Below are 72,089 nucleotides of genomic sequence, written 5' to 3'. Positions count from 1 at the left end.
AAAATTTTAATTTTTTTTCATAAATAAGTCGGGCAGTGTCCAGCCTCCACTTTTTGCTAAAACAAAATAGCCAAAAATATCTTATGTCAAATTTTAATTTTGACATAAAGAAGTCGGGTGACGCTGTTTTGTCAAGACACAGCCGAATGTTCCCGAAAGGGACGCCGGAAGGCTGACTTTGCATAAACAGCCACCTTTGGGTCGTTTTTTAAGATTTGGTCCAGTTGACCCACACAGCCTTAAAAATCTTCGTCCCCGAGGCGCTGAAGGGCCGTGTTGCAACACCTGGTTTTTATTGTAATTTGAAAAAAAAAAAAGAGTCAACGGTCAGGTGAATTTTTTTTAGTCAAAAATAAACCGAGCTAGCTTCGACAGTGTCTTAAACCGTTCTTGCCAAAATAGCCTTAGAGTATCTTTCAGTTGTCGAAAGGCTATTTTCGTAAAAGAACGAACAAGTTTGTAAAGTGTCAAAATAATCCTCCCCGGCCTCAAAATTCATGTGAGATTTGGATGGGGCCACAATTGCAAAAATAGCCATTTGGTTGCATTTGTCAAACGGGGAAAGGAAGCTGACCTTTTTGTTTTGGAGTTTGTAAAACTTTTGATTATAATATGTGGGTCGTTTGATTTTCAAGTTTGTAGGTCATTTTTAAACCTTTGAAACCCAATATGAAAATTGAAAAAAAAATGATTAGTATTGCTTATCTTTTATTGGTCCGAACTACGCAAGGTCTGATTCATGCGGGGTCATGATACGTAGGCAATCTCTATAAGATTCGACCACCACTGAAAAAGAAAAAAAAAGGAAGAAAGAAAAATAAAAGAAAGCGCAAGTGCATCGCATTTCTGATAGAACAGTTTAACTGCTTAGGTGCATTGCATCTCTAATATATGATTATCTGTCAAATGCCCTGACACTAACATGATGGCTTCCCTTTGCTGTGTTCATATATAGAAAAGTGGTTGGTTGTGGTAACTCCTCCCCGCAAAGCAAATGACACAGAACCTCAGAACAGGATGGGTCGGTACTGATGACCGACAACAATTGGTCGAACAGAACAACGGGTTGGTAGAAGAAGTGAAAATGCTGAGACAACATGTGGCAGACATGTATCAAGCATGGATAACTGGGAAAGCACCACCCCCACCACCGCCAAGCTTTTCAAACTCTGGCATTACCCATCCCCCATACTCTCCATCCCAACCCACTTATGACAGCTTTCCTAGCTACCCGAGTAGCTCCATCACTCGTCCACGCTACTCCCCTCCCCAATGCTACTTCTCTCCACGAGGTTCCCAAAGATGGGCTTCACTTTCCAAATACCCAGCTCCACAGAAGGCCTATCCACCCTCACAAGCCTACCGGAAGCCCCCTGGATCAGGTTTCCGGCCCAATCAAGCATTTAGGAACGAAAGGTTGCTGAAACGAGGAAAGGCTCTCACCCCTATCGGAGTATCTTATGCAAGTCTGTTTGAAAGGCTAAAGCATGCTGGCTTGATTGAGCCGCTCCCCGCATATACTCCAGATCCACATGCAAGAAACTTTGATCCGGCAGCGCAATGCGCGTACCACTCCAATGTCATAGGGCACAACATTGAGAGTTGTCGTAATTTGAAAAGGGAAGTAGAGAAAATGATCCAAGAAGGGCGGATTGTGATCGATAACAGTAACATGGAGCACTCGAACCCTATCGAGAACTTGTTGACGGAGGTTGATGATATGGAAGCTGATAATGGTCTTGGCAATACTAATGCAAAGCTTAGTGGCTAAGATGCCAATTTTGATAAAATGGGAGGACGCTCCGTTCCTTGGTTAGCAAGAGAGAAGCTGTTGGTGGTTATTTTGTTGTCATTTCTGTTATCCATATTATTCTTAGGGTTGTAATCCGAATATTGTCTTGTGTCAAACCTTCTTATCTTTCCATGTTTGTCGATTTTATTCTGGTTATTTTGTTTGTTTTTCTAACCATTTCGCCGGAAGTTTAATACACAAAAGCCGGTCTTTTATTATTTCCAGTCATCTTTTTATTTAGTCCTTTTGTCATTTTCGTTCAATGCCGATTCTAGGGACATGACATGCGCACACAGTTTGGGCCTAGTCTATAAAGTTAATCATAAAACCCTGGGAAGGTGATCAAAGCATTTAAAGGAAATAAGAACGGTTTGAGATTATTTGAAGCCCGAGTCATGTGGAACTGGGGCAAGTAAAACATAAAGAAAACCGTTAAATGCAAGATTCGCCAAATTGACATGAGGGTCGTGCATGAGAGTGAGAGTGTCGCCCAGCAGTGCTTTAGAAAGGACAAATGAAAAGTAAGTGTTTAACATAATTGTCAAGGCCAGCACCGTCGGAAGACACTATAAATCTATGTTCAATTGTGTTGTTTGCACTTGGCATGTTGTGAAGACTGGAATGACGAAGGCATTTTGTTCTGCTACCTAAACACTTTATCCTTCGTTACCCCTTTTGAGCCTTATTTTATTTTCTTTCATACCCCTCGTTCGGAATCAATAGCAACGACTAGGAAATACGAGCCTGGAAGGTAAAGAAAAAATCAACAAAAAAAAACGAAAAATAAGAGAAAAATGATAAAAGAAAGTCAGAAGAAAACAGAGGAACTGGGAACTACGTTTGACCTGATTCCTCAAAGAGGATACGTAGGCGCCTCACGGCTCGGTCATAGGGAGCACAGTGTGCATAGTGTGCATGGTGTGCATGGTGTGCATGGTGTAATAAAAAGAGAAAAAAAAATAATTAATTATAAAAAAATAATCCCCAAGCAAGAAACTGGGGCAAGAGTTATGCTCGTTGTAAGCAAAATTGGTTCCGAAGGTTGTAATTTTGAACCCCAAATTGATTTGTTTTTGAGCCTTTAATACCCTTTCTTTCTAAGCCTATCCAAAAAACCCACATTACGGTCCAAAGAAAGACCTTCTGATCAGTCTGCAAAAGATGCCAAGTCAGACAAATGAGAATCTTACCAGCGAACATAACATTCTGTTCCACAGCAGAAAGGACTCTAATCTCCAGCAGAGAGAGTCATACCGGCAACACTCCAAATCCCCAGCTAGAAAGTGATATAAATGAGAGAGTCTTATCGGTGAAAATCTTCACGGACACCATAAGGCGATGAAAGCTGAGAGAAAAACCCAAAATGAGAGAGGCTTGATAGTGAAAACCCTTCGGGCACTACAAGTCGAATAAGATTGGGAATCAGATGGGGAATAGTCAAGGGAAGACCTTGAAAGACGATTGATGACGAAGGATAGGCCACATATGCATGTCATGACCATTAGAGTCAGTGTTTTCATTTGATAGGTTTTTATTTATAGTTTCTTTTGTTAAAGAGTCATTTTTTCCTTTGTCTTTTATTCTGTTCCCTTTTATCTTTTCCTTTCATAGCAATTTCCCCAGTAGAGTCTGTTTGGTCAAGACCAGTGGGAAATGACTTCAAAGTAGACCATCAGCTTTCCAAGATAAGATCTGACTAGTACATCCAAGTGATATAGTCAGGAAGGAACAAGCGCGAGGCCAGTGTCAAGAAAGATATCCCCAGCAAAAGGATTGACGAGTGTCAAGAGGGATATCCTTGCCGAAATCAAAGGTTACTAAACCTCAAGACCAGAGCCCGTGGACAAAACAAGAAAAACAATAAGCATGATTTGGGAAATTCATGCGAGACTAAAAGGTCGGGAAAATGCAAGTTTCCGAGCCATGCCACGAAAGAAGAGGGATATCCCCAGCAGAAAAGGATTATCCCCAGCAAAGAATATCATCCCCAACAAGTTGTGGAACGCAGAGCAAGAAAGGGAAAAGGGAAAACCATCCCAGTGGGAGTATCACAACCAACCACCGCGTTTTAAACTAACAAATTTTGTTTAAATTGAAACAGGTAAAGGAAGTGGCATTGATGACAGAAATGCAGGCCATAAGGGAGACTGTCAAACTGGGGCAGAAAATTTTCCTTTCATTTGGAAAATTTTCTGGAAGTCAGATACCCATTCAGGGTAAAATGAATATAGCACCAGTCTCAAGGGAAGTGGTCTTTGAACCAGTTTTACCCCCAGCATAACAAGTTTTAATAAAAGAAGTTGTTCCCCAGCAGACAGAACAAAGGGATGACATTTGTGCTCAGAAAAGCAAAAACCATTATCATCCTCAGCAGCTTCCAGAAGAATGAAGCATCGATTTGAAGGGATAAAATTCCCCAGCAGCATTATCCTCAACAACGTTATCCCAAGAAGATAACACTTTTATCCCTAGCAGTGTTGAGCGAAAATAAATTCTGAAAAAAAAAAAAAATTTGAAGGAGGGGAAGAAAGGAGACTCCCACAGTGGTATTATCCCCAGCAAGCAAGAACAAAGCAGAGCGAAGGAAAAATTGAAGAAGAAGTCAGGCGTCCACCTGGAGAATGAGGATGAAGAATTTAAGAAGAAGTCAGGCGTCCACCTGGAGAATGAGGATGAAGAATTTAAGAATAGGTCAGGCGTCCACCTGGAGAACGAGGATGAAGAATTTAAGAAGAAGTCAGGAGCCCACCTGAAGAACAGAATGACGATATATTGGTTGAAGTCAGGAGCCCGCCTGAAGAGAGGAATGGCGATTATTTTCAAAGTTGTTGTCAGGAGCCCGCCTGAAGAGAGGAAAGGCATTTTTAAAAGTTGTTGAAATCTTGCCAACCTAAAGAAAGGAATGGCGATGTATTGTTTGAAGTCAGGAGCCCGCCTGAAGAGAGGAATGGCGATTATTTTCAAAGTTGTTGTCAGGAGCCCGCCTGAAGAGAGGAAAGGCGTTTTCAAAAGTTGTTGAAATCTTGCCAACCTAAAGAAAGGAATGGCGATGTATGGTTTGAAGTCAGGAGCCCGCCTGAAGAGAGGAATGGCGATTATTTTCAAAGTTGTTGTCAGGAGCCCGCCTGAAGAGAGGAAAGGCGTTTTCAAAAGTTGTTGAAATCTTGCCAACCTAAAGAAAGGAATGGCGATGTATGGTTTGAAGTCAGGAGCCCGCCTGAAGAGAGGAATGGCGATTATTTTCAAAGTTGTTGTCAGGAGCCCGCCTGAAGAGAGGAAAGGCGTTTTTAAAAGTTGTTGAAATCTTGCCAACCTAAAGAAAGGAATGGCGATGTATGGTTTGAAGTCAGGAGCCCGCCTGAAGAGAGGAATGGCGATTATTTTCAAAGTTGTTGTCAGGAGCCCGCCTGAAGAGAGGAAAGGCATTTTAAAAGAGTTGTCGAAATCTTGCCAACCTAAAGAAAGGAATGGCGATGTATGGTTTGAAGTCAGGAGCCCGCCTGAAGAGAGGAATGGCGATTATTTTCAAAGTTGTTGTCAGGAGCCCGCCTGAAGAGAGGAAAGGCGTTGTCAAAAGTTGTTGAAATCTTGCCAACCTAAAGAAAGGAATGGCGATGTATGATTTGAAGTCAGGAGCCCGCCTGAAAAGAGGAATGGCGATTATTTTCAAAGTTGTTGTCAGGAGCCCGCCTGAAGAGAGGAAAGGCGTTTTTAAAAGTTGTTGAAATCTTGCCAACCTAAAGAAAGGAATGGCGATGTATGGTTTGAAGTCAGGAGCCCGCCTGAAGAGAGGAATGGCGATTATTTTCAAAGTTGTTGTCAGGAGCCCGCCTGAAGAGAGGAAAGGCATTTTTAAAAGTTGTTGAAATCTTGCCAACCTAAAGAAAGGAATGGCGATGTATTGTTTGAAGTCAGGAGCCCGCCTGAAGAGAGGAATGGCGATTATTTTCAAAGTTGTTGTCAGGAGCCCGCCTGAAGAGAGGAAAGGCATTTTTAAAAGTTGTTGAAATCTTGCCAACCTAAAGAAAGGAATGGCGAGCAGGAAACAATAAAATTCCCCGGCACCGGGAAGCAGAAGGTTGCAACAAGAGGTCACAGCACAAACTCAAGGGCATGTGTCAAAAGAAGAAAAGCACCGGAAAAAATGCAAGCAGACAAGAAAGCAAGGCAACAAGAAAAATTGCAGTATAGCTTAGCTTCTTGTTTTCTTTTAAGCACGGTGTAACAAGGAGATCAGTAAGCAGTAGTAATAGCATGCAACAACAGTAACATTGCAGTCCAACGGTAGTCCCAGCTACCAAAATTTCCCGAACTACATTGACCTGATTCCTGTTTAGCCCAGGATATGTAGGAAACCTTTGAAGCAAAGGTTCGGTCAAATCTTTTTCAAAAAAAAAATGCTTCACACGGAGTACTCGGATGGGCAAAAATCGCTCGCTTTATCTTTGCACGAAAACCCTTCGTGTCTTCGGGCAAAGAGGGGCAGCTGTAAGCACGTGATTTTTGCCCAATATGAGAATTACTCCCAAAAAATCCAAAAATAAAATGATTTTTCTTTGGTGTGCAATTTTGTGATATTTTGTGATATTTTGAATAATTATTTGTATTTGTCTGTGCGTGTTTATTTGATAAATTAATAAAAAATACAAAAATATGTCGCATTTGCATGTAGGATTTAATTCTATAATTGTTACTAATTAAATTTGTTTACAAAAAATGAAAATTACAAAAATAGGCATCTTTTGCATTTTTAGCATTTAATGTCCAAATATACAATTTTATGCTTAATTATTACTTAATTGTGCGTTAATTGTTATTTGGAGTTAATTTGCACTTTTATAACTTAATTTAGTTCTTAATAATAGTTTAAGTATTTTTATAATTTAGTTTTAGAGAAATAAAAGAAGAAAAGAGAGCGAAAATATAAAGAAAGTCGGAATTGGGCCTCGTCTTCGATTTCAAGCCATAGGCCCAAAAAATGGCCCAATCTTCCCTACGACCCAGTCCATTTCGAACTGGGTCGACCCAGTCCATAACCCAAAAGACCCAAACCCCTTTGTCTTACATTTTACAAAACAAAACAAAAATTAAAAGACAAGAAACCCTAACACTAAACCAATCCGCCCCCACCCCTCCTATCTTCTTCTTCTTCCTCAAGCTTTCTCAAGCACACATCCATGGCATCCCTTCCTCACGCCTCCACCACCTCAACACACACACACACATGACATTCTCCATCGTCCCATCGACCCCAACACGAGCAGCCATGGCTGCTTTCCCCCCCCCCCATTTCCCGTTGTCGAAACCAAAAGACCATTGGAGTAGCTTCACGTCCGCCATTGTTGCTGCGTTTTCTTCCAGTCGTTGCAGCTGCTACTGCTGTTCCTTCGTCATCCATGGAGGTCCTTCTGCTTCCATCTTCTCAACCTCAAGTCCAAACGACCAAGCTGCTCCGTTCTCCAAAACGCAGCAATGAGAGCTGCTCGAAACCAGCCCAAAAACGAGCTCCATTGTCGCTCCGTCGTGTTGCTGCGTCGCTGCGTCTTCAGCTTCACCATTGCTGCTGCTGCTCACGTTTCTGCTCCAGCTGCTTCTCGCCGGGTCTGCCTTCGTCCTCTTCGTCGAGCTCAAGCTTGAGCTCGACATCCATGGACGCCGCTGTTTCTTCTTCATCGAAGCCCAACTCCATCGCGCTACTGCTGCTCCGTTCCAGCTGCTTCTTGCTGCGTTTTTCTTCATCTTTCACCTCAAATGATGCTTGTTTCTTTGTCGTCTTCAAGTCCGTTTATGCCCAAGTTCGTTGGTTTCGTTTAGAGTTCGTTCGATGTTCGTCGTTGGACATTCACGGTTAGTTATTCTAAGTTCTATTACGTCCATAATTTGTTTGATATTTTCAGATTTTGAATTAGCATAAGTTTGCTTTATTTTTCTTATTTTGTTTTAGATAAAAATTGTTAGTTTAATTATATTGTTGTTAGATTTAAGTTGAAGATTTAATTTAATTATTTTCAGTTTATTTTATTAATTTTAAGAGGATTTAGTTTTAATGTAGAAAGGTGTTAGTTTAAATCGTTTAAATCCGTTGTTTGTTGTTAATATAGATTTAATTCGTATTCATTTTTGAAGTTGGTTTTAATTTAGTGATTTAATGTGAAGTTATGTTTTGGTTTTAATTTTTGGATCATGCATCTTTGTTATAAGTTTCGTTGGATTTAATTTAAGAAAGATTAGTTGATTATTTGAAGATTAGTGATTTGAATATGTTTATTTGTTTTGTTTAAGTTTAATTCGAAGTTTGAACAAAGTTTGTTTGTTATTGTTATTGAATATTTTCATTCATGTTCATACTTTGTTTGGTTGATCTTGAATCCGAAATTTGTATAGTTTGATTTCTTGTTTACCATTTATGATTATTTCTTGAATTGGTCTCATAATCTTGTTTAAAGTTTAATATAAGAATTGTTTGTTGTAATGTTGTTAGTAGTTGATTTTAAGTTCAATATGATTGAAGTTAGAAATCTAAATATACTTGTTTGTTGTTGTTGTTTAAATCCGAAAATAGGTTTGTTGCTAAAATATTGTTCAATCAAATTTTAGTTGTTCTTTGTTGTTCAATTTGTGTTCATGTGATTTGTTGTTGAAATGTTGTTAAAATCGTGTTCATGTGATATTGTTGTTATGATGTTCATCCATGTTCATATTGTTGTTTGAACATTGTTAGAAATTGATCATATTGTCTATATTTTGGTTAAGTTTGATTAATTGATGTGTTATAGCTGATGGGTAGTTTGGTAAATTTATAATACGTTCAGGGGTAGTTTGGTAATTTCAGTAAGGTCGGAAGGGGTAGTTTAGGAATTGTACATTTTGAAATTGTTTATTTGAAGCATGGGGGACAAAATGAAATGGGGTGGGTTGTGATATGATTATTTAATATAAAGGGGGGACAAGATTTAAATTAAAGGGGAATCTTGCATTATTTTAATTAAAGCATGGGGGACAAAATATAATGGGGTGGTGTGATATGTTTATTTAATGTAATGGGGATGAGTGGAAAGATAATGGGTTGGGTAGAGAAAAAGTATTGATTTAATTGATTAAAAGATTTATGGGATGGGATTATATATATGGGAAGTCTTGAAGACAAATGAGAATAACAAGAATACAGATAGAGAGAAAAAAACGGACAGAGAATAGAAGAGAGAAAAATTCCGAAAAATATTGAAGCTTTCAAAATAAAAATAAAAGCTAAAAAAATCTATTGTTTTCTTTCTTTGTTTGAAATTAGTATTAATGGTTGTTGTTACATTTAAAGCTTAAAGCTTTTGTTTTTGGGATTACTACTCCACCGGTCTATTTGGGTTGTTACTGTTGCTGGGCAGTTGTTGCTATTGCACTGTTATTACTGTTGCTGATTTTCATCTTCATTTTCTTTTGCTTCCAATATCAGGTACATATCTTTTAAACTCATGTTGTGAAGAGCTTCAACATGGCAAGTAAATGAAGTTTGGAATTATAAGGATGTCTTCTACTCATTTAAATTTTATTAGTTTAAATTTCAGTTTTGTTTTAGTTGGTTAATATAGTATTAAATCAATTAGTAGATTAGTTCTCTTTCTTAATAACTAATGGCTTAGTTATTTTAGGAACGCGATCAACTCATTTCTTTTAATATATGAAATAATGTCAATGATTTTTTTTACAAAATATAGAGTTAAGTGTTTGCAAATAGTCGCATAGGCAGAGAATAAGAATTGGTTTATTTATCTCAAACTCAATCTTTGTAAACAAATTAACCAAACAATTATAACTTTGGACTAAAAACAAGTATATGAGAAGGATATGGGATTTACAAGCACGAATTGCAACATTTTATGTCAAGGATATGTAGAAATAGAATTCGCATTAAATGTAACAATAAAAATTCTTCAGAAACTATTAATTTGTTTATCAAATTAATTCTTTTTCCAGTTTTATATGCGATTCAATTTTTGGATATGTTAATGTTGTATCCACGATAAAAATGGTAGTATTTTTAGTTACATGTTGTTTGTTTCTTTTTCATATCATTAATTCTTTAAAATTTGAATAGTTTTGAGGTATATAATTCATACGCGTAAAATAAGACTTGTAGCAACGCCTAATAAATTTTGAATTCTTTGTCAAGAAATTTGGTGGCATCCCAATCGGTAATTCTCCACGATTCTTACATTTAAAAATAGATAGATGCAATAAACATTTATGGAAAATCTATACTACTATTAAGAATCTTTTGCGTGATTAGGGATGCGTTCGCGTAACCTGATTATATTTCTAAAAGCAATTCGGATTATGCGTTCGCGCAACTTCGAACGAACATTTAATAAAAAGGGGGCTCTTCGGAGAATATCAATATTAATTTCATATAACTCGAGATGTGCGGTTCAATATTTAATTATACAAGAGCGACGAACGTTCTTAATTTTATTTTTAGCACAATTTCGAACTTAAGTCTTTTTTTTATATAATAAAAAATTTCGAAAAAAAATAAATAATAATTATTATATTGTGTATACGTACGCGTGACACGATTTTCACGTTAAAAAATATTAATATATAAAACGAATACACGTACGCGTGATTCGATTCGAAGAAGGGTCTTTAATTATAAACAATTTAAATAGAAGCGGTAACAATAAAATCATGCAATAAAAATGTATTTAATAAATCAAAATAATCAAGCCAAATATAACAGTTGAGCGACCGTGCTAGAACCACGGAACTCGGGAATGCCTAACACCTTCTCCCGGGTTAACAGAATTCCTTATCCGGATTTCTGGTTCGCAGAATAATAAACAGAGTCATATTCTCCTCGATTCAGGGATTAAAATTGGTGACTTGGGACGCCTTAAAATTCCCAGGTGGCGACTCTGAAACAAACAAACAAATCCCGTTTCGACTGTCCTTTAATTGGAGAAAACTCCTCTTGCACCCCTGCGGGGGCGGAAAAAGGAGGTGCGACAATCGGGTTTTGGTTCGAACCTCAGATTTTGACCATGTAGGTCCGGGGTTGATTTTGACTTTTTGGAAAAAACTTTAGAAAACCTATTTTCATGCATTGGAATAGATTCATTTAGCATGTATTGATATAGTTAAGTAACTTGTGGCTAGATACAAGCGAATTGGTGGTGGAATCAAGAGGTAAAATGATAGTTGAGGCTTGAATTGTGTTCGTGACATCGAGGTAAATGTTTGGTCTAACCTTAACTTGAGGGATTAGGAGTTGTGTCCTATTTGCTATGTGTTATTTGTTGAGTACGATGTATAGGCATGGTGAGGAGTATCTATACGTTGGTGTCAAGCATGCCCGTGAGTCTTATACTATGAATAATGTGACTCCGTTTGTATCGTTCATGCTTTATGTGATGATTTCCATTGTGATCAAGGCTTGTGGAAATGATATTTGTATTTGAACATTGGAGAGCGCTTGCTCAAGTTGTAAAGAGATTTGTGGAAGTATAATTGGCAATTGAACCTTATAGAGCATTGGCTCAAATTGTGAATTGAGTTATGAAGTAAAGGTGAAAAATAAAAGAGGATTATGATGTTGTCTCCCTTGCCGGGATGTTGTTGTTAATGTGGTCTCCCTTGCCGGGATATTATCATTGATATTGTTTCCCTTGCCGGGATACGACTGTTGTACTATTGTTCCCTTGGCGGGATTTAATTATAAATTTATTGATTTACTTGCCCAAATTGCTTTGTGATTGTTTCTTGGGTGAGGAAGAGTGTAAAGCACGAAGGGTGATGCCGTGCATTATTTTGGTGAGAGAGTGTTAAAGCACGAAGTGTGATGTCGTACCACACGATGTGCCATTCCGTGCCATTATATGAGTGATGATGCACGAAGGATCATTACGTACCATAATTATGTGAGGTAAAAGGACGAAGGGTAATGTCGTGCCATTTATATTGATTTTATGGTGAGTATGAGAGTAAAAGCACGAAGGGTGATGTCGTGCACTTGCCCTTGATTTTCCTGATTCTTGCTGATAATTGAATTATGGTGTTCTTTACGTTTATTTACTGATTTTTTGTTGTTACTTGATTTTATTGTGATGTTATTGCTTCCCTTGCCTTAATTGCTTTGTGATTGTTGCTTAAGTGAGGAAGAGTGTAAAGCACGAAGGGTGATGTCGTGCATGTTTTGGTGAGAGAGTGTTAAAGCACGAAGGGTGATGTCGTGCATTATTTTGGTGAGAGAGTGTTAAAGAACGAAGGGTGATGTCATGCACTTGTCTTTGATTTCCTGATTTTTATTGATAACTGAGTTATGGATTCTCTACATTTAATTGTTGGTTTTCTGTTGATACTTGTTGTACCCCGCAACATGATTCCCCCTTCCTATCTTCAATTGAACTGTGGTAATTCTTATATTTATTTGTTGTTCTTCTGATGTCCCCGCAACATGTTTCCCCCTCCCATCCCTAACTGTATATTTCTGCTTTTATTTTCCGCTGTATATGATTTAATTGCACAGGTTTATTTAGTAGTCTGGTCTTAGCCTCGTCACTATTTCGCCGAGGTTAGGCTAGGGACTTACCAGCACATGTGTTCGGTTATGCTGATACTACACTCTGCACTGTGTGCATATCCTGGTGCAGCAGCTTTCGGATCGTAGCTTTGGGTTGCTGCCTTCAGTCCAGTTGGAGATTCTGAGGTAGTCCTGCAAGCGTCCGCAGGCCTTGGCGTCTTCTCCTATCCTTTTAATCTGTTTCTTTTATACATTTCAGAGATAGTGTTGTAATAAATCTTTCGGACCTTTATTTGTATTATTCCTAGATAGTCTGTGAACTTGTGATACCAGTCTTTGGTAGTTTATGTATGGATTGGTATTGTCATCTTTATTACTATATTACATTTCAGTCTTCCGCTTTTAAAATTTTCGTTGTTTATATAATGTTGACGCTTAATTGTTAAAGGATTAAAAATGGAAAAAGGTAAATAATTCAAAAGGTTGGCTTGCCTAGCTTTCACTAGTAGACGCCATCACGACTCCCAAGAGTGGAAAATCCGGGTCGTGACACGTAGTTTTCTCAAGGGATTTTTTTCTTCCTATATAATAGTTGAAACTTATTTACTAAAATTGTCCATATTTTGTATATTACCCGCCCTAAACAAGTTTTTCTTACCATTTATATACGATCGATTATTAGTATCTTAAATTAGGAGATTTAATTACACCATTTTTCTTTTTCTTTTTCTTTTTCTCTCCTCCCTTCAATTTCCCTATTCTCTTCTGCCTCTCTCCATCCAAAATCGTACATTCGCAAGTAGTCCCCTGCTTCTCTCGGCCTAAGTATTATTGCTGATGCAATATAGGTATTTCAAAGGCATGTCAGATGTAGTGGCTCCAAAACCATTTTGTGCTGTTTAAAAGATACTACAGAAACTCCATAACTTCTGAATTTCTTGTGACGATAAAAGACTGAAATTTATGTCCTAACGAAGTTTTGGAATTGGCTGGTTGGTTTTCTCTGCTGAACTAATGAAATACCATTATTCTGAAATGAAAAGTAATTTTTTGCACTTTTTTTACAATGTATTACCAACATCGCTAGAAATGAATTACAAATAATAAGATAATGTTAAATAAAAGAATAACAGTTCAAAAGATGATCTTCTCAGATGTTTGCCCTTTATACAGATATTGATAATAGTATTAGTAATACGCATATTTCTATTTCAATTGAATTGGGCATGACCAATTCATCAACAATATAACAATACGAGTATATTATTAATACGGAGCGAAAAATATCAAGTCTGCCAGCCCCCTCAATTTCCCTATTCTCTGCATCTTCAACATCATATAAACTAAAAATAAATTTTATACAACTAATTATATAATATACAACTTATTTATAACTTATCTATAACTTTCATACATACTAAAAATAAATTTCATACAACTTATTTACAACTCTCATACATACTAAAAATAAATTTCATACAACTAATTATACAGTATACACTTATTTACAATTAATCTACAACTTATCTACAACTTGCATACATTGTTTTTACCAGTTAAAATACATCTACAACATCATACAACTTAAATACAATTTTCATACAAATTTTATACAATATATCTTTTGTATATTTTGTATTTGATTTGTATATATTTTGTATGTGGTGTGTGCTTCTTCCTCTCTAAAATTTCAATCAAAACTTTCTCTCTTAATACAATTTTGATACATATCAACAACTTTATGTAAAAATATAGTATTGATAACTTAAATACAAATTTTATACAACGATTCATATATTATACAACTATCTTTCAACTTTCATATAACATTCAAATAAAAAAAATTATATAACTACAACAGAATACAATTTACATACAATTATAAATTTATAATACATCTTTACTCAATTTTGTAAGTATATTTTAGGGAAAAAGGCAAGATTTGTACCTCTACTTTGATAAATTGTTCGCGTTTATACCTCGTTCTACTTTCCGTCTAAATATGTCCCTACCATTAGTAAAGTAGATAAAATCATCCCTAACCGTAACAGATCTCCAACGTGGCAATGTGACCTCTCAATTAATCTGCCAACTAGACAAAATATCAACCCAAATTTTAAAAGACTCATGCCCATTTCTTTGACCCAACTATTCAACCACCTTATGGGTCCCACCTCTCTCTCTTAATTCAGGTATTCAACTACAATTTTTAGAAAACAAAAAATCAATTTGAAAAATTTAGAAGATTCCATAATAAAATGAAAACTAAATACACATTGAATAGCATATCATCAAAAAGGATTTTCATGACAAAAAATGAAACAGACAGATCTTGTTTCTTTTTCTTCTCCCTTTTTTCATTTCCTGATTTCTACAGGACAGAGAAATAGAACATGGCGGCGACTGCGGCAGCTTAGCCATGGAGGAACGAAGAGGAGTGTCAAATTATTATTAAACCAACTTTTAAATACAGCAGAGAGTTTGCCTACTTTTGATCTGAAAGATCACATTTTTGGTAATGGAAATTGGTGCCTAAGAACTTGGGGAGAAGTGAATTTTCTTTTCTTTTTCAAGTGTCGACGAAGAACACAAAGAATAAATAGAGGGAGCAATCATCAGGCAGCGAGTCTTGCAATTTCTCCGACGGCACTGATTCGACGACCTGTTCATTGTCATCGTCGATTTGTTTCCAGATTTTGACCCATTTGTTATAGTTGGGTCGGACATGGGTCTTTTAATTTAGGTTGATATTTGTTTAGTTGGCAAATTAATTGAGGGGTCCCATTGTCACGTTGAAGATCTGTTAGGGTTAGGGGCGATTTTGTCTACTTTGCTAACGGTAGGTATATAGTTAGACGGAAAGTAGAACTAGGTATAAACGTGAACAATTAACCAAAGTAGAGGTACAAATCTAGCCTTTTTCCCTATATTTTATGTTATGTCTTCTTCTTCTTTGGCGACGAATTTCAATCTGAAATTCAGCCAAAATCAAGTCTAATTTTCACCAAACACCCTCAAAATTGAGATATAAACTCCTAACAGTATTCCTAATTGTTTGCAACAACACCCAATCCAAACAAATAATTGTCTTTGAAAATCCAAATTCAAAGCTTTAAAGTTTTTTAATGACTGTCAATGGTGGAGAGTCAAACACCTTTAAAATTTATTGATTGACAATTTCAATTTGAACACCAATTGTGCAACATGAATGAGAAAATTTCTAAGTTATTGATTGACATTTGAACACCAATTATGCAACATGAATGAGAGATAGAGAGACAGAGAGAGAAGGAGAGAGAGAGAGAGAGCAGGAGAGAGAGAACAAGGATGAAAAATAACTGATTTCTTATTCAATTTCTAATTTAAAGAGATATTCATTTAAAACTAATTCTTATATAACTGGTAAATTTTATATGGCCATGTAATCTATCTATTATTAAAAAGAAAGGAGTCAGCCATGAGAATTCACTATGTGTCGCGTGAAGAAAATACCATGTGGTAATTTTAGGACATAATTAGTTAATTTAGTTAAATTTAGTTTATTTTTTGAATTATCTATTATCTATTATTAAAAAGAAAGGAGTCAGCCATGAGAATTCGCCATGTGTTGCGTGAAGAAAATGTCATGTGGTAATTTTAGGACATAATTAGTTAATTTAGTTAAATTTAGTTTATTTTTTGAATTTGAATTTCAAAATAATAAAATATCAAAAAAATTTACTTTTAAAAAAATTAATTTACCAACAAGGACGTTACCAAGAAGAAATAGAATTCAGGAATTGGAAGTCACGATTGTGGAGGTTTTAAAATAATATCAATTTTTTAACATTCATTAAAAATTAATTTACTAACAAGGAATAAAACTTTGGAATTTACCAACAAGGAACTAACTCCATTCACGCGTGACTTTCCAACTAAATTTCTAAACTCTAAGGAGTTGCGCTTCAAATAATCCATGTTGCCCCATGATCTCAATTTCTAATCCACTAATTCTTCTTCGCCGGAGTCCCAGTAACATGATTTTTCAGATCAGTTTCACACGTATAAGCCTCCAATTCTTTCTCCTTTCTTCACATACCACTCAATAATTTTGCAGGAGGTAAGTTCAATGATTTGTAATTCTAAAATATTAATTAAATTTTTAGAAAGAGCAACGAACTTTTTAGTTCTTTCTTCCTTTCACTCCTTGCTTCTCTAGATTATGAACATATATTTAACAAGAATATAGAAAAGCAATAAAAAATTTCAATTCTTTCTTCCTTTCGCTTTTACATTCATGTTAGTCTCAATAGTTTTCAAGAATATTGAAAATTAATTTATTTCTAACTTTCTCCATAAACATATGCCTGTTAAATGTTAAAAATTTAATTGAGCATTTTTTTAAGGTTGGAGATCCAGTGAAAGATCATAAATATTGGACAAGGCCAGAGAACATGAAAACACCACAAATTGTACTACTCATAGATCAAAATATTTGTGGAACAGAAATTATTGTTGAGACTTTTGTACCAATGACTGCTACTTCTATTGTATTTCGCAAAACAAGTCATAACTATGCCAGTGAACTACTCGGCAAAGCCAAACTGGTACTAACTCTATCCTTATTGTATGATATTTATTTTATTTTACTTCTAAATATATACTCATGTTATTTTCTTGGTTTGTGGCTCAATCTTTTCAGTTTGCTAAAGGCCATAAAGGAACCTATTATGGGTAAGACTAAAATTTATGTTCTTTACTATTATTATAGTTTTTAAGGTCTAACTGTAGGAGCAAATGGATTTCTATTTCAGATACATACAACATTAAAGATCAATTTCCATCGGTGACTATCAAATACTCCAGCCTCAATATTATAGAAAAGTTATGTTAAAATTAAGAAGGTAATTGTGTCAACAAGATTATGCTGACAACTTTAATTATTATGTCGTTTACTCTTTCAAAATTGACAGGGCCTGATTTTTAGCCCAGGGCATATGATGACATTTCTATAAAGTGTAATGAAAGGGAGGCAAATACTAATTTGGAGCTAAGCACATATAAAACGGAATTAATTTTCAAGGCTGATAATGGAGGTAGTAAATTAATATAGCAACCCAACTGGTCGTTTTGCTTTCTAGAACCTCATTCCCTTAAATAAAACTTTCCACACTTGCTTTAGCTAATTTACGACCTGCGGGAACGGTTGGTTCGGGATTTGGAAGAGTTTGGGTTGAAATATGCTCATTTGACTCCTTAAGATTTTCTTAAAATGCTAAATATGACTTTGGTCAATATTTTTAGCAAACGGACCCGGATTCGTATTTTGACGGTCCCGGAGGATCCATAGGAAAATATGAAACCTGGGCGTATGCCCGGAATCGAATTCTGAAGCCCCTAACTCGAGTAATGAATTTTTATTAGAAATTGTTAAACTTAAATTCTAAGGATTTAAAGAAAACTAATTAATGATTGATTCATGGGTATCAGACTTGTATGTTGGTTCCGGATTGCGGTACAGGTTCGATATATCATTTAAGACTTGCCCGAAAAATTTGGTGTCCATCCGAGTAGTTTTAGGGCGTTTCGGCTCGTTAGAGGAAAATTAAGAACTTGAAGTTCATAAGTTTGATTCATTTGGTTTTAGGGGGTGATTCTTAGATTTAGCATAGTTTCGGGCGTTCCGAAGGTTTGAGTGAGTCCGTCTCATGATTTCAGACTTGTCGGTATGTTCGGGCGGGGACCAGGTGCCCCGAGCGTCAAACGGGCGAGACTCGAGTGAAGTTGGGAATTTGGAGAAGTGCTGAAATATCTGCTTCTATCATAACTGTACCTGCGGTTGGTCAGCCGCAGGTGCGAAACCGCAGAAGCGGTCGTAGACTCGCAGATGCGGCCTAGAGCTAGCCAGGCCAAACCGCAGAAGCTTCTCCCTAACCATAGAAGCGGCTACGCAGATGCGGCTTCCAGACTGCAGAAGCGGTCCCAGTCCTTTTAGCCGATTCCGCAGATGCGGTCTCCTCTCGCAGATGCGAAAATTGCTGAAGTAGTGGGCTTCATTTAAGTCGAGCTCCAGCCATTTTTGACCACTTGGCACTCGGGTATTGAGCGATTTTGGAGCTCTTGAGAAGGGATTTCCACATAGCATCGTGAGGTAAGTTCATCCCCCTTATTTCTAAGTTTAACACTCGAGTTTTAGGTAGATTAACACCTAAAGATTTGGAGAAATCAAGGGGTTAGAGCTAAACCTAGGGTTTTAATAAAACTTAGATTTTACCACAAAATTGGTTATGAAATGAATTAGAAATCATATATTATTGATCCTTAGGTTATAAAGAACAACTTTCTACGAAAAATGTTAGAATCCAGACACGTGGGCCCGGGGTCGGATTCTAGGAAACTTGTGTTAAAGGTTGGGAAAGTGCTTAAATAGCTAGAATTTGATCTTGTGAGTTTATATTGACTATTTCCTACCTCATTTAACTAGTTTGGGATCGTTCGGCTCCGAATTGAGGGCTTAGGCTCATTCTTGGTATTGGAAGTGCACTTTGGAGCGAGGTGAGTCGCATTTCTAACCTTGTAAGAGGGAATTGTCCTCATAGGTGTAATAATTGAATTAATTGCCATTATATGCGGTGGGCTACGTATGTACTAGGTGACGAGAGTCCGTGCGTAGCTACTATTATGTTAAGTCCGGGTAGTCTAGGACCCAAAAGCATGCTCTATGTGATATTCTTGTAACTTGATGATAAATTCGGATTCGTATAAATTATGTTGATTAAGGTGAATGAGACTAGTAAGAGGAACCTTATCTGCTTGGTCTTTCAAAGGAGAATTTGAACATTCCTGTGAATAACTACTCCTCAGATATACTTTATTGTCGGCTTGTTGATGAGTTTATTGTATTTGACCGTGTCACACGTGTGATTCGCGAGCGGGGTAATAGATGCATCTATGGTTCGAGCCATTCGACCTTCGGCAATGCACAATTTACTTTTATGTTGGATCGGGTCGTACGTCCCTTGGTGTTACTTGCGCATGTTTTATTTAGTATTTTTTGTGGACTGAACTTCATATATGCCTTGAAACTTAAATGGATACCCATGATATTATCTGGAGAAAGAACTGTTATTCCTTGCCATAAAATGTTAAAATTGTGCTATCCATACTTATTATAAATTCTTTCTCATATTATTTGACTCTAGTAAGTATCAAGTCGACCTCTCGTCTCTACTTCTTCGAGATTAGACGGGATACTTACTGGGTACATATTATTTATGTACTCATACTACACTTCTGTACTTAATTGTACAGGATCTGAGGCAGGTGTCTCTGGTTATCAGTCTGGTGCGCATCCCTGAGCGGATTTCAATACTCCTACGGTGAGCTGCTCCCATTCCCATGCCGTTCAGCAGCCTAAAGGAGTCTCTCTTATGTATTTTTATTGTCTATTCTGTTTCGGACAGTAGGATAGTGTGATTCTTTTGTATATTCTACTAGTTGCCCACAGTTTGTGACACCAGATCTTGGCACACACGTTAGTAGACTATATATTTGGGATTGTATGATTATTTTTGGCGTTACTGATCATTTCTGATTTTATTTCAACTTAAGGAATCATTGCAACTATTTTTTTTTTGGGTAAAAGTAAACGAGAGCTTATTTAGTATTTTCTGCATTGGCTTGCCCGACAATGGTGTTGGGCGCCATCATGACCTATTATGGAAATGGGTCGTGACAATTAAGGCTTTCACACATATTTGGACTCCTTTATAATTGTTGTTTCTTTTTCAATTATGTTCTTATTGTGGTTAAAACATAGTTTTTTCATTCTTCTACGGCGGCCATGGTTAATCTAATGAACTATAGAATAGCCCTAGTATTTAGTTGATGACTGGAATGGTATCACATGCCAAATCGAAAACTATGAACTCTGGAATCCCTAATAAGGTATGACTGAATAGAGTGGAGCCATGGTAATTATGTAACATGATTCTTATTTAGATATTTTGTACTCATTGTCACGACCCCAAACCTGGACCCGGTCGTGATGGCGCCTCTCATGAAGACAAGGCCAGCCGACACATTTCCAACCCAGTTTTAAGCAATTTAACAGTAGGCATTTAGTCTTAAACATGCTATAAATCCAAAAATAAGCAGTGACAATACAAACAATTCGTGGAATACAACTCAACATAGCCCGATACTGGGGTGTCTCTAGTCATGAGCATATATTAGTATGCTACAAGTCTGAAATACCTACTAAACTATTACAGAATAGCTAATAAAGAGATAGAAATGAGAAAAAGGGGGAGACACACGGGACTATGGACGCCAAGCAGCTACCTCGTGGACTCCGAAGTCTGCCGGGAGCTCTCAACTCGCACTGACAGGATCAGCAATGCCATCTGCACACAGGTGTAGGGAGTAAAGTGAGTACTCCAACTCAGTGAGTAATAATCATAAATAAATGACTGAGAGATATGAAAACACGTAAGGCACATTACAGGCTATAATGAAGTAGTAAAACTAGTAGAAGCAGTGATAATGTGTAAAGTCATTTTTAATTCAGTTCAAACTTCATGAAATGCCTTTTTAACAATTAAGCAGGTAAATGACAGACAAATAAAAAAGATAAACACATAAAGGATTGCCCATCGGGCACAATGTTAACAATACCAGCCTCCCGGGCTATATCTCACAACACAATGGGTACCTGCACTCACTGGGGGTGTGCAGACTCCCGGAGGCGCCCCTTACGACAGAAGCGCAATATCAAGTCATCTCGTGGCATCATCACTAGGCCCTCAGCCTCATATTTACAAGCCACCTCATGACATACAAATCTCAGGCCCTTGGCCTCATAATCATAATCAGTGTTTCCTCACAACATAGGCCCTCGGCCTTACTCTGTCAGAATCTCACAAGCCACTCGGGCAACAGTAAAACATGATGTTCAGCCCAGAATACTATTTGAAATATCATTTAAGTGTTAAAATAGAGTAAACATGGCTGAGTTATGAAAACAGTAGAATATAGCATGACTGAGTTCAAGTATAAAGTCAAATAGTGAGGAAATATCAATAAAAATCCCCTAAGGGTTCAAATAGATGGCACAAGACCCAAATATGACATTCAACCAAAAGCATGATGATAGCAAGTACATTTCAGTCAAATACGCAGTAAAATAGTCATTCGGGACGGACTAAGTCACAATCCCCAATAGTGCACGACCCCACGCTCGTCATCAAGCGTGTGCGTCACCTCAACATAGCATAACGATGTGCAAATCCGGGGTTTCATACCCTCAGGACATCATTTACAATCATTACTCACCTCAATCCGGTCAAATCTCTAGCCTGCAACGCCTTTGCCCCTCGAATCGGCCTCCACTCGCGTCAAATCTATCCAAAATCAGAATCACAGTGTCAAAATATGCTAAGGGAACGAAGCCCAAACAAAAATAATCAATTTACAACACAAATTCCAAAATTACCAAAACACGACCCCCGGGCCCATGTCTCGGAATTCGATAATTTTTACATCAATAGATTCCTTATCTCCCCACGAGTTCATACATATCAAAAGTACCAAAATCCGACCATAAATGGTCCCTCAAATCCTCAAGTCTAGGTCTCCAATACCATGCCCTAGTTTCCCCAATTTTTAACCCTTAAATTCCATTAACTATAGCTCTAATCCGTGAAATAATACCATAGGAACGAGTTTTAGGTCCAAAATCCTTACCTTAATGAAGTTTCCTTGAAACCCTTCTTCAAAATCATCCAAAAAGCTCCAACGCCGACTTAAAAATGGTGGAATAGCTCAAAAATCGCAAAAGACACAATTTATATGTTCTGACCCAGGCATTTTCGCATATGTGGTACCGCTTTTGCGGTCCAAGAGCCGCTTCTGCGATTTTCACTTATCTTCCAGCTTTCCGCATCTGCGATGCACCAGCCGCACCTGCGCCATCGCAGGTGTGGTTCATCAATCGCTTCTACAGTTTCTGCCTCCTTCACTTTCTTCTGCTTCTGCGGTCTTCCCCCTCGCATCTGCGGCATTTCACCCGCGGTCCCGAGAACACTGGTGCTGAAATACCAGAAGTAGAAAATCTGCACCTTCTACAAAAATTCCAAACTCTCCGTCATCCATCCGAAACCACCCGAGGCCCCCGGGACCTCAACCAAAAGCACAAACATATCCCATAACCTTATTCAAACTTATACAAATCTTCAAACACTTCAAACAACATCGGATCAACCAAAACACATCGGATTCAAGCCTAAGTTTCCAAATTCTTCCGAATTACGTTTTTGATCAAAAACCCAACCAAACCACGTCTGAATGACCTGAAATTTTGCACACACATCCCAAATGACACAACGGAGCTAATGAAACTCTTGAAATTCCATTCCGACCCCTATATCAAAATCTCACCTATCAACCGGAAAACGCCAAAAATCCATTTTCGCCAATTCAAGCCTAAATCTACTCCGGACCTCCAAAGCTCATTCCGACCACGCTCCTAAGTCCTAAATTACCTTCTGAAGCTATCTGAACCCTCGAAACTCACATCCAAGACCTCTAATACATAAGTCAATATCCGATTGACTTTTTCCAATTTAAGCTTCCTCAAAAGAGGCTAAGTGTCTCAAACCTTACCAAATCCTTTTCGAACCCGAGCCAACCAACCTGATCATATCTAGAACTGATAGACAAAGCAATAAGAAGCAGAAATGGGGGAAACAGAGCGGTAACTCATGAGATGACTGATCGGGTCGTCACATCCCCCTCTTAAACAAGCATTCATCCTCGAACGAGTCAAGAAACATACCTGAAGCCTTAAACATGTGAGGATATCTTCTCTGAATCTCCCGCTCAGTCCCCCAGGTAGCCTCCTCCACGGGCCAACCTCTCCACTGCACTTTTACTGAAGCTATATCCTTTGAACTCAACTTCCGAACCTGACGACCCAAAATAGCTATTAGCTCCATATCATAGGTCAAATCATCATCTAACTGAACCGTGATGAAATCCAGAACATGATACGGATCCCCAATATACTTCCGGAGCATAGATACATGAAATACCGGGTGCACACTCGACAAGCTGGGTGGCAAAGCAAGCTCATAAGTCACCTTCCCAATCCTTCGAAGCACCTTAAAAGGCCCAATGAACCGAGGACTCAATTTACCATTCTTCCCAAATCTCATAACACCCTTCATGGGTGAAACCTTCAACAGAACCTTCTCGCCAACCATGTAGGACACATCCCGAACCTTCCTGTCAGCATAACTCTTTTGCCTCAACTGCGCTGTACGAAGCCTCTACTAAATTACCTTTACCTTTTCTAAAGCATCCTACACCAAGTTTGTCCTCAATAGCCTAGCCTCACCCGACTCAAACCAACCAACTGGAGATCTACACCGCCTCCCATACAAAGCCTCGTATGGAGCCATCTGAATACTTGACTGGTAGCTGTTGTTATAAGCAAACTATGCAAGCGGGAGAAACTGATCCCATGACCCTCCGAAATCGATGACACAAGTACGCAACATGTCCTCCAATATCTGAATAGTACACTCGGACTGCCCGTCCGTCTAAGGGTGAAAAGTTATGCTCAACCCAACCTGACTACCCAACTCTCGCTACATAAACCTACAAAACTGCAAAGTAAATTGAGTGCCCGTATCTGAAATGATGGAAACTGGGGCACCATGCAAACGAACAATCTCCCAGATATAGATCTCTGCCAACCGCTCTGAAGAATAGGTAGTATATATTGGAATGAAGTGCGCGGACTTGGTCAGCCGATCCACAATCACCCAAATAGTATCGAACTTCTTCAAAATACATGGGAGCCCAACTGCAAAGTCCATAGTGATCCGCTCCCACTTCCACTCTGGAATATTCATCCGCTGAAGCAAGCCACCCGGTCTCTAATACTCATATTTCACTTGTTGACAATTGAGACACCAAGCTATAAATATCACAATGTCTTTCTTCATTATCCTCCACCAATAATACTACCTCAAATCCTGATACATCTTCGCAGCACTCGGATGAATGGAATATCGCGAGCTATGGGTCTCCTCCAGAATCAACTCCCGAAGCCCATAATCATTGGGCACACATATCCGGCTCTCATCCTCAACACCCCATCATCACCAATGGTCACATCTCTAGCATCATCATACTGAACTCTGTCCTTAAGGACAAGCAAATGCAGGTCGTCATACTGGCGCTCTTTGATACGATCATATAAGGAAGACCGAGAAACTACACAAGGCAATACTCGACTGGGCTCCGAAATATCCAACCTCATGAACCGATTGGCCAAGGCTTGAACATCAACTACAAGAGGTCTCTCCCAACTGGAATATATGCCAAACTCCCCATACTCATCGCCTTTTGGCTCAAAGCATCGTCCACCATATTGGCCTTTCCCGGATGGTACAATATAGTAATATCATAATCCTTTAGCAACTCCAACCATCTCCGCTACCTCAAGTTAAGATCCTTCTGCTTGAACAAGTGCTGGAGGCTATGATGATCAGTAAACACCTCACAAGACACACCATACAAATAATGCCTCCAAATCTTCAACGCATGAATAATGGAAGCCAACTCCAAATCATGAACGGGGTAGTTCTTCTCATAGGGCTTCAACTGACGAGAAGCATAAGCAATAACTCTACCCTCCTACATCAAAACACAACTAATACCAACTCTCGAAGCATCACAATACACGGTATATGAACCTGAAGCTGATAGCAAAACTAACACTGGAGTTGTGGTCAAGGCTATCTTGCGCTTATGAAAGCTCTCTTCACACTCGTCCGACCATACAAATGAAGCACCCTTCTGAGTCAACTTGGTCAAGAGCGATGCGATAGATGAGAATCCCTGAATAAACCAGCGATAATAGCCTGCCAAACCAAGAAAGCTGCAAATCTCTATGGCTAAGGACGGTCTGGCCAACTCTGAACCGCCTCTATCTTCTTCGGATCAACCTGAATACCCTTGCTGGACACTACGTGCCCCAAGAAAGCCACTGAATTGAGCCAAAACTCACACTTGGAGAATTTTGCATAAAGCTTCTCCTCCCTCAATCTCTGCAACACAACTCTCAAATGCTTCGCGTGCTCCTCCTAACTACGCGAAAATACCAGAATATCATCAATGAAGACTATGACACACGAGTCGAGCTAAGGCCGGAACATGATGTTCATCAAATGCATGAACGCTGCTGGGGCATTGGTCAGCCCAAAAGACATCACCAAGAACTCATAATGACCGTATCGGGTCCTAAACGCTGTCTTAAGAATATCTGAGTCCCTAATCTTTAACTGGTGATAACCTGAACGGAGATCAATCTTGGAGAACACTCTCGCTCCCTGAAGCTGGTCGAATAAATCATCAATGCGAGGCAAAGAATATTTGTTCTTAACTGTTACTTTGTTCAATTGCCTATAATCAATGCACATCCTCATAGTGCCATCCTTCTTCTTCACAAATAGAACCAGCGCACCCCAAGGTGACACACTAGGCCGAATGAACACTTTATCAAGGAGTTCCTGAAGCTGCTCCTTTAACTCTTTCAACTCCGCTAGTGCCATACGATACGACAGAATAGAAATAGGCTGAGTACCCGGCACTAGGTCAATACCAAAATCAATATCTTTGTCCGATGGCATGCCCGGTAGGTCTACACGAAACACATCGGGAAAATCCCTCACAACTGGAATAGAATCAATACTGGGAGTCTCTGCACCGACATCCCTCACAAAGGCTAGATACGAAAGGAAACCTTTCCTAACCATACACTGGGCTTTCAAGAATGAGATTACTCTACTGGGAACATAATCAGTCAAACCTCGCCACTCAATTCGTGGCACACCCGGTATAGCCAAGATGACTGTTTTAGCATGACATTCCAGAATAGCATGACATAGAGATAGCCAATGCATGCCTAAAATGACACCAAAATCCACCATACATATAATAAAAGATCCACACGGGTCTCCAAACCCCCAATAGTTACCACACAAGACCGGTACACATGGTATACAACAACAATATCACCCATCGGGGTAGATACATAAATAGGTGATATAAGAGACTCACGGGGTGTACCCAAATAACAAGTAAAGTATGATAACACATAAAAAAAGGTGAAACCGGGATCAAATAATACAAAGACATCTCTGTGGAAGACTGAAACAATACATGTAATGACAACTTCGGAAGCAATAATATCGGGTCTAGCTAGAAGTGCATAGAAACAAGCCTGACCGCCACCTGATCGACCTCCCCCTCTGGGATGACCTCTAGTTGAATAACCTTCACCCCTAGTTGGTTGGGTGGGTGATGATGAAGTAACTGGCGCTGAAGCCGATGAATGACCCCTCTGCTGAGATGGACCTGCAAGACGACGAGGACACTGCCTCCACATATGACCCATCTCTCCACACTTATAGAAACTCTCGGGTGCTGGAGAAGGATACTGAAGGGAACCCCTAGCATCTGAATGACTAGATGATGCACCTGGCATGGAAGAGCCCTGAATTGATGGAGCACGGGACAAACTCTGATCTAGAAGGGCACTAAGTGATGACTGGACCTGATGAAAACTATGAGACCCATGACCCGATGATGCCCCACGATAACCTGGGCGAGCTGGCTGAGCATTCCTGAATGGACGACCTCTGTCGTGCTGAAACTGATCTCTCGAAGGAGCACCACTATAACTACTAGATCCTCGAGGCCTCTTGGCCTCACTCTCCTCTCGCTCCTGGCGATGAACAGACTCAATCTCATGAGCAATGTCCACAACCTCCTCAAAGGTAGCACCAGTCACCCTCTCCCTGGTCATGAGAATACGAAGCTGATAAGTGAGCCATTAATAAACCTCATAATCCTTTCTCTATTTGTCGGAACCAACCAAATAGCATGACGATCTAACTTGGAGAACCTCATCTCTACTGCATCATAGTCATCTCTCCCTGACGCAACCACTCAAACTCCATACGCAGCTCCTCTATGTGAGACTGTGGCACATACCTCTAGAAAGGGAACGAAGAATTGCTATCAGGTCTGGGTGTTGCACCAACAGGCCTATGCCTCTCAAAAGTCTCCCACCAAGTGAAGGCAACTCCAGAAAACTGACAAGTAGTGAGAGAGACCCCGCTGGTCTCTAGAATACCTGCATTACGAAGCATCCTCTGACACTTATCCAAGAAACCCTGGGCATCCTTTCCCTTTGCACCACTAAAGGTCGGAGGCTGAAATCTACCAAACCTCTCCAACCTACGTTGCTCGTCCTCTGGCATGGCAGGAACTACATAGTCCTGAGCAGCTGCAACCGGCTGGGCTAGATGTGCCCCCGGTGTCTGAAGTCCCTGCACGACCTGCTCAAGTGTGCGAGCAGCGGGAGTCTGGGTGCCTCCCCCGGCTTGAGAAGTAAATGCGACTGTAGTAACTGAGACCGCCTGAGCTAGGCCAGTGCAAACTGATAGAATCTTAGCCAAGGCCTCCTAAAGACCTGGAATCATAATGGGCACAGTTGGTGCCTGAGCTGGTGCTGCTAGAGCATCCACAACTAGGACCTGATCCTAAACTGGGGCGGCTGGTGCATCTGTAGGTGCTGCCCTAGCTGTTGTGCGAGCCACACCTCTGCCCCTACCGCGACCACAACTGCATCCTCAGCCTCTAGTGGCCACAGCTAGTGGTACTGGTGGTCGTCCATCCTGACCGGTAGCGCGTGTCCTCACCATCTGTGAGAAAATAGAATAACAGAAGTTTAGTACTCGGAGCAACAAATTCGCACGACAAGAATTTTAAGAATATGAAGTTTTTCCTAAAGGTTCTACAGCATCTCGAGGATAAATACAGACGTCTCCGTATCGATCCACGAGACTTTACTAAACCTGCTCATGACTCGTGAGACCTATGTAACCTAGGCTCTGATAAAAACTTGTCACGACCCCAAACCCGGACCCGGTCGTGATGGCGCCTCTCGTGAAGACAAGGTCATCTGATACATTTCCAACCCAGTTTTAAGCAATTTAACAGTAGGCATTTAGTCTTAAACATGCTATATATCCAAAAGTAAGTAGTGACAATACAAATAATTTGCGGAATACAACCTAACACAGTCCGATACCGGGTGTCACTAGTCATGAGCATCTATCAGTATGCTACAAGTTTGAAATACCTACTAAACTATTACAGAATAACTAATAAAGAGATATAAATGAGATAAAGGGGGAGAAACACGGGACTGCGAATGCCAAGAAGCTATCTCGTGGACTCCGAAGTCTATCAGGAGCTCTCAACTCGCGCTGGTAGGATTATCAACGCCTGCATCTGCACATGGGGTGCAGGGAGTAAAGTGAGTACTTAAACTCAGTGAGTAATAATCATAAATAAACGACTGAGAGATATGAAAACACGTAAGGCACATTACATGCTAAAATGAAGCAGTAAAACCAGTAGAAGCAGTGAAGCAGTGATAATGTGTAAAGTCATTTTTATTTGAGTTCAAACTTCATGAAATGCCTTTTTAATAATTAAGCAGGTAAATGACAGATAAATGAGACAGATAAGCACATAAAGGATTGCCCCTCGGGCACAATGTTAACAATACCAGCCCTTCGGGCTATATCTCACATCACAATGGGTACCCGCGCTCGCTGGAGGTGTGCAGGCTCCTAGAGAAGCCCCTTACGGCCCAAGCGTAATATCAAGCCATCTCGTGGCATCATCACTAGTCCCTCGGCCTCATATCAACAAGCCACCTCGTGGCATACAAATCTCAGGCCCTCGGTCTCATAATCATAATCAGTGTTTCCTCACAATATAGGCCCTCAGCCTTACTCAGTCAGAATCTCACAAGCCACTCGGGCAACAGTAAAACATGATGCCCAACCCAGAATATTATTTGAAAAATCATTTAAGTGTTAAAATAGAGTAAACATGGCTGATTTATGAAAATAATAGAATATAACATGACTGAGTTCAAGTATAAAGTCAAAAAGTGAGGAAATATCAATAAAAATCCCCTAAGGGTTCAAATAGTTGGCACGAGGCCCAAATATGGCATTCAGCTCAAAGCATGATAATAGCAAGTAGATTTCAGTCAAATACGCAGTAAAATAGTCATTCGGGACGGACTAATTCAGAATTCCCAATAGTGCACGACCCCACGCTCGTCATCAAGCGTGTGCGTAACGATGTGCAAATCTGGGGTTTCATACCCTCAGGACATCATTTATAATCATTACTCACCTCAATACGGTCAAATCTCTAGCCCGCAATGCCTTTGCCCCTCTAATCGGCCTCCACTCGCGTCGAATCTATCCAAAATCAGAATCATGGCGTCAAAATATGCTAAGGGAACGAAGCCCAAGCGAAAATAATTAATTTACAACATAAATCCTGATATTACAAAAACCTGACACCCGGGCCCACGTCTCGGGATTCGATAATTTTTACATTAATAGATTCTTTATCTTCCCACGAGTTCATACATATCAAAAGTACCAAAATCCGACCATAAATGTTTCCTTAAATCCTCAAGTCTAGGTCTCCAATATCAAGCCTTAGTTTCCCCAATTTTTAACCCTTAAATTTCATTAACTATAGCTCTAATCCGTGAAATAATACCATAGGAACGTGTTTTAGGTCCAAAATCCTTACCTTAATGAAGTTCCCTTGAAACCTTTCTTCAAAATCGTCCAAAAAGCTCCAAAGCCGACTTAAAAATGGTGGAATAGCTCAAATATCGCGATAGACACAATTTATATGTTCTGACTCAGATATTTTTGCATCTGCGGTCAATCACCGTATCTTTGGTACCGCTTTTGCGGTCCAAGAGCCGCTTCTGCGGTTTTCACTTATCCTCCAGCTTTTCGCATCTGCAATGCACCAGCCGCACCTGCGTCATCGCAAGTGCGGTTCACCAACTGCTTCTGCGGTTTCTGCCTCCCTTGCTTTCTTTCGCTTCTGCAGCCTTCCCCCTCACATCTGTGGTATCGCACCTGCATTCCCCAATCCGCATGTGCGGAAATACCAGAAGTAGAAAATCTGCTGTAGACATGTGATTTTTGACCCTCTGCAAGATTTTTCATATTTTAGCACGTAAATATTTAATGTAGGCCTAATATAGCTATTTCAACTCATTTTGACTCTTTTACTTTATTTTATTACAAGAAAACAAAAATTAAAAAAAAGATAATAAATAAAAATAAATAAAAATTTTATTAATGTTTTGTAATCATTTTTAATCTTGAAAAATACCAAAAATAGTTTTATTTTAACGGTCAGTCTTATTTTAATAGTTATTTTACTTAATTAATAAATAAGGTCATATTTTTAGTCTCGTTCGCGGGTAAAAAATAAAACTTGGGTTCTATCAACCCATTTTTAGGCTTAATTTTTGGATCTTATTGGTGACCCCACATCAATTTCAATCATCTCCTCACTACACTTAATGGGGAGAGCACTTCTATAATGGTAGGGTTAGGAGTGAACTAAAAAAGATTTGAGTGGAGATTAATAAAATGGGTGAGGGGCATTTGTGAATAGGAAGGGCATTTTTCTACTACCTATTTAGACTAAAGAAAATTTTGAAGAGGGGAGGAGGACGAGAACTGAGAGCAAAGAAAGAAAGTCACCGTTGATTTCTATTTCCTAAATTGAAGTTCTTATCTTTTCTGTACACAACAAAAGGTTAGAAATCCATCAATGAAAGATTTTTTTTAAATCTACTTTTTCTTTAAGGCTTCTATTTTGGTTTAGTTTTATGTAAATGTTTCGTTATTTTCTCTTCTTTTTTTTACTGCTTGTTTGTTTGAAACTAGTTTTGCAAGTAGTTGGAGTTTTTTTCCTTAAGTATTAAAATTACGTAGGGATTAAAGTTTAGATCTTTAAGATTTAACTGAAAAGAATATACTTTGGTCTACTACTTTACTTAGTTATAGTATTTTCGATAACTATATATTTTATTCTTTTTTTTCTCAAAATTAAAAGTTTATGTTTCTTTATATCTAATTTTTCAGCATGTCCTATTCACGGTTTCGAGGCTAAAATATTCTTTTCTAGCTTTTGTTTTGGTGTTAAAGTGATGATATTGCTAAATAAGTAAGAGTATTAAATCAATAAAATTATGTATAATCTTGTGTTATTCGTTAATAAGTATTTGAGGCATAAATCAAGTTGACCATGAATTCTTTAATGACCATTAATTTATGGCAGTATCACCTTTCAGAAAGATAGTTTTACTTCCCTTCAAAAAATTATGTAAGATCCTTATATTATGTTTTAGATTTGAATTTTATTTGAATCTTGCTTAATGTGTTGTTTGGATTTTTATTTTTTTTAAAATTCACCAAAGAAGTGGGTGAATTCCATTGATTTTTTAGTTTTATGTTGATCTTTCTTTTAGTGTGATTAATAGTGAATATCTTTATTTGGTTCGATTCCTGATTTGATTTATTATTTTTAATATTTTGTTATTTTAACATGCTTGTATTCTGATTTGGAGTTGCTTAGACATGCATTATTTTAGTTGATAATTATGCTGATAGAGTGGGTTTACGAGAAAAAACACGATTAATTGACCCCCCCCCCACACACACACATATATATATATATACACATAGAATGAATGGAAAAGGGGTGCTTGTGTTGTGGTTTTCGTAGTTGCACACACACACACACACACACACACACACATATATATATAATCAAAAAAATATAATCAATAAACAGAATACTCCGAATAAGCTAGTATGCTTTAGGCGCGTGTTAATCAATAAGTTATCATGATTATGTACACGTTCGCATGACATAATTATAATTTCCCAAATTAAAGGCAAAGTATGCGTTTGCGCAACTTTGACAAAACAATCTTAAAAATAATAAAGTGTTATGAATTGTGTACACGTACGCGTGACATGATTCCTGACATACTAAGCAGAACGAATACATGTACGCATGATTCGATTCAAGATAATTATATAATTTTAAATGTGATGATATTAGCACACAAATATCTGGCTTATATTTGGCTTTATTTGACACCATTCTTTAATTATAAACAAATCAAGCAATTAAAAGCGGTTTGAGGCAAAAGTGCATAAGTTTCCCTATAACATAAAATATCCAGAATTAGTTAAGCCAGGTATAGTTATTAAAGCGACTATGCTAGAACCACGGAACTCGGGAGTGCCTCACACCTTCTCCCGGGTTAACAGAATTCCTTACCTGGTCTTCTGTGTTTTGCAGACTTAATCAGAGTCAATCTTCCACGATTTGGGATTTAAAATAAACCGGTGACTTGAGACACCATAAATTATCCCAAGTGGCGACTCTGAATTTTCAATAAAAATAATCCCGTTTCGATTGTCCTTTAATTGGAAAAACTCCTTATACCCTTCCGGGGTAGGAAAAAGGAGGTGTGACAGCTCTGGCGACTGCTGGGGAACGAACCCAGAATCTCTGGTTCAGGGTTCAAGAATTTGAGCTTAGAATAATTGTTATATTTGGCTTTATTTATTATCTGTTTTATTCACATGTTTGGGCCTAATGTGCTAAATGTTGCTTTTACCGCTTGATATTATCTGAACTGTATATTAAACTACTATAAAACTCTTCTTCTTTCTAAGTCTTCTGAATTTATGGTGCACACGTGCGTGTGGCCCACCTTTATGTTAGAAGACATACCAAATAGAACGAAGTTGGGCCAAGTAACTAGGCCGGGTAGACTTTTGTGCTCCTGGTACATTGCCCCCATTTCGGCTCGAGCTGTCCGCTTGGGTAAGCCAGGTCTAGAACAGTATACCCCAGGTTTTACACTTAGAATAACTCAGCTTCATGTCGGATCCCTAGTAGGAACGTTTGTTTGCATCATGTGCATTTGACTTCGGAGACTCAATACAGGGGTTGGGTCTGTCTAGGACAGGTGTACCCGAAATGAAAAGATCATCCTGATGTATCTTACTTGCTACTTGTGCATTCGTTTGTTTCGGATTTGCATGTTGACCAGCTTATAGGAAAAGTTAGAAAAGGAAAATCAATGTGAGAACCGAGAAAGAAAATTGGTTGTTTTCGGAAAAAAATAATTTCCAAAGTATTTTGAAATTCTGAAAGGGAAAGGAAATGTCGTGTTTCTTTTTAAAATGGTTTTATTATTACGAACTACGTAAGTTTGATTCTCGCTGGATGTGAGATACGTAGGCAACCCATATCGGGCCCAACTATTTTAAAAAAATAAAAAAATATATAAAAAATAGATAATAAATAAATAAAATATGGGTACATAAATGTCATTGTGTTAAGTAAGGTGATGTCATTCTTGTCCAAAATATGCCGAATGTCCCCAAAAGAGCGCCGGAAGGCTGTTTTTGCAAGAACAGTCGCATTTGGTCGTTTTTTTTCTTTCAAAAAAAAAATTTTGCCGGCTAGTAAACACGACATTTAAATCTTCTTCATCGAAGCATTTTTTTTCTTTATACGAATATTTTTTTATAATAATGATTTTTTTTTCAAATTGAGTCTTGATTTTGGTTTTTTTAAAATTAAAATCACTCACAGGTACAAAATGAGCACCATCCAAAACCCACCGTTCACATATGTAGATGAGTTTCTATTTCGGCTTCAGATGTGGTGGCATGAGTTAGGAGGAGATGGTCAGAAATGGGTCATTAAGTATTTGGGAGCTCTCACAGATATTATAAAAGTTAAACCACGCGATGATTTGATTACGGCGCTAGTGACTTTTTGGGACCCTGTTCACAATGTCTTTCGCTTCTCTGATTTCGATCTTACTCCCACATTAGAAGAAATAGCTGGATATTCCGGTTTTGACTGAGATTTGAGAAACCAGAATCTTATATTCCCAAAGGCTCCCTCAGTACATCGATTCTTTGGTCTTCTGAATATTAGTAATCAAATCAAAAAAAGCTACGTTGTCAAAGGGTGTTGTTCTTTCAACTTCCTATATTCAAGGTTCATAAAGCCGGATGGATTTGAAATTCATGAAAAGGGCCTTACTAACAAACAAAACAAGGACACCTGGCAGATTCATCGTCGCTTCGCTTTCATGGTGGCTTTTCTAGGAATCATGGTCTTCCCAAACAAAGAGCGGACAATTGATATTCGCATATCCAGAGTCGTACAAGTCCTCAGTACCAAAGAGCATCACACTCTTGCCCCGATCATTCTCTCAGACATTTATCGGGCATTGACTTTGTGTAAATCCGGGGCAAAATTCTTCGAAGGTTGCAATATTTTGTTGCAAATGTGGTTGATTGAACATCTCCGACATCACCCCAAGTTCATGCAGTATGGTCCAAGCAAGGACAATTTCATCGAGAGTTATGAAGAAAGAATAAAAGATTATAAATCTCCCGAAGGAGTGGAAGCCTGGATATCCCCCTTAAGATCTTTAATGGTGAGTCAAATTGAGTGGACTTTGGGGTGGCTCCCGGTAAGAGAGGTGATACACATGTCAACCTTAAAGAGTTATTTGTTGTTGTTGGGTTTAAGAAGTGTCCAGCCGCATGCACCACAGAGAGTTCTAAGACAGCTAGGGAGATACCAAGTGGTGCCTGATGACGAAGATTTGGGTGTGCAAATGATTGAACTACACCCCGATGCCACTCTCCCTGAGGCTTTAATCCAGCAGATTTGGAATGGTTGTCGATACTTGAAAGATGATACCCAAGTTCCAGATCCTGCGAAAGGTGAGATAAATCCGGGTTATGCTAGGTGGTTTGAGAAAAGATCCTGTGTGGATGATGCACCAGAACCTGATCCTAGAAGGCCCATAAAAAGACCGCATGTTCAAGCCTTTGATGACAAAATCCAAGAACGGTTGGCCTGGGGTGAAAAGGAAAAGGGTTACAAAGCAACTATTCATGCCTTAGAAGAAAGCCTGAGGAACCTCAATCTGGAAAAAGACTTACAAGCACAAGAAGTAGAATGTGAAAAAAAGAGTCTGATTAGCGAAAATAAAACTCTTCGCGCCCAGTTTCAACAGTTGAGGAAAGCCTCTGAAGCGTCAGTGAGAAATTGGAAAGATCAGAAAATCATTGCCAATCTGATGGAACAAATGCAAGATTATGACTCCATCTTGACAAAGACTGAAAAGGCGTTAGACAAAGCTAAGGAAAAAATCATACAGTTAAATGAGGAAGCCAAATCTAGTAAGGAATGCCAAGTAATGAGATTCGAGGAAGAAATGGCTCAATTCAAGAGAGAGAAGGACCATTGGATACATTCAGAAGCTCAACTCCATGCACAGTTGGAAGAAATGAGAAGGTACAATAGAGAACATCAGCACGCAGATAATGATAGGGAAAGAGCACAGGCAAGACTCGATCAGGCCAGACTTCGAGCTCAATTGGAGTCAGCTTTAGATCGTGAGGACCGCATAAGAGATATAGCCACCACTCGCCAACAGCGATTGCAAAACCAAGACCAAAATCTCCAAGATTTCAGAGCACAAATCCATGAGTTGGCTGTTTACACCTCTCAAAGTTATGTAAACTGCCAAGGAATGGATTATGAAAGGTTTCTAGAGCATGCACCTACTTTTGCCCGTCATCTTGCAATGGAGTTAGAAAAAATGTACCGTATACTAGGAGGTCAGCCGGGTCAAGCCCCACCGTGAGCAGATGTTCCAGTGATTGAAAGCAAAAGATTGTGGAGTGGAGCGTAGTCATAGTTGTTGGAACTTTGTATATAATAGTCATGTTTTAGTTTGAGTCCGTGTCAAGTCTTTTAAACAATTGTCTTAAAGTGTTGTCCAAATGTAATGTCATTTCTGTATTTGTACTGTTTCGTTTGTTAAAAAATAAATAAGAGTATTAATAATTGTTTCTGCCAGAACTACGCACGGTCTAATTCATGCGGGGACATGATACGTAGGCAATCTCTATAAGATTCGACCATGACCAAAAGAAAAGAATAAAATGAAAAGGGGAGGGAAATAAAAGATAGACGTGAGTGACAATAAAAGGGAAAGGTCAGGAAAAGTTGGGATGACACAAGCAACCAAGCAAATACATGATAGAACTGGTTAATTACCTAGGTGCATTGCATCCCAACGTGCGATTACATATGTGTTAAACCCTAAAAAACTAAAAAGTTTGTTGTATTTCCAGAGAATTCAAGCAGTTAGTTTATCTAGAGTATACTGGCACATTATCATTACCAAACCAGATCAAAAGGACCAATACCAGAAATCATGTCTATCCCGGATGTCAACACAAGTGTTGAGGTAGAGGAGTTGGACGTCAGTAAAATGAAAGAGGAGATGCTCAAACTTAAGCAACAGATGGCCGAGATGTATCAAGCCTGGTCTAAAGGAAAATCACCCCCAGCTTACCCTGCTAACCCTGCTTCCACCCCACCACCGGCTCAAGCTTAGGATCATCCTGACACCAATCTATCCCCGAGCTTTCCCATTTACCAGCACTACCGGGGCACCACTTCTCATACACCGCAATCTCCACCCCCTAAACCAATTCCATACCCTCCTCCACCAGTAACTCCTGTCTTTGTAGCGCCTCCACCATCTACACTCCACAAATCTCCTAGCGAGTCTATGTTCCAGGCCCAGGACAACCAATACTACCCCTCGGAGCCCACTTTCAAAGCTCCAGAAACCCATTCCTATACTCCTCACTTTGACCTCCCAATAGAAGCTGATAAACCCGTCAAAAATACCGAACAAGAGGAGATGTTCAGGAAAGTTAAAAGCTTAGAACAATCGTTCAGAGACATGCGGGGGTAAGGAGGGCAAGTCAGCGTGGCCTACAAAGACCTATGTTTGTTCCCAAATGTGCAATTACCGGCAGGTTTCAAGATGCCCAAGTTCGATCCATACAACGGGCACGGCGATCCAGTAGCCCACTTGAGGGGTTTTTGCAGCAAGATGAGGGGAGCTGGAGGAAAATACGAATTGTTAATGGCTTACTTCAGTCAGAGTTTGAGTGGATCAGCATTGGAATGGTATACTCGCCAAGACCATGGGAGATGGTACACATGGGATGATCTTGCGCAAGCATTTGCTTGTCACTTCCAGTACAATCTTGAGATCATTCCAGATCGACTGTCCTTGACTAAACTTGAGAAGAAGCACAGTGAAAGCTTCAGAGAATATGGTTTCAGATGGAGGGAGCAAGCAGTAAGAGTAGATCCCCGTGAAGGAAAGTGAGATGGTAGATTACTTCCTACAGGCTTTGGAACCTACTTACTATGGCCATTTGGTCTCAGCTGTGGGAAAGTCATTCAACAAAGTAGTAAAGATGGGGGGAATGGTAGAAGAAGGCCTCAAGTCGAATAAAATCATGAGCTATTTGGCTATCAAAGCAACTACTCAGGCTATTCAGGGCAGCATAGGAGGGATTGGGAAGAAGAAAAGAGAGGAAGCAGCAATGGTTGATTCAGGAACTTGGTCCGGATCTAGAGGTTCACCTTACCACTACAATCAACCTCGACCCCACCAACAAACTTATCACCACAATCCACCCAACACTACTATCGCCCACCGGAACCTCATTTTTCCATCCACCATGCACAAGCATACAACCAACCTTCTGCCCATGCTCAATGGCGTGCTCCTGTCCTACCAAATACTTATCCACATCCACGAGCCTACCAAAACACTCCCGGACCAAGTTTCAGGCCTAGTCAAGCACTCAAGGGTGAAAGGTTGCAGAAAAAGAAAATCTTTACTTCGTTGGGAGAGTCATAGACCAGTCTGTTCCACAGGCTAAAATAGCTAGATATGCTAAGGCCGATACAGTCCAAACTGCCAAATCCTCTTCCAAAGAATCTTGACTATACTGTCAGCTGTGAGTATTATTCTGGTACTCCGGGTCATGATACAGAAAAGTGTTGGCATTTGAAAAGTGCAATACAGGAGCTTATTGATACCAATAGAATTGAAGTTCAAGCTCCCGAAGAACCCAATATCAACAGGAATCTGATGCCAGCCCATCAGGAGGCAAATATGATCGAAATAGAGCATGCGGAGGGGGAACCCAAGAAGCCATCACGGACCGTCATGATGATTCGGTCCAGTGGAGTCAAGACAGATGAATAATCAGCAGATGAGAAGTTGGTGCTCAAGCAGAGCAAAAAGAGTGTTGAGCCATCTGTGGCAGTAGAGAAGGGGTCTTTAAGTAGTGTTGCAACAAAACAGGAAGGGGTAAAGGTGATTGTACCAGGAGCGGCCAGCAAACCCATCATAATCGTGGAAGGAGCCCGCACAGATCGGGTTATTATCAAGCCAGTAACCCAATTACCAATAATCAACAGCAAGTCTATTCCATGGAATTACGAGCAGGTAACAGTAATGTACAAAGGGAAGGAAGTCAAAGAAGAAATCTGTGAAGTACAGGGTTTGACTCGCTCGGGAAGGTGTTTTACTCCCGAGGAGTTAAGAAGAGCTAAAAATAATCCAGCACTAATAAAGAAAGCCGTAACTGAAGAAGAAGCAAAAGAATTCTTGAGGAAGATGAAGCTGCATGACTACTCTATCATGGAACAATTAAGAAAGACGCCCGCTCAAATTTCCCTATTGTCATTATTGATCCATTCGGACGAGCACCGACAAGCTTTAATGAAGATTTTGAATGAGGCACACGTTCCCGATAAGATCTCCGTGAACCACTTGGAAAAAATAGCCAACAAAATCTTCGAAGTAAATAGAGTCACATTTTCCGATGATGAATTTCCTGTAGAAGGTACTGAGCACAACAAAGCTCTTTACCTCACATTAAAATGTGAAAACTCTGTGGTGACCCGGGTATTGGTTGACAACGGGTTAAGCGCAAACATATGTCCTCTCTCCACTTGAAGTAAGTTGAAAATAGAAGATGAGAGGATCCGTAAGAATGGTATTTGTGTGAGGGGATTTGACAGCAGAGGTAAAGATTCAGTTGGGGACATAATACTGGAGCTGACGATAGGGCCAGTTGAGTTCACAATGGAGTTTCAGGTGCTGGATATAGCTATTTCCTATAATTTACTATTGGGTCGACCATGGATCCACGCCGCTAAAGCAGTCCCATCAACACTATACCAGGTAGTCAAATTTGAATGGGATAGACAAGAAATAGTTGTGCATGGGGAAGACAGTTTATGTGCTCGCAGCAATGCTATTGTACCAGTTATTGAAGTGGAAGATGACCAGGGACCATGGGTCTACTAGGTTTCTGACACGATGTTGGTAGAGAAAGTGCCAGAGGGGAAATACATTCCAAATCCAAAGATAACCGCCGCATCAGTCATGGTAGCCTATGAGATGTTGAAGAATGGTTTTGAACTCGATAAAGGTTTGGGCTCATCTTTGCAAGGCATCATACAGCCGGTGTCTCTTACCGAAAACTTGGGAACATTTGGTTTGGGATTCAAGCCCACTGCCGCAGACATAAGAAAGGCCAGAAAGCTAAAACAGAAGTCATGGGTCCTTCCAAAGCCAGTCTCACATCTCTCCAAATCTTTTGTCAAGTCCGGTACCAGAAGTCGCCTGGTAACAACAATTCCTAATTCTATGATTAATCCTGACGAGGAGTTAATTGAAAGATTTAAAAAGTTGTTTGACGGTGTGAACATGGTGGAAAGTGGTGAAGGTCCTAGCAACGCAGAAATTCAATTCGTTGGGCCAGAAACAAAGCTTAATAATTGGAAAGCCACTCCTCTCCCCATTCGAAAGGAGTCTTGGTAGTTTATTTTGATTTTCCTTCAGTTTGTTTGGGTTATTCCAGGGTTGTAATCCAGATTTTTATCTTTCAGTCTGTTTGAAGTGTGCAAACCTTGTCATCTTTCATCATTCAATGAAATATAGCTTCCCTTTATTTATCATTCCTGATAGTTTTTCTTTTGTTTTTCTTTTCTTTTCTATACAGTTCTTTTTACGCTGGCTCTAGTGATATGGCATGCATAAGGAATCCTCAGCCCAGTCTTAAAAATCAATTTGATTCTGAAATAATAGTTCAAGAAGTAGATTGTGATTACGAATCAGAATACGATGAAGATGAGGCCTTCGAAGAGATTAGTAAGGATTTAATTCACTTCGAAGAAAAACCCAAACCCAACCTGAATGATACAGAAGCCGTCAATTTAGGAGACACAGATAATATCTGAGAGACTAAAATAAGTGTCCACCTCAAGCCAAAGATCCGGGAAGAGTTAATCAAAGCACTCATCAAATTCAAAGATGTTTTTGCATGGTCATATGACGACATGCCGGGCTTGAGTACTGATTTAGTGGTCCACAAATTGCCCACCGATCTAGTGTTTCCTCCCGTCAAGCAAAAGTTGAGGAAATTCAAAACTGATATGAGTGTGAATATTAAAGAAGAAATCACCAAGCAGTTGGATGCAAAGGTCATTCGGGTCACTCGATATCCTGTTTGGTTGGCTAATGTCGTACCTGTGCCAAAGAAGGACGGCAAGATCAGAGTATGCGCCGATTACCGCAATCTCAACAAAGCAAGTCCGAAGGATAACTTCCCACTACCCAATATCCACATTCTGATCTATAATTGTGCCAAGCATGAGATAGGATCTTTTGTGGATTGATATGCCGGGTATCATCAGATTCTAATGGATGAAGAAGATGCAGAAAAGACGGCATTCATCATGCCATGGGGAAATTATTGCTACCGGGTAATGCCATTTGGTTTGAAGAACGCCAGGGCAACTTACATGAGAGTAATGACTACAGTGTTTCATGACATGATACATAAGGAGATTGAGGTATACGTGGATGACGTGATCATAAAATCAAAGCATCAGGCCAACCACGTTAGGGATTTGAGGAAATTCTTCCTGAGACTTCGCAGATACAACCTCAAGCTTAACCCTTCCAAATGCACGTTTGGTGTTCCATCCGGAAAGCTATTGGGATTCATAGTCAGCCGGCGAGGCATCGAGCTGGACCCATCAAAGATCAAAGCCATCTAAGAATTTCCACCTCCAAGGAACAAGATTGAAGTGATGAGTCTGTTAGGGAGGTTGAACTACATCAACAGGTTTATTGCTCAGCTCATGACAACTTGTGAGCCTATATTCAAATTGCTGAATAAGGATGTTGCGGTCAGGTGGACTGATGAGTGTCAAAAAGCATTTGATAAGATAAAAGGATACTTGTCAAACCCACCCATGTTGGTTCCGTCAGAACTAGGAAGACCCTTGATTCTTTACTTGACAGTCTTGGAAAATTCATTTGGTTGTGTACTAGGGCAACATGACATCACCGGCAGAAAGGAACATGCCATCTACTATCTTAGCAAGAAGTTCACAGCTTATGAGGTTAAGTACACTCATCTGGAAAGGACATGCTGCGCCCTAACCTGGGTGGCTCAGAAATTGAAACATTATTTATCATCCTACACTACTTACCTCATTTCGCGCTTGGATCCGTTGAAGTATATCTTTCAAAAGCCTATGCCGACAGAGAGACTTGCAAAGTGGCATATATTGCTCACAGAGTTTGACATCATCTATGTGACTCGGACTGCGATGAAAGCCCAAGCATTGGCCGATCATTTGGCCGAAAACCCGGTCGATGAAGATTACAAGCCATTGAGAACTTATTTTCCCGATGAAGAAGTGATGCATATCGATGAACTGGAGCAAATTGAAAAACCAGGTTGGAAACTTTTCTTTGATGGGGCTGCCAACATGAAAGGAGTCGGGATAGGAGCTGTGCTTATTTCTGATACAGGGTATCACTATCCTGTTACGGCTCAACTTCGGTTTTATTGCACCAACAATATGGCTGAGTATGAAGCCTGTATTTTGGGTCTAAGGCTAGTTGCAGACATGGATATCCGGGAAATCTTGGTCTTGGGAGACTCGGATCTTCTGGTACATCAAATTCAAAGAGAATGGGAAAGGCGAGATTTGAAGCTCATACTGTAACGACAATGTTTACATGATATTTGTCAACGGTTTCAATCAGTGGAGTTTAGGCATATTCCAAGAGTCCATAATGAGTTCGCCGATGCTTTGGCTACCTTGGCATCAATGTTGCACCATCCGGACAAAGCTTATGTCGATCCTCTGCATATTCAAGTCGGAGATCAGCATGCTTACTGTAACATGATTGAAGAAGAACTTGATGGTGAACCATGGTTCCACGATATCAAGGAATACATCAGAATGGGGATATATCCAGTGCAAGCCACAGGGGATCAAAAGAGAACAATTCGACGGTTGGCAAATGGATTCTTCTTAAGTGGAGGAGTTTTGTATAAGAGAACACAAGACCTTAGATTATTAAGATGCATAGATGCTAGACAAGCTACGGCTGTCATGTCCCGAGTACATTCGGGAGTTTGCGGACCACATATGAGTGGATATGTGTTGGCGAAGAAAATTCTCCGAGCAGGCTATTATTGGCTTACCATGGAGCGAGATTGTATCAATTTTGTGCGCAAATGTCATCAGTGCCAGATACACAGAGATTTGATTCATTCTTCACCATCAGAATTACACACGATGTCAGCACCATGGCCCTTCGTTGCTTGGGGCATAGATGTCATTGGACCAATTGAGCCAGTAGCATCCAACGGGCACAGGTTCATTCTGGTAGCCATTGATTATTTCACCAAATGGGTTGAAGCCAAAACTTTCAAATCGGTGACCAAGAAAGCAGTGGTTGATTCTTTTCACTCAAATATCATCTGTCAATTCGGAATCCCAAAGGTAATCATCACAGATAATAGTGCTAATCTTAACAGTAACTTGATGGAAGAGGTATGTCAATAGTTTAAGATTATACATCGCAATTCTACCCCGTATCGTCCCAAGGAGAATGGAGCAGTCGAGGCAGCCAACAAAAACATAAAGAAGATACTTCGAAAAATGGTAGAAGGTTCGAGGCAATGGCATGAAAAATTACCATTTGCGTTATTGGGATATCGCACTATTGTTCGTACTTCGGTAGGCGCAACTCCTTATTTGTTGGTATACGGCACTAAAGCAGTAATACCTGTAGAAATTAAAATCCCGTCCCTTCGGATTGTCACTGAGGCTGAAATTGATGATAATGAGTGGGTCAAAACCCGTTTGGAGCAGTTGAATTTTATTGATGAAAAAAGATTGGCAACAGTATGTCATGTCCAGTTATATCAAAAAAGAATGGCAAGAGCATACAACAAAAGGGTGTGTCCCCGAAAGTTTGAAGTGGGTCAGCAAGTGCTGAAACGTATTCTTCCACATCAGGTTGAAGCGAAAGGCAAGTTCGCCCCGAATTGGCAAGGGCCATTCATTGTGACCAGAGTATTATCCAATGGTGATTTATGCTTAACAGATATTGAAGGAAAATGCATAGACATGGCTATCAATTCTGATGAAGTAAAGAGATATTATGCATGATTTTCTTTGGTATAATTGTTGATTGTTTGTATTTGGCATTGCTTCGAAGATTGAAATGACGAAGGCAATTTGTTCTGCTATCTAAACACTCTACCCTTTGTTCCCCCTTTTGAACCGCATTTGTTTCTTTCATACCCCTCTTTTGGAATCAATAAAAAAGGGAAAAGAAAGAAAAAGATAAAGAGAAAAGAAAAGAAGTCAAAAAAGAAAGTATAACAACAAGGAAATTCAGGTGTGAACTACGTTTGACATGATTCCTATTAAGGATACGTAGGCAGCCTCACGACTCGGTCATAGTAAAATAAAATATCAAAATATCCCCAAGCAAGAAACTGGGGCAGAAGTTGTACTTGTAATAAGAAATGTGATTCCAAGAGTTGTAATTTTAAACCCATGTCAAAATGTTTTGAGCCTTTGATACCCTTTCTTTTTAACTCCATCCAAAAGCCCACATTATGGTCCAAAGAAAGACCTTCCGATCAGTCTTCGAGAGATGCCAAGTCGATCAATGTAAAAAGAATTCATATCAGGGGCAACACTCCGATTTAAGCAAGAAAATCAAAAATGAGAGAGTCTTATTGGTGAAAACCCTCATGGGCACCATGAGGCGACGAAAGCTGAGAGAAAACAAATGAGAGAGGTTTGTCGGTGAAAACCCTTCTAGGCACTGCAAGTCGAACAAGGTCCATAAGATTAGCGGAAAGTAAAATTGGGTTGTGGAAATCTTAGAGCACGAAGTAAAATAATTGGAAAGGAGATTGGTTAAATAGACTGGGCTAATTAATCCAAAATGCATACCATGATCATTGGTGCCAGTGACTCCGCTCAGATAAGTTCCCTTTTCCTATCTCCAACAGTCATCCAAATCTGGATTTTCTTCTTTATTCTTAATTCTTAAAATTGTCGCATTTCATTGCTGTTAATTTTTACTCCCCTAAGGCTCTTCCAAGGTTAGCCTTGTTCCAACAAATAAGAAGGAATGTCAAAGTATACTACCAAGATTCAAAATTGCACAGAACAAAATACGGCTAGGACATGCTGGAGATAATATGATGAAAATGAGACATAGTGTGTAAGCAAAAGTGGAATCGGTGGAATGGTTCAGTAATGTCATGGGATATATACAAGTTCAGACATAAGGTTCAGAAATGAAAACAACAGTTGGGGATCATGCAGTTGAGGATCAGTCATGAGGTCAAAACAGTCCTTTCGACCAGTTCAAGGCAGTCTGTTGAAGCAAAGCAGGGCAAAGAGAAAACCCTCCCCAGCAAGAATGTCACAACTAACCACCACGTTTTGAACTGACAAGATTTTCTTTGATTTGAAACAGGGTCAAAGATGGTATTTGTTTTAGGAAGCACCCTGTGAGAGAAGCAAGTACCATGCAGGTTTGATCGTATAAATTTTGAGGACCCTCCTGGAAAATAGGACTTAGCTTTAATTCAAAACATTCGTTAGTACAAGATCTAGCATAAGCTCTACTTCGTGAAAATATAAGTTGCTTTGAATTTTTCATTTTTTTTAAGACAAGACTCAATTCGAAACTTCAGGACCCTCCTGGAAAATGGGACCTAGGTTAAACCCTAAAACAATCATAAGTAGTAAATATAGGACAAATATGCACCAAAAGGAATATAAGTTGGTTTTAAAGTTCGCATAAGAGTTGTCAGGACCCTCCTGGATAATGGAACATAGTTTAAAACTGGTTTAGATAACAAGATTTAGTAGAAGTCATGCCTTTAAAAGATATAACTTAGATTTAAAATTGTCGTTTAGTTAAGAGTTGTCAGGACCCCCTGGATAATGGGACCTAGCTTTCAAATTCATATTAATATTTGGTAATATGCTTCAGTTTAACACTCACAGATGCGCCCAGCTACCAAACTGGGGCAGAAAACTTTCTTTTGTTTTGTCTATTTTGTTGCAATCAGGCGTCCACCTGGAGAACAAGGAACAACAGTTGAAGTATCAGTAATCAGGTGTCCACCTGGAGAACAAGGAACAACAGTTGAAGCATCAACAATTAGGCGTCCACCTGGAGAACAAGGAACAACAATTCAAGTTTTAGCAATCAGGCGCCCACCTGGAGAACAAGGGGGTACAATTCAAGTTTCAGCTTTCAAGTTCTTATTGATATTTGGTAACATGATTCAGTTTACACTCACATATGTGCCCAGCTACCAAACTGGGGCAGAAATTTTTCTTTGTTTTTGTCTATTTTGTTGAAATCAGGCGCCCACCTGGAGAGCAAGGGAATACATTCAAGTTCAGAGAATACAATTCAAGTTCAATTGTCAGGCGCCCACTTGGAGAGCAAGGGAATACAATTCAAGTTCAGCAATCAGGCACCCACCTGGAGAGCAAGGGAATACAATTCAAGTTCAGCAGTCAGGCGCCCACCTGGAGAGCAAGGGAATACAATTCAAGATCAGCAGTCAGGCGTCCACCTGGAAAGCAGGGGAATACAATTCAAGTTCAGCAGTCAGGCGCCCACCTGGAGAGCAAGGGAATACAATTCGAGTTCAGCAATCAGGCGTCCACCTGGAAAGCAGGGGAATACAATTCAAGTTCAGCAGTCAGGCGCCCACCTGGAGAGCAAGGGAATACAATTCGAGTTCAGCAATCAGGCGTCCACCTAAAGAAAAGGAAAAACATCTCAGATTGCAATTCAAGTCAGCAACCAAAGAAGCTCGCGGCAAGAATGCGAGTCAACAGTCTGAGGTGATCAACAGATGTTATTCACAATAAAGAAAAAAAAAAGAGAACTGAATTCAAATGCAAAAGTTGATGAAAGATGTGAGTTTATCAAGCATGGTTGAGGTCACCTGCACTACATGTCCGGTCTTGATTTGAAAATCTGAAGAAGAACGAAAAAGCACCTGCAGCTAGCAAGCGTCAAGGTTCAAATCTAAAGTCTGCATGAAGAACCATTCAAGACTCAAGATCAAGCTTCAAAAGACTTATAGATAGGAATCTTGTAACTCGTAGTTGACAGGCTTAGTTAGTCTTTTTCATTTTGATTTTTGATGTAATAATAGGAACCGCGGACCGGAACCTCGACGGCACCTCAATCGGCTCTCCACATCGGCACTCCATCACCTCATTCACCTCTGAACTACACGTGGCCTGATTCCTTTATAGCCAAGGATATGTAGGCAGCTCAGATACCAGGGCTCGGTCACATTCCCCTTTTCTCTTAGTTTTGGTCTCTTTAAATAAGGGTCGGGTCAAAAAATCTGTCTAGTCGTTCTTTGTCTGAAAACTCTTCACGTTTCCAGTCAAAGAGGGGCAGCTATAGACATGTGATTTTTGACCCTCCGCAAGATTTTTCATATTTTAGCACGTAAATATTTAATTTAGGCCTAATATAGCTATTTTAACTTATTTTGACTCTATTACTTTATTTTATTACAAGAAAACAAAATATAAAAATAAATAAAAAATTTATTAATGTTTTTTAGTCATTTTTAATCTTGAAAAATTCCAAAAATAGTTTTATTTTAACGGTCAGTCTTATTTTAATAGTTATTTTACTTAATTAATAAATAAGGTCATATTTTTAGTCTCGTTCGTGGGTAAAAAATAAAACTTGGGTTCGAGCAACCCATTTTTAGACCTAATTTTCGGATCTTATTGGTGACCCCACATCAATTTCAATCATATCCTCACTACACTTAATGGGGGGAGCACTTCTATAATGGTAGGGTTAGGAGTGAACTAAAAAAGATTTGAGTGGAGATTAATAAAATGGGTGAGGGGCATTTGTGAATAGGAAGGGCATTTTTCTACTACCTATTTAGACTAAAGAAAATTTTGAAGAGGGGAGGAGGACGAGAACTGAGAGCAAAGAAAGAAAGTCACCGTTGATTTCTATTTCCTAAATTGAAGTTCTTGTCTTTTCTGTACACAACAAAAGGTTAGAAATCCATCAATGAAAGATTTTTTTTAAATCTACTTTTTCTTTAAGGCTTCTATTTTGGTTTAGTTTTATGTAAATGTTTCGTTATTTTCTCTCTTTTTTTTACTACTTGTTTGTTTGAAACTAGTTTTGCAAGTAGTTAGAGTTTTTTTCCTTAAGTATTAAAATTACGTAGGGATTAAAGTTTAGATCTTTAAGGTTTAGCTGAAAAGAATATACTTTGGTCTACTACTTTACTTAGTTATAGTATTTTGATAACTATATATTTTATTCTTTTTTTTCTCAAAATTAAAAGTTTATGTTTCTTTATATCTAATTTTTCAGCACGTCCTATTCACGGTTTCGAGGCTAAATTATTCTTTTCTAGCTTTTGTTTTGGTGTTAAAGTGATGATATTGCTAAATAAGTAAGAGTATTAAATTAACAAAATTATGTATAATCTTGTGTTATTCGTTAATAAGTAGTTTTTGAGGCATAAATCAAGTTGACCATGAATTCTTTAATGACCATTAATTTATGGCAGTATCACCTTTCAGAAAGATAGTTTTACTTCCCTTCAAAAAATTATGTAAGATCCTTATATTATGTTTTAGATTTGAATTTTATTTGAATCTTGCTTTATGTGTTGTTTGGAATTTTATTTTTATTTTTAAAATTCACCAAAGAAGTGGGTGAATTCCATTGATTTTTTAGTTTTATGTTGATCTTTCTTTTAGTGTGATTAATAGTGAATATCTATATTTGGTTCGATTCCTGATTTGATTTATTATTTTTAATGTTCTGTTATTTTGACATGCTTGTATTCTGATTTGGAGTTGCTAGACATGCATTATTTTAGTTGATAATTATGCTGATAGAGTGGGTTTACGAGAAAAAAGACGACTAATTGATCTCACCCATACACACACACACACACACACATATATATATATATATATATATATATATATATCGGATCAAAAAAATAAAATCAATAAACAGAATACTCCGAATAAGCTAGTATGCTTTAGGCGCGTGTTAATCAATAAGTTATCATGATTATGTACACGTTCGCATGACATAATTATAATTTCCCAAATTAAAGGCAAAGTATGCGTTTGTGCAACTTTGACAAAACAATCTTAAAAATAATAAAGTGTTATTAATTGTGTACACGTACGCGTGACATGATTCCTGACATACTAAGCAGAACGAATACACGTACGCATGATTCGATTCAAGATAATTATATAATTTTAAATGTGATGATATTAGCACACAAATATCTGGTTTATATTTGGCTTTATTTGACATCATTCTTTAATTACAAACAAATCAAGCAATTAAAAGCGGTTTGAGGCAAATGTGCATAAATTTCTCTATAACATAAAATATCCAGAATTAGTTAAGTTAGGTATAGTTATTAAAGCGACTGTGCTAGAACCACGGAACTCGGGAGTGCCTCACACCTTCTCCCGGGTTAACAAAATTCCTTACCTGGTCTTCTGTGTTTCGCAGACTTAATCAGAGTCAATCTTCCTCGATTTGGGATTTAAAATAAACCGGTGACTTGGGACACCATAAATTATCCCAAGTGGCGAATCTGAATTTTCAATAAAAATAATCCCGTTTCGATTGTACTTTAATTGGAAAAACTCCTTATACCCTTCCGGGGTAGGAAAAAGGAGGTGTGACATCTGCAGCTTCTACAAAAATTCCAAACTCTCCGTCAACCATCCGAAACCACCCCGAGGCCCCCGGGACCTCTACCAAAAGCATAAACATATTCCATAACCTTATTCAAACTTATACCAATCTTCAAACACCTCAAACAACATCGGATCAACCAAAACACATCGGATTCAAGCCTAAGTTTCCAAATTCTTCCGAATTACACTTTTGATCAAAACCCAACCAAACCACGTCCGAATGACCTAAATTTTTGCACACACATACCAAATGACACAACAGAACTACTGCATCTCTCAAAATTTTATTCTTACCCCTATATCAAAATCTCACCTATCAACCGGAAAACGCCAAAAATCTATTTTCGCTAATTCAAGCCTAAATCTACTACGGACCTCCAAAACTCATTCCGATCACACTCCTAAGTCCAAAATCAACTCCCGAAGCTATACAAAACCTCGGAACTCACATCTTATCCCTCTAGCATATAAGTCAACATCCGGTTGACTTTTTCCAACTTAAACTTACTCAAAAGAGACTAAGTGTCTCAAATCTTACCAAATCCTTTTCGAACCCGAGCCAACCAACCCGATCACATCTAGAAACGATATACAAAGTAATAAGAAGCATAAATGTGGGAAACGGAGTGGTAACTCATGAGATGACTGGTCGGGTCGTCACACTCATCGACTTATGAGATATCTGACAACGGAACATTGGTAATTTATAGTTTGATCAATAAGCAAGATTTCTATTTACATATCTTTTATGCAGAAATTTCTTTCTATCACAATGGGAAGTAAACTGCCTCATGGCTTTCAAATATTGGTTAATCGACCTCTTCTTTGGAATGGAGTGTATATCAGTGTCATTCTCAGATTAAAGGTATACTCTTTGCCAAATTTTGTTGCACTTTTTTAAAATTTTATTGAGTTGTAAATGTAGGATTCAGTGATGATTAAAATAAATTTAAATTTCATGGTTATCAAATTTTTGAATAGGTTTGAGCTTTTACAAAGCAATTTAAAAATTATTTGGACAACTGATTCAAAATTATCAATTTTTTTGTGTTAACTCAAATTCTTCTCACAAAAATATTATAATACTTTTAAACAGCTCTGAAAGTATTAAATTTTAACTTTTAAGTACCTAAGTGGTTATTTATACCTTCTTTGCTAAAGTATAAAAATCATTGTAATATTTAATTTTTATTATTTTTTCTTATTATATATTCATGATGGAATGTTAAATTGAAAATGAAAGCCGTAGATTCTTAGCGGTGATCATTTTCAGTAAGTTATTGACATACAATTTAACAAAGTTACAGGATGATGCGCCCGCTGAAAAGGTACCTTAATAAGCTTGATATATATATATATATATATATATATATATATATATATATATATATATAGGAACTACAACGAATTAATGTCGCCAATTCATTATTTTGGTTCTGTATGTGGCCAATGGCATATTTTCAAGTACAAGTAATCATGCATTTTGATGCAAGTCCATTATTGTGCCTTCATAAACTTGATTGGGTCCTATCATAACACCATAACATCCCAATTGTAGTTTGCAAGCTGCAAGTGTTAAACTATGTGCAGCTTCTACTATGTTGCTCATGATAACCATGCAAACAGGTATTTTTATTTCTTGAAGGGTATTGCTAGAGGCTGAAAAATACGAATGCAGTAGTCCATATTTGGGGATTCTGATGGTATATGACTAAAGTTTATTTGAAAAATTGTCGCAACCTGTAAAGTACTTGACTGGAATGATGAAAACTTTTATTATTCCCACCCTCCCTCTTCTCTTAACGAAGTTCATATGCGAGTCTAGATTATGACTTCCTATGAAAAATAACTTTTCCTTGAATCTCCATGTGGTAAGTTCTTGTGTTACAAAATATATTAATTTGTATATTTTACAGGGAAAATAGGCGAGTCACTTATCTCTGGAGGAAAGCAATACCTTCTATGAATACAACTCTAGCAAGTTCATTGGTTACTTTTTCTTATTTTTGATTCTGTCCCCGAACATTCTTCGCCCAATAACCCCCCCCCCCAAAAAAAAAAAAGGAGAAATCTGTCATTGTACCTTGCTAAAAATTATTAAGCCCCTTTATTTATTTTACTTGAGCAATTAAATGGATCTTATAGAAAAATGGGGTTTAGTACTTATTCCTACTATTCTTTGTTGGATAATTTTCTGTCTTAAGTGTTAGTTGAGGTCACTCCATACAAATATTTACTTTTTAAGCTAAACCATTACAAGACCTTCTCTACCATTAACAATGAACTGTGAGATGAATATTGTTCTTTTATCATATGTCGTTATCATAACAGAATAAACGATTGGAAGACAATTGTAAATCTTCAATTATTTAGTGAGATTCATCTTCTAATGTTGTTTACTAGAATCATATACCATACGAAATAAAAGAGCTTATATGGAAGGTACATCTTCTAATGTTGTTTCCTGTATACACTTCACTATTTTGACGAGAAGGTACATCTTCTAATGTTGTTTCCTGTATACATTTCACTATTTTGACGAGAAGGTACATCTTCTTTCCATTGGATGTACTAATAGAAAGAAGTGGTTCTTATCCATTTTAAACCTTATAATTGAGGAACTTGAAAACTCTAATGATGATAATTCAAGTCAGTTGGTTGATTTATTTGATCAACAAATGTAAAAGCACACTTTAAGTCCTAACGGATTTATAAGATTATTTTTGGGTATATCTTTAATTTTTTTTATCAGGTATGTTGGACTGATTTTTGTAAAAAAAAGAAGAAGTGGAAAGCCGTTGAACAAATGATGCGTGCTTTTTCAGGTGTTTTTACTCTCTCAAAAAATTCAGCATTTTGAGGTTTTTTTTCTGTTTTTACTGCCAGTTTTTTCACTCAAGATAAGTGATGTATGATTCTTCAAGTGTTGCTATTCACGGAAATAAAATTCGTACCAACTGTGATGTGTGAATATATTGACTTTTAAGTATGTGAATTTTTCTGGGTTTTAAGTATGTGAAATCAATTGCCATTAGCCACTTTGAATTCTTTTTATTCATTTTCTTGTGTTATAGATAAATCCAATCAATAAGATTATACGTAGAGAAAGCTTACAAATAATTATAGACTCCAATGTGAAGCTCACGTTTGGTCGATATTGTGTTGCTAAGGGAGCCAAGTGGTTCGAAATATGTGCGTGAGATTGTAATTGGGTCTTTGGCTGCTTTAGGGCGAGATGGATCAAAAACCTGAAGCAAGCAATAAAAACTGGTTCAAGTATCTTGTGTTCAAGGACAATTATGATATCGGTGTATGATACCATTATTCCTTCACGAATATTTTTTAATCAGTTTTATATAATAGGTATATTTTTGTTCAAACTTCAAATAATTTTTTTTCTCTGGACAGAGTATGCATTATCTTTTTTCCTTTCGTTCTTTGTTGCCTCAGAATATGGAAGATTAAGGAGAAGATCACTATAATTGGTGAAACAATAACTCCTTCCCCTTAGGAGATAGATTCAATTGCAAAATAAAGTGTTCAAGAACATAGTAAGAGTTCAGCAAGCTATGTTGTAGAAGAAGCTGCTAAAGTTAAAGATGTTACCGTGGAAACAGGAAAAGTTGGAATGGGATATGTAGGGAAAGTAACTGAAATATCGAAGCAAAGACAATAGTTTCTGGCTTGGGAGACGCATAAGTATAACACCATGTTATAAGTTAATGGTAATATTGGGTCTTGCTAGCAACAACAAAAGGAGTGATTGATTATACTTCAGACGATAGGAAATTGTATTGAATAAGTTGATGCATAAGCTTTTATTGTCCTTATTTTGTGAAGGAAATAAACTTTAATCACTCCAAAGGAAAATATAGCTGCTCTTTTCTTGATTATTTATATTGCTTTTATTGTGAATTTGAGACAAGTTTTATCCTTGATCTTTATGTTAGTACATAAATATTGGTGGTCTCTAGCATATATACAATTCTATAAAATTCATATATTTATTTTTTGGTTTAATTCTTTTCAATATGATCATTAAATTTAGTCTGTAATATAGACCTGTTTCTACTTCTTCTGTTTTTTTAAACAATTTGCATATTGCGCGGGTACGTATAGTAGTTAAGTTAAAACTTGTTTAGAGAAGATAATAAATTTGGGATTTTTACCTATCAATACCATATATCAAACCTTATTACCAAAAATGTTCATAATTTGTTATTTACCCGTGTAGTCCACACTTTTACTACAAATTATATACCAATCCAAAAATAGGTAGATTTTGCTATAAAAACGCGCTAAAATGAAGGCACCAGATCTGCGTGTGATTCTGTCAACATTAAATTCGAATTTTGAAACGGAAGGAGATCTCATTGCTGCGTAATTCTCTCCTTCCTCAACGGAAAGAGATCTCTCTTCTCTCACTCAACTACAATTCTCAAAAAACGCAAGCTACTGAAGCTCCAGTAATCAAACGGAAAGGAGATTTCTGTTCTTCATCTTCATCTTCATCTTCATCTGTTCTTCCATATATTTTCCACCATTGATAGCCATTAAAAAGCTTGAAAGCTTTGAATTCAAATTTGGGTTTTCAAAAATCATTATTTGTTTGGATTGGGTGTTGTTGTAAATAATTCGGAATATGTTTAGGAGTTTATATCTCAATTTTGAGGGGTTTTGGTGAAGATTAGACTTGGTTTTGACTGAATTTTAGATTGAAACTCGAAGAAGAAGAAGAAGAAGAATAAATTGTAGTTAAATTGTAGAATTGTAGATATATTGTAGATAAATTGTAGATGAATTGTAGATTGGGAAGACTAAAACTTCTACAAATCTTCTACAATTATGTCGAAAATGCCAATTATGCTACAATTGAAATGAGAATTTGGATATTAAAATTCAATGTATCTATTTTGTAGATATCTTGTAGATAAATTGTAGATTATTTGTATTCTGATTGTAGATGCATTATTTTCTGTTTTCACAAATCCAAAACGACTAAAGCTTTTACAAAATCTTCTGCAAAAAACAGTTTACAATTTATCTACAATTTTTCTAATTTGACTATAATTTGACTACAGAATATCTACAAATTCTGGAAATATGTCTTCTTCTTCTTCAAGTTTCAATCGACTGTGTTAACCACTGCCCAAAAAAAAAGAGAGGTCAAAGATGGAAGTGAATTCAAATCGTGGGGGATACAACTAAAGGTAATTAAGTGGAGAAGAAAGTGATGGTAATTGTGGGTGAGAAGAGATTGTGCGAGAATGGAGGAAAGACTGAAGGTAAATCGTTGGGGGGGGGAGGGAATTAACTGAAGGTAAATCGTAGAGGGTGTGGGGAAGGGGGGGGTGGGAGGAGAGAGAGGCGGGTAAACGAAATAAAGTGAAAATACGGTCCTAAAATCACGCCTACAATAAATCAAGGAATAATTATACCCTTAATTTGAATTATGGTATATAAATGGTAATTTGATATGCTTAAATGTAATTAACACAATTCTTAAACAATGAAGGTAATAAGGTTTGGTATATGGTATAGGTATGTAAAAATCCCAATAAATTTCATATGTAGTATAGGAATAGTTGAAGCCCATTTGAACTGCACGGCCTATGCATAAGCCCAAATTCTTTATAGCGGGTCGGATGAAAAGAAAGCAAAAATTGGAACCGCTTTCTGCCTTTAATTCTTATTCTTACAACCCCCCTCTGCCGCTAGGAGAAACCGATTATTCTCAAACCAAAATGGACGCTCTGGACTCTGTTTTCGATCCCCTTAGAGATTTCGCCAAAGACAGCGTTAGGCTTGTTAAGAGGTGCCACAAGCCCGATCGCAAAGGTACTATCTCAGTTTGTGTATTGAATCCATTGATTTGTAATTCTTTAATTTAATTGAATGTTTTGTGCAGAATTCACCAAAGTTGCGACTCGTACTGCAATCGGTTTCGTAGTGATGGGATTTGTAGGATTTTTTGTCAAGTTGATTTTCATTCCTATTAACAACATCATCGTTGGTGCTTCTTAACCGGTAACTCCTACTCTTATGTGGATCTGCTGATACATCTCGTAAATTTCGCTACATCTGTTGAGGAATTACAGGCTTTGATGTTAATTAAGGTTTGTTTCACTGATTTATTAGATTTGACTGCTCTTATGCATATGCGTGCGCTTATACATAGATCAGTTGGTGTAAAATAGGTTTTTATCTTTAACAAGGAAAATGATCCAATTGAGCCTGGTTAATCTGTACTACTATTAAAGATGATATTGAACTTAACAGAGGTGAACCCATGTTTTGCTGTTAATTTTATATAAGTGAACGCAGGTGTTTCTACACATAATAGAAGGAATTTTCGTTGAATGAGGGGCAGTTTCCTTTATGCTTATTTCCAGTTGAATTATGTCTTAAAAGCATATTTTCTAGTGTGGGGATTTCATCATAGCCGAGAGTCTATCGAAAACAGTCTCTCAAGGTAGGGATAAGGCTGCATATATTCTACCTTTCTATACCCCACTTGTGGGATTACACTAGGTTTTTGTTATTGTTGGGGATTTCATCATAAAGGCACAGAATATGTCCAGTTATCTATTGGTTTTCAAGGGCTGCGTAAATTATAGTACTACACAAGTTCGTGAAATATAGTACATGATGATCATTGTTCTTATTTAACCAAGTAATGAATCTTTTGTGTGGATTGCTCCTCGTATTGACAGCTTGTGATGAGCTTTGTTAGATGTTCTCTTGATTATTTAGCTGCTTCTAGAAGTGCTAGTTGATCAGACTTAGGAGTTAGGACAGAAGAATATGAAGAAATAAAAGACATGAAGTAGTTCCTATCTAAGTTGCGCGGACTCTTCGATTTTGGTGCCGTCCCCGTATCGAGACGGGGACGGGGACGAGGACGGGGACGGGGACGGGGATGGGGATGGGGACGGGGACGGGGACGGGGATGGGGATGGGGATGGGGGGGGGAGCGGGAGCGGGATACGTTCCGGATACACTCAACTGACTTCGGACACTTTGACCGGAGTCCTTCGACAAATTTGGGAGAAAAATTGAGATTTTGATTTCTCAAAATCAAAAATAAAACATATTTAGATTTAGGAGAATGAAAGAATAATGTTCATCTTGGAGAATGAAAGATTTAATACTATTCATGTAAGTTTTTCACAAAATATCTCTCAAAATTTACAATATTTTTATAGCTCTATTTTTTATTAGCCGAATCCCCGCACCCGTATCCATATCCTGATCCGCACCCACGAATCTTAAAATTTAGATTTTGCCGAATCCGGTAGTCGGATTCGTCACTGTATCGGATACCCGCACCCGAGTCCGAGCAACTTAGGTTCCTATTATGAAAAGCTCTCATTCTGTTACCTAAAATTCATCCCGTGCTTTGCAATTCTAGGAAGTATGATAATACCTTTGTTGGTATTGTTAAATAAATAAATGAACTTTTCTTTCTGGGTCCCAATTCCATACCTTCGGCCCTCAAAAGAATTTCAATAAGTAGCGGACTCCTCGTCCTCTTCCTTCTTTTTTCCCCTTCCCTTCCCTACGCCCCCACAACCACCATCCGTATTGATTTGTTAAAATTATGTGGAAGGGTGCTATCAAAGGGAAGATATCCTCAACTTTAATGTCCAACTTCCATTCATAATTCGATTGTAGGAGCAATACAAAAGAATCAGAATATGTAAGTATTTTTTTATGACAGTGGTGTCTACGACCAAGTCACGCACATTGACTAGTCCACCAAGTAACTGTTACTTCCACAACTATAGGTATTAGATAACTTTGTCAACCAAGGCTTACAACATAGGAACGTGAACATTGGAAGAAATCACCTGGCAGCCTTTATCGTCTTTGCTGGGATTTGAACCAGTATCTCATGGTCCATTCTAGTTTCATCGACTGCATGGCCACATCCCTTGGGTGCAAAACCTGAAATATGCAAAATTAGTTGCGTGGTGTCTTGGCAACATATCATCGAACGTGCTTTCCAAGTATTGTCATATTTGTCTCAAAAAGAAAAGAAATGGCTATAGTCAACTCGTTTTGTTTTTTCTTATTTGATACCTATCCTTGGTGACTTGGTCTATCGGAAACAGTCTCTCTGCCCTTCCAGGGTAGGGGTAGGGGTAAGGCTATCCTACCCTCCCCAGACCCCACTTTTTGGATTACACTAGGTTGTTGTTGTTGTTGATACCTATCCTTGGTCGTTTTCTTTTAGGATACATATCCTGTTACGGCTTTGGATGTTTTGCTCCATGGATTAATAAACTGCCTTAACAACTCTATGGCGGTGAATTATCTGGAATTACTTCTTTAAACCCTGTTCTACTTCATAATATTTATTATGGTGGTTTGCGGCGAGAATCTGAAACTATTTTGTGAAACTGCAGGCCATGTAAAGGAGAAACCAAATGGAGAAATAGCAAGGAAGCAACACATGAAGTCCTCCCAATTTAGTTTAATTTTGTATCCTGTAGCTGTTGGACATCTCTGACGTCTTATTCTGAACCTCCTTATTGGTCTGAGTTAACAGCATTCAAATTGCCTTTCTCACTTCCCACCCTCTCCCTGCACCCCTCATGTTGAAATTTTGAACACTTCCTTTCAGGTCAAAGCACTTATTTCTTGGCTATACTTTTCTGGTGCGTTTAGTACAGAGTTAAATTTTTTCTATGAACAATGTTTTCATGAAAGATGTTTTATTATGAAGAATAATTTAGAATGAAGAGTGAGGGTATTGTTTTGACGGATAACGTGGCCTGTAGGCTAGCTCGTCGTAATAAAATGATATATTAAACGAGCAATTCACATCACAGGGTACATATATCATATGAACAAAAACTTTCAAATTTCTCATTTATTTTGGCTTGTAAAATAATAAGAAATTCGTTTGAAAATAATTAGACCATTAAGCAACTCTACAAATAGATATAGGCGTAGAATAAATAGGGCGAAGGACGGTCTCTACTTTTTCTAGTTTGTGAGGTTTTTCATAAATTAATTTCTCAATTCGTGTTGTTTGAGGCCTGTAATTCTAATGGTCAGTGGACCATTTATTCGCCCGATAGTATTCCAAAGAAAAAACTCGCCCGAAAGTTGTGATAAATACATCACCTAAGAATTAAAACAAAAACAATGGTGATTTTGGTATCTTTTGTCTCTTAGCTTCCTCATTGTGTCTGCTAAACAATCTGTTCAGACATAACTGAAGGAAAGAAAAATTTCAACTTTGTCTCTCATGTTCTCTGGCAAGTAATTAGGCTAACTAGCAACACCCTTTTTTTTAGCGCTATAGCCTGTTTGGCCAAGCTTTTTCACGCCAAAAGCACTTTTTTTCTAAGGTTGAAGTATTTGGTCAAGCTTTTAGAGAAAAAAATGCTTGAGTAGAAGCATAAGCAGTTTTGGAGAAGCAGAAAAAAGTAGCTTGCACTTTTAAGATTAATACGTCTGAATCTGAATACACATCTGAATATCAAGATGTGTATTAAGATTAAGACATTCGAATCTGAATACACATCTGAATATATTAAGATGTGTATTAATATATGAATACTAAAATTAAGACTGTTTGATTTTTAACATCTGAATGCATAAAATTTATCTTTATTTGAAAAATAATAAACATAAAATTCAAATGAAATACTAACCAATCTAATATTCTATCAATAAAATATATAGTTTTTTAAAATATGATAGTTATTGGTGGTGATGGCTAACGGGTGAATGCCGATTAGAGGCGGTGGTTGGTGGTAGTTTTGATTGATGATGGTGGTTCATGCTAGTAGCTAGTAGTGATTGATAGTGGTGGCGATTATGATTGAGGATGGTGGTGGTGGATGGTGATTGTTAATCATGGCGGGCGATGGTTTGTGATTGAGGAATGTGGTGGTAGGTTATAATGATGGGCGGTGCCGACGGTGGTTGTTATTGGTGATGGAGTGGTTGGTTGTGGTAGTTGAGGTGGATAAGTGTTGACTGTGGGTGAGAATGATGGTGGTTGGAGTGGTGAGGATGGTGGATGGTGATGGTCGACAATGTGGCGACTATGATTGAGGATGATAGTGGTGGTGGTGGTTGACTATGGTGGCGGTGGTGGTGGTTGAATATGGTGGTGGTGGTGGCGTGGTTGTAGTTGATAATGGTAGGCAGTTGCGGTAGGTAATAATGAATATGTAATAGCACCGTAATGAAATTAAGTCTCTGTTATAGATCTTAATCATACAGACCTATTCAGACCCATTAAGTGGTTGTGAAGTAAAAAAAAAAACACACTTAATGATTAAGATCTAAATAATTAAGATTCAGACTTTAAAAACAAATGCACTTAATGTCTGAGATCTGAATGATTAAGATTCAGACCTCCATTAAGTGCAAACAAATGAGGCCTTAGAAGTACTTATTAAAAACTTGGCCAAACACTAATTGCTACTCAGAAGTGTTTTTCAAATAAATTAGCTAAACACAAATTGATTCTTATCAAAAGTACTTTTGAAAAAAGCACTTTTGAGAAAAAACAATTCTCAAAATAAGCTGATTTTTACAGTTTGGCCAAACAGGCTATTAAACTAAACTGTACTACTATTCTATCAGACTAAAAACAGGAAAACAACTAAACAAGGAACTTGCTTGAGAACTCTGCCCTGGCTAGCTTCTTCGTTCAAATTTCCAAGTTCCACCAGGATACAATACGATTACTGTAAGGACTCATTTTGCGCCGGCAGCATGTTATAGAGAAGACCGCAGTTTCTACAACATATATCCCTAAAATATCAATTATCGCGACAAAAGAGCCTACAAATGCACCATGATTTATATATATTTATGGGTCCGAGCCGTGGAATCAGCCAGAATACTTGTATTAGATTATGCTGCGTACTTTACATCCTTTGGGGTGCGGTCATTTCTCAGACCCTATTTAAATGCGGAATGCTTCGTGCACTGAGCTGTCCTTTTATACATATGTATTTGTGAAGATTAGGGTTTTGAATATCCCTAAAATGGCTTTCAACACTCGTTTAGGCATTTTGAATTTTTGGTGATATCTTTTGATTTGACAGATATCCCAACAACTTTCATGCATTTGATCAACAGTGTATTCCATCCTTATTTGGATTCTTTTATTATTGTATTCATTGATGATATCTTGGTATACAAGATATTCCCATAGTAGGACGGAGTACGAGCAACATTTGAGGATTGTACTTCAAATTCTTAATTTGTGACGGGGGGGGGGGGGGGGCTTTTTGCCGTAGTTGGACTGAACTAGCAACAACTTGAATAGTTGCCTTCGCAAGCAATTCGGTTAAGTAATCTATATCTATCTATCTATACTATATTAAAAGCACGAAGACCCTTAGCGAAATGTCGTTCGCTTTTTTTACCCTTTAAAAATATATTTTACACCAGATAAAATAGTCATTTAATAGTTCTCTAAAATTTAGGAATAGTTATTTAATTATTTTTCTAATATTTATTGATACCAAAATCAACTAAGTATTTCAATTGGGTCCTTCATTGATTAAACTAGGTAAGAGTACATATTTGTAAAAGAAGAGTAACGCCCAAAAAAGTTAAAGTAGGAAACTCTCATCTACTTAGAACTCTTTTTAGATTTAGGAGCCTTAAATCTTTGTATAAAATTATAACCAATTAATTCTTTACCATTTTAGAGGGGAAAAAAGTTAATTGAGAGATAACAAATAGAAAGTTACAAAATAAAATCTCGTGCATTTAAAGCTCTTTTAAGGGTTAGGAATTCTTATTCTAAAGTGATAGAATTATTGCAGTTCACTTTTAGTGGGAATATATGAAAGGGTATTTACAATCCACCTTACAACAAACAACTTAAAAAAAATTATTAAAGGCTAAAAATTTCATGTTTATAATTTAATTTTTATACGTATCTTTGAAGTTTATTAATAAAAATTAAGTTTTAACTTTATCAACAACAACAATAAATCCAGTTTAATCCACAAGTCGGGGAGGATAATGTGTACGCTGATCTTACCCCTACCTTGTGGAAGTAGAGAGGTTGTTTCCAATCGACTCTCGACTCAGAAAAAACATAATCATAACATAATAAAAGAAATACACTAAAGGAAAAGCCATAAAAAACAGTAAGAAGAAGCATGAACAACTACATGATAGTAAGATAATCGAAACTAAATAGACTAAGTTCTTATGTCTAAAAATTGAAGTTTAACATACATTGTAAACTAAAACCAATATTTTTACCTGCCACCAACTTTACAAAATATATGTTCTACAAATATCTATAATTAATTATGAGTAAAATAATATCCATAAATAAGTTTACAAATGACATGCTACATTTTGAGTTAAAATTTATAATTATAAGAAATAATATAATTATTTTAAATTTTTAAGCACAAATTCAAATAGATAAGTGAAATAAAAATAAGATTAAAAAAATGTAATAGTAATAAATTGGTACATATTTTTTATATATATAAGGAATTTAAGGTAATTATAAGTTTTTGTTCCATCGATTATATTAACTTTTTGAAAAAATATGTTATTTAGATCTATAATATGTTACTATTTTAGATAAACATAATTACATAAAATATACGGGTCTGGTGGGCCCATGGTCCAACAGCCGGACCTATTACAACTTTCCTGCTAACTTGATTTTCCTTTGTCAATATATTAATTTTTTTCTTTCAAGTACCTATACTTTATTATTATTATTATTATTATTATTATTATTATTATTATTATTATTATTATTATTATTAGCATCATCATCCGATCTTATTAATACTATAATTATAAAAGCAAAAAATTCCAAGAAAAAATGTTGATAGGTATTTTTACTTTTAAACATTAATTTCCCATATAAAATTATAATTTAATTATTCTTTTAATACTTAGAACTACTATGTATTTATGGTTTATGTAGCTGGTGTATTCTACTCTATATAATGTAATTTATTCTTTTTAAATTTAACAGGAATAATATCATACTGTAAATTGATTAAAAAAGCAGAACAACTTGCATTTTGCTTGCAGCAAAGAAAAAAAGCCCATCTGATGTTAGTTAGCTGCCTACGTTTGTGTCTTCTAGAATGAAATTAAAAATAAAAAAGAATAAAAAATGAACTTGAAAAATAGCTCCAAAAAATAGAAAAGCTTTTAAATCTTCAAAGTCTATATATTTTTACTCTTAATGTTTATGTAATTCTTTAAACAAACTCATTCATCGAGATTGATGGGCGTACACTAACACTAGTACTCCAATAACTGCGAACTTAGACTCCCAGAATAAACTAAAAGATAAAGAGGAGAGAACTTTCGGGTCTCTCTTTCATGTTCCTTGTTTGTATACTTGTATTCCTTGCCAATAAATTCAAGTCTTACTTGTAAGTACATAGGTTAACTATTTCCCTTTGGGAACAGCTAATAGACTCGAACCCACCCCTAAAGAGACTACTCAGCCTTACAGGAGTAATAACAATGTAAACTGGCTAGTGTGTTCTCAAAGATTCACACTTGGAAACTCAAACCGAGAGATGTGGAACCACATCATTCCTTAAACCTCTATATCGAGTCATGTAGCTTGCATGACCAAACATTATGATTCTTTTCCCCTTAGTTTAGACCAAAACACAGCTATTCTTGAATACACTACACTGCACGCATGAACTTACTTTTACACACTCTTTCCTGTCTTGGCCTGCATGCAACTACGCTTCAAGATTAAGGATATTCTAGTCAATTCAACTGATCTCAACAATGAGCAATAAACAACTCTTGTGTCATCAAAGTGGTTACTCGAGCTCATCTTTGTGGCAAAGTAGTTATACTCAACCAAACAAGAAAAAGAGATGCAAAAGAAACCTCAACAAGTAAGGCATTGTTGACACTAGGTTTTCTGAATTATCCCCTCTACCGATAATTCTCGGCAGATTCATCATAGCAGTATAGCAAGAGAACAATAGTCAGAAAGAGAACCAATTAAAATAACATACAATTGTTACGCAAGTAGTAAGGTCAGTTTATTATAACACTGAAAAACCAGAAATCCATAAGCATTCTGATAAACTACACAGTTTTATACAAACAAGACGACTAAAGGATTCAAGTCATTACAGTTAAGCTAGTATTCATGGACACTAGCAATAAGGATCATTCACATTTGAGGACATGTACCATTAGTAACTAATAGCTTCCTTTGTGCCACAAAGCGACTGGATCAGCAGCAAACATGATCATTAACTGCAGCAAGATCAAACAGAAATTATTACAAACAATTAATGGTTGAACCATAGGTATGAGAAATCAGAGTCTTACATCCTCAAACAGAATCATGTTAAGAAACTACAGCTGACAAATACTCAAATATATAAGTTACCTGCTTAGCCCCACAAGTAAAAACCACATCAAGAAAATACAACCCATAAACAGATAACAACCGTGAAGTAAGAAACAGCAGATAGAGACTAAATTTAACCTTAGCATTCATATCTGCCAAGATGCCAACATGATACCAAACAAATTAAGGCATGCCACGAATGAGTGAAATAAAATGAACATGATGGGATTAATGAATAGGAGTAGCTCATTAATTATGAGAACATCTAAACCAAATAAAAAAGATAAGAGGGATGGAATAAATATGTCAAAGCATACAGGTTGATAGCCAAGAATGGCACGTGATATCCACTAAAAATTAACACCAACTGAAATAAGGTAGCAAGGCTTAGAATCACATTTGAGCTCGAAATGCGATGTATGCTGAGGCCTGAGCTATTAGGCGACCTAAACAACATTCATGTTTAGGCTGCTCACACATGATTTTTGGCATTCGCAACTCAACATACTTTTCCTAAATTATCATTTTTCTTAATAATGATGGTATCCAAGCTAACATACGTGCAGCTCGACTAATTCACCTGATACCTCCTAAATTAACATTTATAACCTACAATTCTGTTATCTGTGGGGATGCATATTACATAATAAATATTGTACAAATATATTATTTTTTCCAAGCACCTAAAATATTAGGTTTGTTGGGATCTCATTTATCAAAATATATTTTTTAATAAAATTCACATTTATCGAACTAGTTAATCCACCAAGATTCCAAATTAGCACGAACTCAACATATCAACTCTACATTAAGCAGGCAAATGAGTTATACTTCACCAATCTTTGAAAATCTCAACTGTCCAGAATAAACACTTTTTACGTCATCATCACAAAACCTATATATTAATCTTTGCAATCTGAACCCTAAGTTCAGTAAATGCAATTTCCTTAATCATATAATTATGCAGAAACAAAAGATTGGCCAACCGTGGAAAGACAAAAGAAGCATTTCAGTAATTCATCTCATAGATATTCTCATCATTATAAAAGACAGAAAAAATTAACAAACACGGTGGAACCCTAAATCTCTCTTTAGAATAGGTTTCTCAAACCTGCACCGAAAAATTATTACTATATCAATAATAATAATAACAATTATACAAGCACACATAGAACAAGCAAAAAAGAGAAAAATGGAAATGTATATTCATCGTCTCTGAAAAAGAAAATTTACTATAGCATACGGAAACCTAGCATAACATGTAGTTCCTCCCTATGTGGCCAAACAAAGGAAGTCATCACGATTCACGCATGAATTATGTTTTTGGAAGCATTTCAAAATTCTGTAGCCCATGTCATGTAGACTGCTACTGAGAAAGTAGACAGCAGAAGTATGTTATATTTTATAAACTGCCTAAGCTAAGTAGGAAAGCATTAAATGTAACTTGTGCCGAGTTCTTTACAATGCAACCGTACATCCCTATCAATCTCTAGAAAGTAGCACATGACAAGCGAGATAAGTACCCTGGGGAACGATGGTTCCTGTAAACAGCAACAGAGAGTTCCCACTATAGTACTTTAACATATTTTAGAAAGTAACTTTATATCTTACTCTACAGCTAGCAATCACTTACTGGTAATTTACCTTAAATTCAGTCCTAAACTGCTTGTATTCGGGGGGGGGGGGGAGATGTGTTCTTTGAAGTACATTAATTATAGAACCATATTCGAGAAACATCTAGAAAATATAGTGATAGCACCATTATTGTCCATTTCCAGATAACAGAAGTCCAATTTAGACATGGTTTCCGCTTGATGAGGCTTTCGCTCGCAGCTAAACCAATGTAGTGCAAAAGTGAACTTTCTGTGTCTAAGATGCAAAGAAATCAAATAGAAGGTGTCATGTGAGATATGTCAACAATGTACAGCTATTAATCAAGAGGGAATGGTGTACTGGTACCAGCTCCATAGGGTATACACAGTAGAGATTCAACTTCGTTTTAAGATACTGTGTATTACGTCCTTTAATTTTGTTCTTCATCCTCTACAATCATGACAAGTATAGGATTTTTACTTTTCTCTTTGTTCCCCTTCCTCTTCATTCAAATTCAAATGCATTAACCTTAAAGAAAAGAGGGATCAAAGGAGGAAAAGAATAAAAAGGGATTTCAAGAATTTAATCTACCGGACAATGAGAATCAAATGGAATGATTTAACTCTTTTCTGGAAGAGATAGAAGTAAATCTAACTCGTTTTCAAAATGAAAACCATCCATTGACCATATATAATTACGGTTGAGCAAGAGGCTGAAATAACTCTAGTTAAGCTTTCAATTGAAAACAAGGCAAAGGTAAAATTGGATCATCCATTGAACACATACAATTTTAACCTAGATCTGCTCTCATAGTCATCTATAACTATTACTAATAGCTTATCCAGAGTTTTTGAACCTGGCAATAAAATGAACCAGACATCAGATTAGTCATGAGTTACAAGTCACGGCTGAACTGTCTGGTAGAGTATAATTCAGCAATTGATGCAACATCTAATATTACTAAAGTAAGATGAAAACTCAATCACCACAAAGAAACATAGTCAATTGAAAGTTCTCATCACCAGATTAGCATATTAATTTAGGTAAGATTATTTGTTCTTGATTGTCAATATAACTTCTACTCTCATCCTGAAAAAGAACTATTTCTTGATAAGGACACACTGACAACGAATCATAAGACAGTGTACTTCTTTTCTTCTACTATAGCTTCTTTGAGAAGTCAAAGTGGGAGAAAACCTACTGACACGTTTTGAGGAAATATAGATGAGCTTCTACCATCAAGAAAAAGTCGTTTATTTGCTAACTGTCCCCGCAAAGCGCCAAATATCTGACACCATATGCGTCCTGATTTCTTTGTTGGTCGTCACGCAAAAGACAGAAAAGGAGAAAATTGATGGTTATGACTAAGCAAATCCAACTATCCTAGTTCTTCGGACTTGCTCAGGATATCTTTCCTATACAACATACCTAAGCCAACACAGTTGGCAACAAATTTAATTCCACTTTACTACCGGCCACGTGTTCAATTTGCATCAGCATAACCAAGAATTATACCCTAACGAACATGTAAACCACATAAAAGGCTCCGGGAGACTGGAAATGTTTTTCATACTTTGCAACACAGATAAAGACATCAGATATCAGCCCATTCTCAGGATCATAGGTAACATTATGGATGGCATATCCTAAGCATGCATATATAATCATTCCATTGGTAAGAAAATTGAAAAACTTATGCTTTAGATCTATCCTGGAATCAGCATAGATAACATTTACCACTGCAAACTTGTAATTGCCGATTAAGAGAATCAATCATGAACTCTTTTATAGTAAAGAATATGAAAGAAAACGCGTGAAAGCATATCTGTCGCCCTAAATATCCACAAAATCCAGATATATCAAATCATTTTGAAATTCATGAAGCAAAAGTGATGGCTGAAAGTCTTGAGTATAAATTGATTATTGAACTCCAATCTCCATGTTGCAACATCAATGAGAGATTGCACAGAAAATTTATTTTCTGATGAAGTAAAGAGAGACTGCATCAAATTATATCAGCGCTTTACTAGAATTCAGTAAGCATTGCCCTATATGTGTTCAACATGCGAGAAGGCAAACATATAAAAAGCAAAAATATATGTAGCTACTATCTGCAATAGTGAATTAAAAGAAGTAAAAATAGCAGCTTTAACAACAAATACTAGCATCTCGAAACCTCAAGTCTTCAGAAAAACAACAAAGTTACCACCTTCCAAAAAAATGTAAAAGAACAATTTCATTTGACAAAATTTATTTATTAAACCCTAACTTACCCAGATCTGAAGAGAATAATAACAAAATTACCTTTGACCATCAAGGTTACCCTGTCCACTGCTGCCTCCACTTGCATAGGAATTATCGTCAGCAGTCTGCCAAGCGGACTGCCACGCCTGCGACGGCGGTGGCGGAGGCTGAACGTACATTGAAGGATCAACCCCAGGCATAGCAGGCCTGCCCATCATCACACCCGGTGGAGCAGGCTGGCCCATTGGTGGGTAATAGTAAGGCACACCACTAGCTGTGGAGCCCACAATCCCAGAAGGCCCAAGACCAACACCACCCTCTTCCTTGATCTCATCCCTAGGAACAATGTCAACAAGGAAATCAAAAATGTCAGTCCGCGTAATCGCGGCAGCGATGTCGTTTTTCTGTAAAGTTCGACGCTTGTTTTCCTCAGCGTGAAGCCAGGAACGAATAGTGAGTTCCAGAATGAAAAGCTCACACGCTTTGGCGAATAAAATGGGAGCTTCAGCGGAGATCATGCGGACATCCTCGTCAGCTTTCATGATCTTCTTGATTCGGGCCAGAGGAAGTTGGTGGTTTTTGAAATCGTTAACCTGTTCGATTTCTTGGCGCTGGTAGGTCCAGAACATCTGGAGCTGCTGTTGTTGTTGCTGAAGGAGGTGGTGGTACGGTGGCTGCGTTGGGTACGCCACTGCTGCTGCTGCCGCCGCCGCCGCTGCATTCGCCGCCGATTGCTGGTTGTTTTCCATTGGCGTTTTAGACGAGGTGATTCACCGGCGATTTTTTCTATTTTAACACAGACAAGAAAACTGGAGGACTTGTGTAGCTGTGCTCTATATATACAAGTGAAAGAGAGAGAAAAAAGTTAATGCCAAATATTTTTTATTGGTAATTTTGGATATTTTTTGTGAAGGAATATTGATGCTTGAGGTACAACTGTGGAAGGCAAATGAAGGAAAAGGAAGTGGGGCCCATACGTTTTTTAAAATTAGATGAAAATCTTACTAATAGTGGAGATTGCCTATGGATAATATATAGTCCTATCTACTTTGTTTTTTCTTACTGGAGGGAAGAAGAAGTGAGAAGTGGGGACCACATACAAAGAGACCATTGGCTTATCCTTAGGACCCTTTGCCTTCACTATTGTTAGATCGAGGAGGCCTTACGCCGCGCCACATGGAGAGATCATTTTATGCCACATGGATTCACGCTTAAGCTAAGCCCTCTCGGAAAGACAATTATTCACTACACCTTCCTTTCAATTTCTTGGCACAAAATTTAAAATAGATGATCATAAATTGTGTATTCATTTGGCTATAAAAAAATTTCAAGTTAAATTATATCTAAATTTATAAATATTTTATTCTTTTTAGAACGACTAATAAGGAAAGTACATTATTGAAACTGAAATGGAAAAAGTAACATCTTTGTTCGCAATAGATGATATCAATTTACTAGGGTTAGTTAATTTCATGAAGTGAGAAAATATATTAATATATCATGGTTAATTGAGAAAAGTTATACATGTAAACACATTTTATACTTCTATTAATTTAGGATAAATATTTGGGAGAATAAATTTTTCCCATACGAGTAGGATTATTCACAACATATAATAATATAATATTTGACTGGATTGCATAAGAAAAAATAACCATCACATCATATAATTAATATAGCATTTAATTGTGGATATTAAATAATATGAAATATAAATACCTATAAAAATATGAAATATATATACATATAAAAAATCGTATAAAAATATGTAATCGAATGGCAGAAATTTGCCTATTTAAAGATAAAATTACTCTTTTAGAGTGATTACGTATAATTTATTAATTAATTATCACATAAATAATTCTTATACTATCAACCGGCATAACTAACATGTGAACCTAAAGAAAAATAGACATTTATACTATCAACTGGCATAACTAATATAGTTTATCAGAACGAAAAGCAAATGAAGATAAATCGAATTCAAGTTAAATATGTAGTAACAAATATTTGTCAAAATTTAGCTTACACTAATCGTTAGAGAATATCCATAATATTCTACTTTTGTGTAAGGCTTTTTATAGGTGCTCATAATAATTTTATATTATTTCACACAATGAGTTGTCTATCGATCGTTATAATAATTTTTTAAAAAGTTATATGATAAGCATAATGAGCTAACTAATTCACCAATTATCTTGAAATTTTGGATTAAGTGGTCAGTTTTTTTTACAACAATAACCAGTGCATGTGACAAGTTAACAAAACTTATATTTAGTGTTTATGCAATTAATCTCTTCTTATGTTTTGTTGAGAATGAAGAAAATAACAGAATAAGGAGTTAAAATAAAACTAGTCAACCAATCTAAGGGAGAGATGCTCTGACCTCTCACTAGAAATTTCTTCTCACTCAATATCACAAATCCTTCTGCCTCAACAGCACCATGCCAGTTCCTCCCCCAATAACCAATCATGAACCCCCAGATCTGATCTCATGAATATAGATGACTTAACCACCAATAACAATCCCCTTTCATTCAAGCAAACACTATTAAATAACTATTCTATGTCACTACCACCAATTTCTAATACCCAATCACACATTGACATGTCTGATGAAGTACTGCAAGAACCAACAACGGATAATTTTAAACCTATCTCCAATACAAATAAATCAAGACTCTATCAACCATGGCAATACTCTATTATATTAAAGTTTACGGACGAAAAGCGGGTCACTTATCTCTCAAGCAAAAGTTGCAAACTATGTGGAAGCCTATTGAATCCATATCACTCGTTGATCTAGGAAATGAATTCTTTTTAATCAAATATCAAAAGGAGGAAAACATGAATAAAGCGCTGCGCAATAGACCATGCTTTATATTAAACCACTTCCTTTCAGTAAGAAGATGGGAACCTAAATTCCTAACATCAACAACGAAACTCACATATACAACAATTTGGACTCGCATCCGTGGGCTTCCAACATAGTTCTACGATCTTGAAATACTTCAAAAAGTAGGAAACAAACTAGGCAAGCTATTAAAAATTGACACATGCACCTCAACAACCTCTCGTGGCCGTTATGCAAGAATTTGCATAGAAGTACCACTAGAGCAACCATTAAAGTCCCATGTATTCATTGGGACGCACCGTCAACAGATAATATACGAAGTTTTAAACATGCTTTGTATTAGTTGTGGCAGACTGGGTCACACGCGAACCGTTTGTCCCCATAGCTCAGTACACCCCCCCCCCTAAATACTTTACTACCACACCACTTATCAACCTCTTCCAATACTACAAAGCCTACATATGACAATCAACCAACATACTCAGAATGAAAAACTGTAGTCTTTCCTCGAAGATCCAACACCCAACTAGGGCATCACAAATATACACACAACGACGACACATCAACGCGCACATCACCACCACGGATAGCACCTAAGGGGAATCCTACCACCACGTCAAAACTAGCAACAACACCTGAGCTAATACTAGGTACATTCATACTCTGTTCTCCCCAATACCCAATTCCCCATCCCCTACTAATCAATTAATTAAACCAACTGGCTTATTCGTCAATAACAATTTTAATATTCTAAACACATTTACTAACGAACTAGAGAACCCTAATAACGAACAGCAGCAGAGCCCAAATATTGAACTACAAGCCCAAGAAGAAGCAGCCCACCCCAACTCTAGCTGGCCCAAAGAATCACCAAAGTTACATTACACACCTAATCAAATCCATACCCCTACACACGTTAACACCATGAACAATGACCCATGGATACGATGCAAACACCACAACATGACACGTCAACAACACCTCCATGCACCGCCAATCATGCTCTCCTAACCAACCACCCTAAATCGGAACACACAAGCCCACAAACATTCCTAGTAGGCAATTATGACCTACACATGCTAGACCAAAATCCCAACACCACACTCTAACTACACAACTCTGCCCCATGCAAATAATAACGCCCAAAACTAGTCCACATGAACAACCCAACCCACACGAGCCAAATAATCCACCGCTTCTCCCTCCTCTACTAATACTATCACAACACCATTAGCCATTTCTCTTAACACGCAATAATCCCCTCTTCTTCTATTTCTATTTCAAACAATCTCCTTGCAACGCCACAATGCACTAACATTCCTACTCAGAACTCATCGCCAACGTCCCTCCTAACTCCCATATAGACCACTAAATCTTCATTTCCTCTCTCCACCAACAATGGACAACCAAACTCTACCACCACAAAATTACCCGGTAATCTACACCTCCCAAACTCCAAACCCCTTCACTCCTCCCCAATCTTGGCTCGAGATGGGGTTACATAGTCATGCCTTGACCTTCTCAATGATAGTGAACAACCAAGAAGTGATCATTCGTCTCCAAAATTCCTAGGACCTAGCACAAATAGTAACAAAGGGCATGACAGCTGCCATAAATCTTTATAGACAGTACCAAAACTTCCATCAGCACTTCAGATTGATCTTGAGGAAGAACGTCTCGTGGATCTCTCCTTGCTTGTTAGAGAACCTTGGAGAAAACTATTACGTTGATCCCTTCTTGTGATCGATTTTAG

The 72,089-nt window shown here is 37.7% G+C and overlaps 3 protein-coding genes, 1 long non-coding RNA gene and 1 pseudogene across 5 annotated transcripts; 4 read left to right on the top strand and 1 right to left on the bottom strand.

Moving 5' to 3' along the window:
- The first annotated feature begins 30,827 nt into the window (after positions 1-30,827).
- On the top strand, positions 30,828-46,337 carry LOC138888758 (uncharacterized; annotated as a pseudogene).
- LOC138888759 (uncharacterized) lies at positions 45,552-47,017 on the top strand. Its single transcript, XM_070171154.1, has 2 exons — positions 45,552-45,783; positions 45,863-47,017. Exons 1-2 carry the CDS (start codon positions 45,552-45,554, stop codon positions 46,408-46,410), a joined length of 780 nt encoding a protein of 259 aa, XP_070027255.1. The 3' UTR covers positions 46,411-47,017.
- A 218-nt stretch (positions 47,018-47,235) lies between these two features.
- LOC104228578 (uncharacterized) lies at positions 47,236-52,027 on the top strand. The gene is made up of 3 exons (XR_711375.2): positions 47,236-47,601; positions 50,047-50,157; positions 51,209-52,027. It is a non-coding gene; the product is annotated as an uncharacterized lncRNA (long non-coding RNA).
- A 2,869-nt stretch (positions 52,028-54,896) lies between these two features.
- On the top strand, positions 54,897-58,036 carry LOC104228579 (protein transport protein Sec61 subunit gamma-1). 2 transcript variants are annotated; one of them, XM_009781055.2, is made up of 3 exons: positions 54,897-55,130; positions 55,201-55,319; positions 57,701-58,036. In XM_009781055.2, exons 1-2 carry the CDS (start codon positions 54,905-54,907, stop codon positions 55,314-55,316), a joined length of 342 nt encoding a protein of 113 aa, XP_009779357.2. In that variant the 5' UTR covers positions 54,897-54,904; the 3' UTR covers positions 55,317-55,319; positions 57,701-58,036. The 2 variants fall into 2 exon arrangements, with proteins under 2 accessions (XP_009779357.2, XP_070027254.1); XM_070171153.1 differs by having other exon boundaries at positions 54,963-55,130; positions 55,201-55,408.
- A 5,267-nt stretch (positions 58,037-63,303) lies between these two features.
- LOC104228580 (nuclear transcription factor Y subunit C-1-like) lies at positions 63,304-68,451 on the bottom strand. Its single transcript, XM_009781056.2, has 2 exons — positions 67,543-68,451; positions 63,304-63,548 (listed from the first exon to the last, which is right to left on the bottom strand). The coding sequence occupies exons 1-2, from the start codon at positions 68,229-68,231 to the stop codon at positions 63,545-63,547; spliced, it is 693 nt and encodes a 230-aa protein (XP_009779358.1). The 5' UTR covers positions 68,232-68,451; the 3' UTR covers positions 63,304-63,544.
- Between the last annotated feature and the right edge of the window lie 3,638 nt (positions 68,452-72,089).

Source organism: Nicotiana sylvestris, chromosome 3 (genome assembly GCF_000393655.2).
Source record: "Nicotiana sylvestris chromosome 3, ASM39365v2, whole genome shotgun sequence".
Taxonomy (NCBI): Eukaryota; Viridiplantae; Streptophyta; class Magnoliopsida; order Solanales; family Solanaceae; genus Nicotiana; species Nicotiana sylvestris.
This window is presented reverse-complemented; position numbering and strand designations above follow the sequence as displayed.

Excerpts from the sequence above, each read along its gene's own strand:
- LOC138888759 (XM_070171154.1), top strand. The coding sequence starts at position 45,552 with ATGCGCCCAGCTACCAAACTGGGGCAGAAAACTTTCTTTTGTTTTGTC. Across the intron at positions 45,784-45,862 it reads CCCACCTGGAGAACAAGGGG|CTACCAAACTGGGGCAGAAA; the intron begins GTACAATTCAAG and ends ATATGTGCCCAG.
- LOC104228579 (XM_009781055.2), top strand. The coding sequence starts at position 54,905 with ATGCATAAGCCCAAATTCTTTATAGCGGGTCGGATGAAAAGAAAGCAA. Across the intron at positions 55,131-55,200 it reads CCACAAGCCCGATCGCAAAG|AATTCACCAAAGTTGCGACT; the intron begins GTACTATCTCAG and ends TGTTTTGTGCAG.
- LOC104228580 (XM_009781056.2), bottom strand. The coding sequence starts at position 68,231 with ATGGAAAACAACCAGCAATCGGCGGCGAATGCAGCGGCGGCGGCGGCA.